The sequence below is a fragment of the Lynx rufus genome, unplaced genomic scaffold (genome assembly GCF_022079265.1).
Source record: "Lynx rufus isolate CCGP_SWC_20201006 ecotype Redwood Valley unplaced genomic scaffold, mLynRuf1.p SCAF_2, whole genome shotgun sequence".
Lineage (NCBI taxonomy): Eukaryota > Metazoa > Chordata > Mammalia > Carnivora > Felidae > Lynx > Lynx rufus.
In genome coordinates, this window is record NW_025814834.1 from 193,637,578 (window position 1) to 193,707,448 (window position 69,871).

Consider the following 69,871-nt stretch of genomic DNA (forward strand, 5'->3'; position numbering starts at 1 on the left):
CTCTCTCAATCTCTCTCTTCCACTGCCCCTCTCCCCAGCGTGCTCTCTTCCCTCTCTAAAAATATACATGTATATTTTTTATCTCCCTCTCTCTCTCTTTCTGTCTCTCTCAAGAGACCCGGCCCATCTCTAAAACCAGATATCACCAGCGGACTTCTCATTTGAAGTTGACATAATCCTAAAGTTTTCCTCTTGCAACTTCTTTATTCTCCACCTATTCTCCACCTTGGCTGCAAATCATCGCTGTCAAAATCAAGCCATCTGCAAAACAGCCCTTTGTTTCTGAGCCCCTCCCCTAAATCCTCTCTGATGATCTACAGTTCTGCTGTGGTGTAGGACAGGATCTGCAGATTTTCCCCATCAAGCCTCTCCCTAGGCCCCTAGTTCCCTATTAGTACATGGACAAAGGACCCCTCGCTCGTTGAGTGCACCTGGTGATGTAGCTTTCAAATACTTTGATTGTAACCTGGTGATAAGTAAAAGAGTAATCAATTCAGATAACTGGAGTTGTATTCTTGTATGGAGTATGCCGGTATACAATAGAGCTTGATTTTAAAAGGCTTACAACTGAAATACAGATTTCAGGTTGATAATTATTTGATACGGTGCACAGATGGTTATATTTTTTAACATCCTCCCCTTTGTGGAATTAGTTGTGGTGTGGATGTGGGGAATGCGATGAGATGATGGCATGTTAGTGAAAGCCTAAGCGGGGCACGCATACAGCACGCCAGCAGTGCGTGCTTGTGTGATGGCCTTCTGAGCCCACAACATTCCTGCGTTTGTGCGTTTGTACAGGTGAGAAGCCTGCTTGACTTAAATTAAAGCTTTGCAAGGTAAAGCTTCATCTGGTCTCGGGTAAAGTTTCCATTTGTCAAATGGGAAACAATTGGAAAAGACCGTTGATTTGCTCACATTTACTCCAAAGTTGAAGTGAGTTAATCCAACAAACAATTGCATAAGCATACTATGCTAACAGTTGGTTTACAATTGTAACGGCAATTGGAGATTGCAGTCATTTGGAGGTGGGCTGTACCTTGTGCGAGACTTGGCATTTGAGGTGTGCCTGAGAGCACAGGTTGATTTGGAACCCAGTAGTAGAGGTGGCATTGTTTCAGACCGAGCAGTCCAGGGGACAGCAGGACTGGAGCGGAGTATGTAGAAGGAGTCCTTTAAAATGAACCTGTTTACCTGAAGTCCCACAGCCAGGCAGGCAGGGGTAGAGCTAGGATAAGAAATCACCTCCGTCCTGGTTCAGTGGTCATTTTCTCTAGACTGTTCCTCCTGCCTCCCTAACAGTGCTTAGTAGATGGATTTGGAAAAGACAACTGGTTTATTAGGCTGCTTGATTCGTAGTGGGTTCAAAGATACCACAGTGGATGAGCCTTTCAGGGGTAGAGAGTGGCTCAGGAAAATCTTAACCTCACCACGTCAGAGCTGCTCGGAAATCCTCATGTTCATTCATAAAAATATACAGACATTCAATAATCAGGTGCCTAACAAGTGCCATGAGCTGATACTTCAATAAGGAGCACTTTCTATGTACAAGGCACAATTTTAACCATTTTCATAAGCATTAACACATACACTGACATCCTATAACCCTGTGATGCAGGCTTGTGTTATCCTATTTTGCAGATGCAAAAACTGAAGCACAAAGAGGTTAAGGTCGCACTGGGATTCAAACCCAATCTGGTTCCAGGTGCCACACTCTTAGCCACTGTGATACACTGCCTTTTGAATAGTTGTGAAATGTATAAAGTCTGGCCATTGCAGAGCAACATAACCAGCAGCTACAGGCTACTAGATAGGAGAAAATTGGGGATTGTGGAAGCATAGTGGAATGGGATTTAACAAAGTCCTGGGAGTCAGAGAGGTATGAGCAGTTAGCCAGAAGAGGTCAGTGGGGTTGAGGAGAGAAAGGAGTATTTCTAGGCAGACAGACTGGCACTTAGAACTGCCTGAGGTTATAAACTAATGAGGTTTTGGAAGCATTCAAAGTTCAATAGAGGAAACAGATTTCTGGTGTCTGTTCATGATGAACTAAGTTGTTTGTTTTTTAACTCTCCTGCTGCAAGAAGCCGAAACCTCTGGATAAAATATAAGCAAAAAAATTTCTGAAAGCATCCAGGAACGGACAAATTAGTAAAAATGTTTTCAGGCCGAAAGTGAAGAAAAACAAGAGTCCAGGGAAAAATGGAGCACAGGTGCCTGGAAACCACATTTGATCTAAAGGCAAAACACATTTGATTTCAGCAAATCAGACCTTACCCTAGGTTGAATGGGACAGAATCAAAATCCAGAGCCCACATACAATGGATAGACTGTTAGAAGATGTTTCCCCCAAAAAGCTGGCATGCCAAAGGGCTATCCTTGTCACAGTAAAAGAGGTGATCAGAAATCAAATCCTCCCAGGGACTTGCAGCCTGAGAGCTTAGAAAAATTCAAGCCTTGAACTTGGTTTAAGATGACCCTGTACTATTGATGCCTTCCGGTGTATGATAGAAGAAATGAAATTACTTTTTGGAGGAAGGGATTTTTTTCTTTATCTCCCCTCCCGTTCTTTCCACACTCTTTTCCTGCGGAGATAGAATTACTTTTTTAAAGCATAAAAGAAAAGGTACTGTAGGTGAGAACCAACAGGAATAACAAACTGGTTCTCAAAAGATTTTAGATACTTGATTTAAGATACTATAAAATGTTCATGGTTACTGTTTTCAAAGAAACAAATGGTAACTTGCAAATTCAGGGAATAAGAAATGGCAAAAAGTGAAGTGGAAAATTTTTGAAAGACCAACCAAAACTTTTAGAAATGAGAAATACAATCTGGAAACCCATCAGTGGATGGCTTTAACAGAAGCTTCAGGGAGAATTAGTGAACTGGAAGATAGAAATTATCCAGGCATATAAATTTAACAAATCACATGGGCCAATATCTCAAAAACTGTAAATTACCAAAATTCACCTGATATGAAATAGAGCATCTGAGGGGCACCTGGGTGGCTCAGTCGGTTAAGCCGCCGACTTCGGCTCAGGTCATGATCTCGCGGTCCGTGAGTTCAAGCCCCACGTCGGGCTCTGTGCTGACAGCTCAGAGCCTGGAGCCTGTTTCAGATTCTGTGTCTCCCTCTCTCTGACCCTCCCCCGTTCATGCTCTGTCTCTCTCTGTCTCAAAAATAAATAAACGTTAAAAAAAAATTTTTCAGAAATAGAACATCTGAATAGTCCTATAACTATTTAAGAAACTGAATTTATAATCTAAAAAGTTTCCAAAGAAAAATCCAGGCCTAGATGGTGATGGTTTCACTGAAGACATCTACCAAATTTTAAGAAGAATTAGCACCATTCTATACCATCTCTGCCAGAAATTAGAATATCAGGCAATACCTTCTTAACTCATTTAATGAGGACAGTATTACTTCGCTATTGAAGCCAGATAGGAGATACCAAAAAGGAAGAGAGAGAGGCAGAGAAAAAGAAAAAGAAAAAAAAAAAAACCCTACAGACTATTCTCCCATAAATTTAGCCATAAAAATCCTGGATGTTCTATTAGCAAATTGAATCCAGCATACATAAAAAGAACTATACAACATGGCCAAGTGAGGTTTATTCCACGTATGCAAGACGGGTTCAACATACAGAAATAAATCTATATAATCCACTATCCCAAGAGGCTAGAGGAAAAAAATCATGATCATGTCAATTGGACGTAGAAAAAAGCATTTGACAAAATTCAATACCTGTTCGTGATAAAACTATCAGTAAACCAGGAGTAGAGGGGGAACTGTCTCAATAAAGAGCTTCTACAAAAATCCTACAGCTAATGTACTTAATGGTGAAAGACTGAATACTTTCCTCCTAAAATAGGGAATGAGTCAAGGATGTCCACTATGACCACTCTGGAAGTCATACTTCCACAACTGGAAGTCCTACCTAGCACAGTAAGACAAGAAAAAGAAAGAAAAAAGCATACAAATTGGGAAGGGAAAAATAAAAGCCCTTATTTGCTGATGAAATGATTGTCTATGTAAAAAATCCTAAGGAATCTACAATAAAACCCTCCTAGAATTAATAGGAGAGTCTGACAAGATTTCAGGTTACAAGATCAACACACAAAAGAAATTATGCATAATGCAGCAGAGAAAAAAGATGGGGAAAAACACAGTGGGTTAACAAAAATAAAGCATTATTAGGTTTAATCCGAGTTCCAGAAGGAGAGGAAAATGAGGCAGAGGAATATCTGAAGAAAACGAGCTGAGAATTTCCCAGAACTAGTGGAAGATACCAATCCACACAGACTGTAGAAACCCAAAGACTCCCCCCCACCCCCCAAAAATCCCATTCATGATAGTGAAATTGCAGAACCTTGAAAAATGGGGAGAGTGGAGGCTGGTGAAGTAAGCAAGGGCCAAAGGAAAACAAAGTTAAGGATACTGGAATTAATGATAAAAACGAGTATTTGCATTATCGTTGTTACTTGCCAAGCCCCTACGTGAAGGGATTTACTTCTCCCGGCAAGGGTACTGGGTAGGTACTATTATTACCTCCATTTTACAGATGAGGGATTTTGACTAGCGAAATGTAGTTACTTGCCCCAAATGGCACAGCTTATCGATGGTAGAGGCAGGATTCTGAACGAGGTAGTTCTGGCTTTGGCTTGTGATCTTAACCACTACACAAACTGGTCTCTCTAAAGGGCAACGGGAAGCCATTGAAAGATTTTAACCAGGGGAGTGACACCACACCTGCTTTCCAAACGCTGATCCCCTCGGCACCACTGTGGATAAGGATCAAAGAGAGCTAAGGGTGGAAACAGGAGGCTGTGGGGATAATGGGGCCAAACACAGGGCCTGGACGAGGGCGAGGTGGCAGACAAAGCAAGTGAGCTGCTGGCTCTTCCGGCGGCGAGTCCTCAGGACTCGGGGTTTTGCATGGGAGAGGACAGCGACGATGGTATTCACGTTTCCCACTTGGGCAGTTCGGCGGACAGTGAAAGTCATTCACTGAGGTGACTCGCCAGGAGTCTGGTTTTGGACAAAGTGAATTTGTGGTGTCTGTGACGCCCCGCCGGCCACCGAGGGGGTCAAGAGCGGCTAGGACCCAGAGCAAGGCCCACCGCCGTCTCGCCCAGGCGGGGCGCGCGCGAACCCGAGGCCCCCGACGCGGCGCGCCGCGCGGCTCCGGAAACCGCGCGCGCAGGCGCAGTGCGGCGCGGGCGCCCCCTGGCGGGCGGCGGCGCGCAGGGACCGCCCCCCGCCTGGCGCCGCCGCCCGCCTCAGCCCAACATGGCGATGCACAACAAGGCGGCGCCGCCGCAGATCCCGGACACCCGGCGGGAGCTGGCGGAGCTCGTGAAGCGGAAGCAGGAGCTGGCGGTGAGAGAGCGACAGCGGGGGCGCCCGGTGGGGGCCCCGCGCCTGCCGCCGCCTCCAGGGCCCCGCCCGATCGCTCCAGGCCGTTACTCCCCGGGCGCAGCGCGGCGCCCGGGAGCCCGGCGGCCTGAGGCCGGCTGCGCGTCCTGCGGCCCGCCGGTGCCTCGGCTTCTCTGCTGCGCGGCTCGAGAGTCGGGAGCTGGGGCCGGGGGGCGGGGCAAGGAGCAGAGAGGGGGAGGGGGCCGGGACAGGCGGGGACGTGGAGGCGGGAAGGCACCTGAGCATGGGGGGCTTTAGTGTGGGAGCTTGAGAAAGGTGTCTGTGAGCTTTGGGGTTGGGAGCGGTTGTGTCCTTGGCCTTTGCGGGGTGGGTGAGGGCGGCAGGTCCGTGTTCTTTGAGGGGTGGGGTCGGGCGTGTCGGGGGGGCCGTAGGAGACCGGTTCGGGCTTGCCAGTGGCTTGGAGGGGGTGGCGTAGAGGCGAGTGTGGGAGGGGGACACGGTCATCCAGTCTGGCCTTTGGAGGATGGAGGGGCGCATGTCCTTTTGAGGATTAGGAGATCCGTTGGATGGGGTTTTTGATGGGCATGGCTGTGATGTTTTGGGGGAACATCCAGAAGCTGACAGGCGAGGGGAAGGGATTCAGCCCAGGGAATTGAGAACTGTGATATGCACCCTGGGTCCTATCCACCCTTGGTGGCCACCCCCTCCCCCGTGTTTTGGCTTGGGCACCGGGGAGGGCCATCTCACCTGAAGCTGCCCTTCCAGGTTTCCATGGCAACTGACAGCCCAGGGCCGGCCTTCTTTCTGAGCCCGCGGGGAGGGGAGCGAGTTGGCGCTGGAAGGCTGCTCACCCTTTCCTCTCTTCAGTAGCAATACCTTTGCGCGTGGGGGTGGAGACTGCCCGCGTTCTGCCTGAGCGGGGGTTCTTGACAACTCGGTTTCCATGAACCCTCTGAAGAATCTGCAAAATTTTGTGCATTTTCCTGGAGACAGGCTGTATCCCTTCCCTTCTGTTCTCCAAGGGTTCCAACAAGACAGGTCTAGATTGTCTTAATCTAAAACAGCTTTCCTCTCCCCATGTCATGTCTTTCCACCAGGGCTTAGCGTAATGGAGCTTGAGTGTCTAAGGCTAGTGTCAGAGAATTTGATTCTGTCAGAGTTAATGTTTGCATTTAAAAGGCATTATCCGTTTCCTTGTTTTTCCTCTCCCAGGAAACACTGGCAAACTTGGAAAGACAGATCTATGCTTTTGAAGGAAGCTACCTGGAAGACACTCAGATGTATGGCAATATTATTCGTGGCTGGGATCGGTACCTGACCAACCAAAAGTGAGTGTCAGAAGCCTGTGGTGTTTGTATGGTGCTCTAGTAATATTTGGGTTTGGGGCTATATGTGTTCTTGGTAGCAACTTTGCAGGGAGGCGGTAGCAAAGTGCTGGTGTGGAAGGCAGTCTGGGGTTGAACTTAGACTTTGGCTCGGTCACTTCCTCACTGAGTAATTGTAGACAAATCCTACGTCTGGGAAATAGGGAAAACCTGCTAAGCTTTTTGAAAATTTTCAGATTTGAAATATTTCATTTTTTTTAATGTTTTTTTTTTTTTTAACCTTTTTTTTAAATTTATTTTTGAGACAGAGAGAGACAGAGCATGAATGGGGGAGGGGCAGAGAGAGAGGGAGACACAGAATCCGAGGCAGGCTCCAGGCCCTGAGCTGTTAGCACAGAGCCCGACACGGGGCTTGAACTCACAAACCATGAGATCGTGACCTGAGCCGAAGTTGGATGCTTAACTGACTGAGCCACCCGGGCACCCCGATTTGAAATATTTCAAATTGAAATAGAACTGTGCACACTTGATATCCCTCACGTTCATTCATCACTTGTTAACATGTTGCCATCTTTGCCTCTCTCTTTTTTTTCTGATGCGTGTAAACATACACAAACCTATATCTTTATACTTAAAAGTTTTAAAAGTCTTGATATAATTACAGGCACATGGGAAGTTGCAGAAATATTAGAGAGGTCCGTGTACTCTTCACCCACTTTTCCCCAATGGTTGGGTTTTATGTAACTACAGCACAATAGCAAAACCAGGAAATGCACATTGGTACAACGTGTATGTGTAATTCCATCACTGTGTGTAGATTCCTGTAACCACCACTGCAGTCGAGATACAGAAGTATTTCATCGCTGGGAAGCTCTCCCTCCTGCTACCCCTTTATAGTTCCATCTTCCCTTTCCCCCATACTTTTTGTTGTTGTTAGCCATTCAAGCGGATATCATGACACTGTACCCCTAATTATGTCAGCAATTACCTCCTAAGAATATTTTTCTTACCTAACCACAGTTAACCACACATAGAAAATTAGCATTACATTAATAGTATCATCCCCTACAGCCTTTATTCACATTCTCCTAATTGTTCCCAGCATGCTTGGCTGCCCTTGTTTTGATCCAGGCAGTTTTCGAGTATTGTATTTGGCTGTTATGTCTCTTTAGTCTCTTGATAATAGGACAGTCTCCCACCCTTGTTAGTGGTGAAGTTGTTGTTGATGACACTGTCTTGCAGACTGTCCCAGTTCCAGATTTTTCTTTTCGTGACCTCATGAGGGAGCCGTTAGACGTTTCTGGCGAAAATGATTTGTGTGCCTCGTGTGTCATTTACCTCTGTTATATTGGGAGGCACATGATGTCAGATTGCCCCATTATTGGTACTGTTAAGTTTGAGCATCTGATTTCTCTGTTGTTAAAAATTTGTTTTTTCTTGGGGCGCCTGCGTGGCTCACTCGGTTGAGCGTCCGACTTCGGCTCAGGTCATGATCTCACAGCTTGTGGGTTCGAGCCCCGCGTCGGGCTCTGTGCTGACAGCTCGGAGCCTGGAGCCTGCTTCGGATTCTGTGTCTCCCTCTCTCTCTGCCCCTAACCCCTCACATTCTGTCTCTGTCTCTCAACAATAAATAAACATTAAAAAAATTTTTTTTAATTCATTTTTCTCTCTGTAATTCGTAAGTAGTTTGGAGATTGTACTTGTACACGGTGTGAATATATTGCGATCCTCCACATTTTTATTCAGCAATGTTAGTATCTTTTGTTGATTTTTACTTGAATCACTTAACAGACTGCTGATTCTAATTTTATTCTTTGTGTACATGGCTTACTGGCATTTGGAAAGATGAATCTTCCCTTCTTATCTTCTCTCCCTTTCATTCTGTATCTCCAGACCTCTCTCTTTAGTATCACTACAGACCCATGGATTAAAACAACAACAAAAAAATCAGCGTATTGGAAATAGTACTGTCACTTTTGCATTGTAGAGGCTTTTTTTTTAAATATAAACTTATTGAAATATATACAGAGGATTGCACACATCATACATACACAGCTTAGTGACTTTTCACAAAGCAAACACACCCACCATTATCCTCTTTGATGCTTAGTTTGTCCCAAATGTGGCCAGCGGGAACCTCCTCATGCTGATGCCTTTGTCCTTTCGACATGGCCCTATCAGTCCTTGAGCATTTTGGTTCTTTTCTGTCCCAATGTGGTGTCTCAGACTCACCTTTTCCTTATCCCAGAACTGGTACCAGCCCTTTCTTTAAGGAACCCTGGTCTGTTCTTCAGTTTTTAAAAATTAAGCTTATCTGACAGAAACATTTCATATCACTCGTCTGTGCAGGTTGTTTTGAGTAAGTATTAAAGTAAATACATATTAAAATGAAAATGGTCGTGAACCACTGGAGCCTGTCCCGCGTTGGAAGCCATTGCTGTCCCTTCGGGCATTCAGGATAACGGACGTTTTGGTCCATCCACCTGGTGTGGAGGCGTTCCGTCCAGAGGCTGTCTCTCTTCTGTCTAAGAGAGACAATGAGAGAGAGAGAGTTCTTACACCTTACATCCAGGGCCGTCCCCCGCTTGCTGCTTACGAAGCCTCTTGTGTGTGTTTTAGAAACTCCAATAGCAAAAACGATCGAAGGAACCGGAAGTTTAAGGAAGCTGAGCGGCTCTTCAGTAAATCCTCAGTGACTTCAGCAGCTGTAAGTGAGGTGGGGGGACTCTTTCTGTGGCCCATTGTTGAGGGAAACCTCGGTTAAATTCCTGTGAGTTTTCCCTTTCCCTGCTGTCCGAGTGCTCTCCTGAGGGCTCTGATAATTTTTCTAGTAACGGGTGGTTTCTTGTCTTTTAGGCAGTGAGTGCGTTGGCGGGAGTTCAGGATCAGCTCATTGAAAAGAGTAAGTTTATTTATTTATTTTTTTACTGTTTTACTACTTTATTTTTAAGCTACAGGAGCCCTTGTATTTAACTGGTATCCAACTGTAGGTCTCAAGACTACATCTCTCATACTTTTGCCTCTCCTTTCTAGAAGATAAGCACCCTCTTGAGTCTCGTTAATCGTGTCCTTTTGTTTATTTGTTGGCTTGTTTGTTTTTTGAGGAAGAAACTATCCTGTCCCTCCTGCCTCTTCTGTCATGCAGAGGGTGACTTCCCCTGCTCAAAGACACAAAGACAGGTCTTCCCCACTGCTAAGTGTTAGGGGAATTTTTTTTTTTTTTTTAACTTCGAAAGAAAACCTTTTCTCATGGAAAATTTTGGATATATCTGATAAATCTCCATGTTTGCAATTTAATAATTCTTAGGAAAATCTGGTCGTGGGAACAGAATGTACCTGAGTGTTCTTAAATATAAAACAGAGAGTAGATGATAGTATTTACTTTGTGAAGAAATTGTATCATTCTCCAAATGTAAGCCATACAAGTCTAATTCTCTCCTGATGTCAAGTGATAGGATATAGATCTATACATTCATCTTTCCGAGTCAGACTCGGTGTAGCTGTATTGAACACTCTTCCTGTGCACTGAATCACTCCAAAGCATAACCTGCTTTTTGTACTGTGGCTGTGTGCTTATTTCAGATGATGTATCTTGTAGGATCTGGTTCTTGTGTCTGTACTGGGCCAGTGATTTGGAGGAGAAGGGATTTTGGTAGTTTGGGAATTAGAACTACACTGTGACTTTGATTATTACCTCTGGGTCCAGATTTCTAAATATGTAGAAAATGCTAGAAAATGTCTGCGAGTCATTTCCACTCAGATTTTCAGGCTCAGACATTTTATCTAAGGTGGAACCGTTCTATTACCTTCAAAACTTGTCTGCCCAGTTTTTTTCCGTTATAGTACTTCCATTCCCCCTCATTCAAAACTCTGTAGGTATCTTTGACTCCTTTCTGCCAGCCTCAACAATTATAGCAAGTCCTTTTGATTTTTCTCTTGCTATGGCTCAAATACGTTAAATCCTATTTCTTTTCAGTTAATGCCACTTCTAGGACATAGAGCTAGTGTTATCTGCTCTCTGAAGTCACAAGACTGGTTAAGGAACAGCCTGGACCCCACCGCTGTGAGCGGAGATGGAATGATTACTGACTGCTCAGTTTTCACAAGAGCCTACAATCCTCCTCCTGGCTTAGTGCGTAGTTCAGCATCTGGCCCTGTACTTCACTAGCCACACAAGTACACACCTAGGTACTCGTGAAGGAATGACGCTCAATGCCACTGCTTGCGGAAGCTTGGCTGAGACCAGCACTTACGTATTAAAGATTTTCGGAAACAGGTGCAGGCCATCCATTCCCCTGAGATCTTCCCCCTGGAACTGGGCCACGCCCCTGGGATAGATCCTGTTGGTCTTCCTTGGTCTTCCCTCTATAGCTGCATTTGATGAATTACATTTTGGTCCCGTTAAATGTGCCACTGCATTTATTGTAATAGGATGTTGCAGATGTGTATTACCGTTACTAATTATTATGTCTTTTAGGACTAGTTGTTTTCCCCGAACAACTAGTTGGTTTTTACTGAAAATCTGATGATGGACTTGATTTGTGTAGGCACTAAAATGTTTTATTTTTTTATTTTTTTTTAACGTTTATTTATTTTTCAGAGAGGGAGACAGAGTGTAAGCAGGGGGAGGGGCAGAGAGAGAGAGAGAGAGAGAGAGGGAGACACAGAATCGGAAGCAGGCTCCAGGCTATGAGCTGTCAGCACAGAGCCCGATGCTGGGCTCGAACCCACAAACTGTGAGATCATAACTTGAGCCGAAGTCAGATGCTTAACCGACTGAGCCACCCAGGCACCCCAGGTGCTAAAATGTTTAAAGCCAAATGTGTGGTTCTCCTCTAGAAAGCATATCCAAACCTAGACCATGTATTCTGGGAATGAATCTTTACTACTGCATCCAGCTTACGGACGTCTTCTGTCCTTCTGTGTTTTACTTGTCTCATTTTAAATTTATTGTATGGATTTTATTATATGAATCTTGGTAAGCGGCTTTGGCTTCTTTTTGGAATAGGGAATTACATAAATACTGGAGTTCATCAATTCAAATGGTCAGAGCCCCTTTAAAGTAATTCTGCTGTGTTCCGTCTCACCACCTGTCATTACCGTTTCCTCCTGCTATTTATTTATTTATTTATTTTTTTTTTTTAATCTTTTTCACATTTATTTATTTTTGAGAGACAGAGTGAGACAAAGTGAGAGTGGGGGAGGGGCAGAGAGAGAGGGGGACACAGAATCTGAAGCAGGCTCCAGGCTCCGAGCTGTCGGCACAGGGCCTGACAGAATGCGGGCCCACAGAATGCGAGATCTCAAGAATGCTTCATCGTGACCTGAGCTGCAGTTGGACGCTCAACTGACTGGGCCACCCAGGCGCCCCCCTGCTATTTCTTTAAAAAAAAATTTTTTTTCATGTTTATTTTTTTTAAGAGAGAGAGAGAGAGAGACCGAGAGACAGAGCTCAAGTGGGGGAGGGGCGGGGAGAGAGGGAGACACAGAATCCAAAGCAGGCTCCAGGCTCCGAGCTGTCAGCACAGAGCCTGACGCGGGGCTCGAACTCATGAACCACGAGATCATGACCTGAGCCAAAGTTGGACACCTAACTGACTGAGCCACTGAGCACCCCTACTCCTGCTATTTCTTAAGAGTCTATTTCCATCTTGATTTTCTACAGTCAACTACAATGTGTCTAAGTATGAATTTTTTAATTATCTGGCTTGGGTTTCGTTGAACTTCTTGTAGCTGTAGCTTGGTATTTTTCATCAGTTCTGGAAAATTCCCAGTATTCTTCAGATGATGCATTTGCTGCATGCTGTCTCCCCTCTCCTCTCCCACTCTACTTAACTGTATGTTAAACTTTCTCATTTTATCCTACATGGTCTTTTATTAGCTCCTCCGTGTCTTCTGTCTTTGTCTCTGGGCCGCCTGCCAGTTTACTAATTCTCCTTTCACTTGAGTCTGACTTGCTGTTAAACCTTTCCTTGATTTTTTTTTTTTTTTAATGTTTATTTATTTTTGAAACAATGCAACAGAGTGCAAGCAGCAAGGGGCAGACAGAGGGAGACACAGAATCTGAAGTGGGCTCCAGGCTCCGAGCTGTCAGCCCAGAGCCCGACGCGGGGCTCGAACCCATGATCCGTGAGATCATGACCTGAGCCGAAGTCGGATGCTTAACTGACTGAGCCACTCAGGCGCCCCAACCTTTCCTTGATTTTTAAATTTTTTATTACATTTTTAATTTCCAAAATTCCACTTAATTATTTCTAAAATCTGCTATGTAATTTTTCAGTAGTTTTCCCTGCAATTATTTTTAAACTTGTCTTTTGTTTCTTTAAGCAGAGTAAGTAAGCCTACTTGTTGTACAAGATTCTGTTTTTAATTCTGTACATTCTGTGTTTAATGTGTAATTCTGTGGGGGCGCCTGGGTGGCTCAGTCCGTTGAACGTTTGTTTGACTCTTGATTTTGGCTCAGGTCATGATCCCAGGGTCGTGGGATCGAGCCCCACATTGGGCTTTGCACTGAGTGTAGAGCATGCATAAGATTCTCTGTCTCTCCCCCTTCCGCCCCTGCCCCACTTGAGCACATGCATATTCTCTCTCAAAAATAAAACAATAATAACAATTTCAATCTGTGAAGTCTTTTTTAAAATTTTATTTTAATGTTTATTTATTTTTGAGAGAGAGAGACAGAGACAGTGCAAGCAGGGGAGGGGCAGAGAGAGAGGGAGACACAGAATCTGAAGCAGGCTCCCGGCTCTCGGCTGTCAGCACAGAGCCCAATGCAGGGCTCGAACTCACGGTCCGTGAGATCATGACCTGAGCCAAAGTCGGACTTTTAACCAGCTGAGTCACGCAGCCTCCCCAACCTGTGAAGTCTTTAAAGACCTGTTTCTGTTGTAGTTTGCTTCCAAAGTCTAATTTCCCTGTGTGCTTATCTTTGACGGTGTACCGCTCACTGTAACTTAAACTATTTGTTGAGTAATTTGAGAGTGAGGGGGCGCCTGGGTGGCGCAGTCGGTTAAGCGTCAGACTTCAGCCAGGTCACGATCTCAAGGTCCGTGAGTTCGAGCCCCGCGTCAGGCTCTGGGCTGATGGCTCAGAGCCTGGAGCCTGTTTCCGATTCTGTGTCTCCCTCTCTCTCTGCCCCTCCCCCGTTCATGCTCTGTCTCTCTCTGTCCCAAAAATAAATAAACGTTGAAAAAAAAAATTTGAGAGTGAGGATGAAGTTGTTATCTTCCAAAGATTTTGTGTTTTCTTCTGATGGGTGGCTGGATCACTTTAAACCAAGTTGAAGGTCCCTGAAAGAGCCAGGTGATTCAAACCAAGCTTTCATTCCACGAGGGGAATGGTCTCCTTTGCCTTTTGCACTTCTTCCTTTGCATAGAAGCTCTCCAGTGTCTCCAGATTTCTGTATAACAGATCTTGTGGAATGACTCCTGTGTTCTTGTTTTTTGATGGTGATGAACTGAACATTTTTTCTGTCTTAGATTTTGAATTGCACATTCTTAGATCTCAAGGATTTTGGAGTTTTGTACTTTTGGCATTTTGTTTCCACACCATTCTGAAAATTTTCTTTTAAAATGCATTACTTTTGGGCTTCCTGGGTGACTCGGTTGGTTAAGCATCTGACTCATGATTTCTGCTTAGGTCACGATCTCACAGTTTGTGAGATCAATCCCCACACTGGGCTCTGTGCTGGCATCAAGGAGCCTGCTTGGGAATTTCTCTTTCTGCCCCTACCCCTCTTGTGTTTTCTCTCTCTCTCTCTCTCTCTCTCTCTCTCTCAAAATAAATAAACGTTTAAAAAAAAATGCATTCCTGTGGGGCACCTGGGTGGCTCAGTTGTTTAAGCATCCGACTTTGGTTCAGGTCATGATCTTGTGGTTTGTGAGTTCTAATCCCGTGTCAGGCTCTGTGCTGACAGCTCAGAGCCTGGAGCCTGCTTCAGGTTCTGTGTCTTCTGCTTTCTCTGCCCCTACCCCGCTTGCACTCTCTCTCAAAAAAAAATAAAAAAAGAAACATTAAAAAAAAATAATAAAAAAATGCATTACTTTCTACTTCCTTTGGCCTACCTACCCAAACTAGGATGATAGAGTGGATTAGCATGGTTCCCAAGGGGAATTTTAGGCAAATTAGCGAGGCGTTGTGTGTTTTTGTAAAAAGAATAAAGTAAAAGACAAGCAGGCAGATTTTATCCAGTTTCCTTTAAAGGATCAGCATAGTTGATACTGTTTTATCAGACTCTTCTGAAGCTTTCATCAAACCACATCTCCCCTGAGTGTTCTCATCATTCCAGTGGATAAGTAAAGGGCCGCATGAAGCATTATTTTGGGTATCTTTCTTGCCTCCTTTAAAGTTTTTGTGCTGAAAAGAAGTTTGTGCCTAGCACTATTCAGTAGGTGGTGTTGTTGTTGTTTTAATAAGTAAAGTGTCTCATTCGTAGGCTTATTACACTTAATCAAAATCTGGCATTTGTTTTTTTTTCTTTTCTTTTTTTTTTTTTTTTTTTTGAGAGAGAGTGAGCAGGGGCAGAGAGAGAGAGAGAGAGAGAGAGAGAGAGAGAGAGAATCTCAAGCAGGGCTCCACGCTTAGCACAGAGCCTCAGGTGGGCCTCGATCCCACAACCCTGGGCTCATGACCTGAGCTGAAATCAAGAGTCATCTAGATGCTCAATCGACTGAGCCACCCAGGCACCCCCAAATCTGGCATTCTTTACTCTAAAAACGAGTTGCCTTCTTCTGTGTCGGGGAGAAGCAAACAGGTGTCTTTTCTTGGTGACAGCACCACAGGGTTGCCTGACTGCTGCTGTACTTCGGGGTGCTCTAACCCAGCCCTTTTGGCCTCACTCCTCCCCTGCTTCCGGGAGCCCAAAAAAGACCATGATTCTTACTCTGTGGTTGCACTTTGTGTTTTAGCGGTGTTCAGTCTAGTCTCCCTGGCTACAGTCCCTATTATAAACCATTTGTAGCCTGATAATCCTAAAACATGGGTTTATACAGAGAACTCAGTAAACATTCACTGTTCAGTGTCACTTCTCTGTTTAGAAATGGCTCGATGACTTCTCCTTATGTCCTGGTAACAACTATTTTATGGCAAATTGTCTACTGTGTTAGAATTTGACTTGCCTATTTATGGATCTCAAGGATATTGAGATTGGAACACTTATTGTGTTCCAGACACTATGCAAACCCTTGCATTATCTCATTTATTCTTTAAAGCTACTTCTTGGGGATAAGTACAGATTATAGACTCCTTGAAAGTAGGGAACATTGCTGGAACTCCAGTGTCTAGTCCAATGCCTTGTCCATAAGAGATACTCAGTATAGAGAAGCGTCCTATGTTATAGATGGAGGAACAGGGTCTGAAAGATTCAGCAACAAGTCACTATCTTAACCATCACCTCATACTGTCTCCCTAGATCAGATCCCTAAATCTGACACTCATGGCTCTTTTTTTTTTCTTTTTTTAGGTTTATTTACTTATTTTGTGTGAGAGAGAGAGAGGCAGAGACAGAACCCCAAGCAGGCTCTGTGCTGTCAGTGCAGAGCCCAGTGTGGGGCTTGAACTCATGAACCATGAGATCATACGTAACCTGAGCCAGAACCGAGAGTTGGGTACTTAACCGACTGAGCCACCCAGGCGCCCCCCAGTCACGGCTCTTAACCTGTCTTTCCATTTCTCCTCTCATTTCTCAAGGGTCTGCTCAAGAGATACTTGATTCATTTGTCCAAAATGTACCTTATGTTTCCTCACCTCTGCACTTTTGCTTGTGCTATTTTTTGTACCTATTTTGGCTTCTCATTTTCCAAGGCCCAGTTTAAATTCCACCCCCTCAGTGAAGCTTTCCCTGAACAATCCGCTCTTTCTTCTCTGGCTCCCATGGTACTTAATATCCAGATCAGTCCTTCGGGACATCTGTTACTCCTTGGGATGTTACCTCTTCAGAGAGGTAACACAGGTGGATTCTCCATTCATGGGGCTTTGATTTGATTTTCACTCTTTTGTATGTGTTTCCACACAGGTACTTATAGAATATGACCAACTGATCCATTTACCCAGTACTCCCATAGCAACTGGTCCAAAATGAGTAAACAGTTGTTTTGCCCGTTAATCTCTCTTTTTTTAGACAGAGCTTCACTTCTTTTTTTTTTTTTTAAGTTTATTTTATTATTTATTTTGAGAGTGAAAGAGTGAGTTCAGGGGAGAGGCAGAGACAGAGAGGAGAGAGAGAGAGACTCCCAAGCAGACTCTGCACTCACAGTGCAAAGCCCAGTGTGGGGCTCGAACCTACGAACCATGAGATCATGACCTCAGCCATAAATAAGAGTCCGACGCTTAACTGACTGAGCCACCCAGGCGCCCCTATTAATGTCTTTTAATAGAATTGCAACATTGGCCAAATTTGCTCTAACTTGCCATTCTTTCTTGTCTCCCGCTTTTTGAGATAATCTTTCTCTCCCTGTGCCCAGCCCCTACTCAGTTAGTCCTGTGCTCCTTCTGTCATCCAGCCGTGAGCCAAAGCTTTTATGACCTCATGGCCCAGCAACCCATTCCTGCCCTGGCCAGCGCCTTTGCCATTTGCAATTTGAGAGATGGCATTTTTTTTTTTTTTTCAACGTTTATTTATTTTTGGGACAGAGAGAGACAGAGCATGAACGGGGGAGGGGCAGAGAGAGAGGGAGACACAGAATCGGAAACAGGCTCCAGGCTCTGAGCCATCAGCCCAGAGCCTGACGCGGGGCTCGAACTCACGGACCGCGAGATCGTGACCTGGCTGAAGTCGGACGCTTAACCGACTGCGCCACCCAGGCAGAGATGACATTTTTTACCTAAATAAAAATAGGACTGGCTCTGGGAGAAGAAGGCTGTCCTAATCATCTTTCTCCATTTTAAACTCATCTTTGTAGATTTCATTAGATTTTTTTTTTTTTAATTAGAAAAGTAATATATTCAGATTGTACTAAGTCAAACTGTTTAGAGGTGAATATGAAACAGGTTAATTACCTCATGCTCTACTTCACCCCCAACTTTCTGAGGTAATCAACGTTAACAGCTTAACACTATTCCTAACACATTTGGGACACACACACACACACACACACACACACACACAGATGCAGACTCACAGGGTTGGGGATTTTTTTTTTTAACTTGGAATTTTAACTATGTACATAAAGAGGATTTTTTTTTTTAAAAGAAAAAATTGGCTCTCCCAGTGCATATTACCTGCTTTTTCCCTTAGCACATGCACTTCTGCAGGTTGAGTGTGCATAGAGCGAAACGGTAGAGTCGTGATGAAGAGCGTGGGCTTTGGAGCCAAACTGTCTTTGAGTGTGAATTCCGAATCTTCACCTTACGAGCTGTGTGACCTTGGGCAGGTTTCTTAACCTCTAGCCTCAATTCCCGTCTCTGTCAAATGGTCATCTTGGTTGTAGAGGTTTCTGTGAAGGTTGTAGATGTGATATATTTGAAGTGTGGAGGGAGTGCCTGGGTGGCTTGGTTAAGCGTCCCAATTCTCGATGTCGGCTCAGGTCATGATCTCACAGTCTGTGAGATTGAGCCCCATGTCGGACTCTGTGCTGACTCTTGTGGAGCCTGCTTGGGATTCTCTCTCTCTTTTCTCTGCCCCTCCCCACCCCCTGCTTGCTGTCTCTCTCAAAAATAAATAAATAAAGATTTAAAAACAATTTTTTAAGTGTATAGAACAGTGCCTGGCTTCTAGTAGGGACTGTGTTAGCTATTGTTATAATCTCACCATTCTTTTTATTTATTATTATTATTATTATTATTATTACTTTAATGTTTATTTATTTTGAAGGAGAGAGAGAGCATGAGCAGGGGAGGGGCAGAGAGAGAGGGAGACAGAGAATCTGAAGACAGAGAATCTAGACTGTCAGCACAGAGCCCAACGCGGGGCTCGAACTCACGAACCATGAGATCATGACCTGAGCTGAAACCAAGAGTCCGATACTTAATTGACTGAGCCACCCAGGCAACCCTCACATTCTTTTTAAAAGCTGAAAAATACCAGGTACCTCCTCTGTGGGTGAGAATTCATATTGTCTCCATTTTCCCCCGCTAAACAAGGTTGCAGTAAACTTCCTTGTCTGCTTGCTTTTTTGTAATGGACTTTATTTCTACAGGCTAGTGCCCCAAAAGTGGCACTACTGTGTCAAAGGGTGATTTTCATGATATAGCACAGTTACTTTCTGTGGTGTGATGGGAAATATATATTTGGTGTTTGTCCCCTGTTCTGGCACACAGCTCCTAAAAGCCTTGGAATCTCCAGAGCGATAAGAATGACTAGCAGGTGGGGTGCCTGGGTGGCTCAATACGTTGAACATCCGACTTTTAATTTTGGCTCAGGTCGTGATCTCTCAGTTCATGGGATTGAGCCCCGAGTTGGGCTCTGTGCTGACAGCAGAGTCAGCTGGGGATTCTCTGTCTCCTTCCCCTTCTGTTCCTCTCCCACTTGCACATGTGTGCATGCATTCTCTCTCTCTCTCTCTCTCTCTCTCTCTCTCTGAAATAAATAAATTTTGAAAAAAATGACTAGCATGCAAAAGAAATGTTTTTTAATGTTTATTTATTTATTTTTGAGAGAGAGACAGAGAGACAGAGAGACAGAGACAGAGCAGGGGAGGGTAAGGGAGAGAAACAGAGGTTCTGAAGTGGGCTCTGCACTGTTAGTGGAGAGCCTGATGTGGGGCTTGAACTCACAAAACTGTGAGATCGTGACCTGAGTTGAAGTTGGACACTTAACCGACGGAGCCACCCAGGTGCCCCCAAGAGAAATTTCTGTATGGCAATGAAGATGACTGATGGCTGGGGGCCCCTAGAGAGCTCCAGGATGGGGGCTTAGAACTTTAAGTTCTACCCCCAAACCTCTGAGAGAGGGGAAAGGAGAGGGGCTAGAGACTGAGTGAATCACCAGTGGCCAATGACTTAATTAATCACGACTGCGTAATAAAATCTCCATTAAACCCCTAAACGGTGGAGCTTTTCTTGGTGAATGGCAGGGTGGTAGGCCCAGAGAAGGCGTGGGTACCTTGCCCCGTGCGTCTCTTCCATTTCGCTGCTCCGGAGCTGTACCCCGTATAATAGACAACGTTAACAGTAAGTAAATCACGTTCCTGAGTTTGTGTGGCTATTGTAGCAAATTATGGAAGCTGAGGGAAGGGGTTTAGGGTACCCCTGATTTATAGCCAGTTGGTCAGAAGTATGGGAGGCCTGGGAGTTGGGACTGGTGTTTGAAGTGGGGCACTCTTATGGGATTGAGCCCTTAAGCTGTGGGTCTGCCCTAACTCTGGTAGTTAGTGTCAGAATGGAATCCAGTTGTTGGTGTCTGGAGAATCGGGGAATGGGATTTTGGTTTTGGAAAACACCCTAGACTTTCCAAAAAGAGTGTCACCATTTGCATTCCTAAAGGCATAGCTTGGGAAGGCCTGTTGTAGATACTATTGGGTAAAACTACGTGGAAAATGAGTACTTTATTTTATTTTATTTTTTTTAATTTACATCCAAGTTAGTTAGCATATAGTGTAACAATGATTTCAGGAGTAGATTCCTTAATGCCTCTTACTCATTTAGCCCATCCCCCCTCCCACAACCCCTCCAGTAACCTCTGTTTGTTCTCCATATTTAAGAGTCTCTTCTGTTTTGCCCCCTCCCTGTTTTTATATTATTTTTGCTTCCCTTCCCTTCTGTTCATCTGTTCTGTGTCTTAAAGTCCTCATGAGTGAAGTCATGATATTTGTCTTTCTCTGACTAATCTCACTTAGCATAATACCCTCTAGTTCCATCCACATAGTTGCAAATGACAAGATTTCATTCTTTTTGATTGCCGAGTAATACTCCATCGTGTGTGTGTGTGTGTGTGTGTGTGTGTGTGTGTGTGTGTATGTATATATATATATATATATATATATACATATACCATATCTTCTTTATCCATTCATCCGTTGGTGGATATTTGGGCTCTTTCCATCCTTTGGCTATTGTTGATAGTGCTGCTGGAAACATGGGGGTACATGTGTCCCTTTGAAACAGCACACCTGTATCCCGTGGATAAATGCCTAGTAGTGCAATTGCTGCGTCATAGGATAGTTCTATTTTTAATTTTTTGAGAAACCTCCATACTGTTTCCAGAGTGGCTGCACCAGCTTGCATTCCCACCAACAATGCAAAAGAGGTCCTCTTTCTCCGCATCCTTGCCCACATCTGTTGTTGCCCGAGTTGTTAACGTTAGCCATTCTGACAGGTGTGAGGTGGTATCTCATTGTGGTTTTGGTTTGTATTTCCCTGATGATGAGTGATGTTGAGCATCTTTTCATGTGTCAGTTGGCCATCTGGATGTCTTAAAAGTGAGTACTTTTCAACTCTTTATCAAAGTGAATTTTTGAATCTAGACCGATAAAGACCGTAAAATGACAAACCCCTGTGTATCTAGCACATGGCCCCCAAATCATCAGAACACAGGCAGCGCCGTGTTCACACCCCCCGTACTCTCACTTCCACCCCCTGTGTTATATTGAAAATCCTAAACATCATACTATTTTTCTTGTATACATGTTTCATAGAGTTTTTTTTTAATTGTTGTAAGAACACTAAAAATGGGTTCCACAGATTTTTTTTTTTTTTTTTAAGTAGGCTCAACGCCTAACTTGGGACTTGAACTCCAGACCTGAGAGTAAGAGTCACGTGCTCTACCAGCTGAGCCACACAGATTTTTAAGTGCCCGATACAGTATTGTTAACTACTGGTACAGTGTTGTACGGCAGATCTCTTAGAGATTCTTCGTGTTGTCTGGCTGAAACTTTCCGCTTGCCATTTCTCCTTCCCCCTGGAGGCTGCCAGCATCCTGCTCTCTGCTTCTGTGAGTCTATTTTAGACCCCTCACCAGAATCGAATCATGCGGTGTTTGCCCTCCTGGGACTGGTTTACTTCAGTTAGCACGACGTCCTCCTAATTCATCAGCCTTGCAGCATATGTCAGGGTTTCCTTCTTTGTCTTAAGGCCAAATAATATATTCCGCTATAGGTATATACCACATTTTCTTTATCCGTTCATCTGTTGATGGACCTGAAGGTTGTTTCTACACCTTGGGTAATGTGAATGAATGCTGCAGTCGACTTGGGAGTGCAGGTGTCTCTTCAAAGTCCTGATTTCAGTTCTTTTGGTTAAGTGCCCAGAGGTAGGATTGCTGGATGATATGGTAGTTCTCTGTAAACGATAGGCTCTTAACACTATAACCACACCAAGGAAAACAAACAAGCAAACCCACAACAGAACGTGTATTAGTATTATGTTTCTTTTAATGCTGAATAATATTGCATTGTGTGGCTGTACCACATTTTATTTATGCGTTCATCAGTTAATGGTCACTTGGCTACTGTTGAGTAACACTGCCATGAATATCCATGACAAGTTTTGTGTGAGCCTGTTTTCGTTCACACGGGACTTGTGGGACTGCCAAACTTTCCAATGTGGCTGCACCATTTTCTCTTCCCATCAGCAGTGTATGAGGGTTCCAGTTTCTCCACATCCTCACCAACACTCGTTATTGTTTATCTTCCTAGTATCTCTGTGGTTTTCATTTACACTTTCCTAATGGCTCATGACGTTGAGCATCTTTCCACGTGTTATTGACCACTGTGTATCTTCTTCTGACAAATGTGTGCAGATCCTTTGCCGATTTTTTAATTTGGCTTTTTCTCTTTTCATTAGTGGGTTCTAAGAGTTCTTATATATATTCTGGATATGAGGCCTCATCAGATTTGGTATATGTGCTTGGCTGAAGAGCCAACGGGGCGAAGCTACCAACTGCGGGACAGTGACTGAATGCCTCCAAATCCAGTGCGGAGAGCCTCTTGTCCTGGGAAACAGGGTGCAGCCAGAAAGGGGCTGCTCCCTCGCCCGTCACATGATATATGTTCATGGAGAGCCTAGAGCTAAGCCATTTGTAGACAGCCCATTTGTGGGTTGGGGTTTCGTTCCCGGCAGAGCACCTCCCTTGCTGCAATCTACTGAAAGTCAGCCCTCGGCATAAGGGTTTGTAAACAGAAGTAGAAACAAACAAAAAAAAAGGTCTTATCACATATATGAATCGCAAATATTTCTCCCGTTCTGTGAATTGGTTTTGTTTTTTACTTTCTTCAAATATTGCTTGCAGCTCAAGAGTTGTATATAATAAAACAGTATAGTTCAATTTACATTTTTTTTCCTTGTTATGCTTCCTTTTGCGGTCCTATCTGAGAAACCATTTATTTGCCTAATCAAATGAGTTCTGAGAGTTTTAGTTTTTAGCCCTTACTTACATTTAGGCCTGTGATACATTTTGAGTTAATTTTCGTGTTTGGTGTGAGACAGGGCTCCAACTTCATTCTTTCCTTCATGGACATCCACTTGTCCCAGCATTATTTTATCAGAAAGACGACGCTTTCTTCATTGAATTGTCTTGTCGCCCATGAAAATCATTGGACTGTAAATGTAAAAATGTTTGTAACTGGACTTTGAATTCTTTTGATCTGTAGGTCTCTTCTTATGCCAGTGCCCCCACAGTCGTGGTTCCTGCAGTTTGAAGTTTGTTTGCTAATTTTTACATGAAATGGGTTTCCCTGAACCTTAGAAGCACAGTTCACCAGCACGCTTTCTCTGGCTTCCTGGTTGTAGGGCTCCCTCTTCTGTTGCTCTCATGAAGTGTTCAGAAGTAGGGTTTCATGATTTCTGAGATCTGGTTCCATTTCTCCCTTCCGCTCTTTTGGGACCATCCCTTTCTTTTCTTCTTATACCCATGGCCTACTCAATTTGAAATCCTTCCCAACAGTTTATAATACAAAGGTATAAAAAGAAGAAAACTGGGGTCTGGCTCTGCTATCCGCAAGACTCCTCTTGACAGTTTTTACAAATGGATAGTGTACAAAAAATTTTTAAAAATTTAGGGGCGCCTGAGTGGCTCGGTTGAGCGTCTGACTTCAGCTCAGGTCATGATCTCACGGTTTGTGGGTTCGAGCCCCACATCGGGCTCTGTGCTGACAGCTCAGAGCCTGGAGTCTGCTTTGGATTCTGTGTCTCCCTCTCTCTATGCCCCTTCCCACTTGCGCTCTGTCTGTGTGTCTCTCTCTCTCAAAAATAAATAAACATTAAAAAAAATAATAAAAAATTTAAAACAAGAAAACGTGTACATACTTAGGGTCCTTCAATAGTTGAGTAAAGTGAAAGTATTCTTCCGTCCTCATCTATTAAGGTCAAGAAATTCCTTTCAGGAAAAACCTAGGTATACATTTGCCAGAGTATATACAATTATTCTTAAAAGTATTTATTTATGGGGCACCTGGGTGGCTCAGTTGGGTAGATGTCTGACTCTTGATTTTGACTCAGGTCTTGATCTCACAGTTTGTCAGTTCGAGCCCTATATTGGGCTCTGTGCTGACAGCATGGAGCCTGCTTGGGATTTCTCTCTCCCTCTCTCTCTGTCGCATGTGTGTGTGCGCGGTCTCTCTAAATAAATAAATAAATAAATAAATAAATAAATAAATAAATGTTTTAAAGAGCATTTGTTTATGCAGAATGTTTTTTAATTTTTTATTTAATATATAAAGGATGTTTTAAAATTGGGAATATGTGTCAGCTGAAGAATATTACCACTTTATTTATTTATTTATAAAGTTATTTATTTTGAGAGAGAGACGTAGCTGGGGAGGGAGAGGGAGGGAGGGCGAAAGAATCCTCAGCAGGCTCCGCACTGTCAGCGCGGAGCCTGATACCAGAACCTGATGAGATCATGACCTGAGCTGAAACCAAGAGTCGGAGGCCTAACCGGCTGAGCCGCCCAGGCATCCCATGCCCCCTTTCTTGATAGACAGGATTTCTGTACAGTTTGGGGAAGGAACCCAGGCTTCTTGTATAATTATTAATCCCATTCGTGGATTCTGTGTTTAAATAACTCCTGGTTGTATGGTCCCATCTCCCAGCAGTGCTTAGAAAGGCTGCTTTTGGTTACGGTGTCTCAGAGGACTTCTAGTTCAGGAACACTGGTAACTCTGATGCCTTGAGGGTACATACCTTCTCTGTCTGCAAGTATTTTCCTGTCAGGTAAAATGCCTGGTCCTTGAGGATAGGAAATAGTCTCTTTTTCTGTGTATTAGTGCTTCGAGACGTGTCTCCTGGCTGCCGGACAGACTGCCTGAGGAATGCTGACCTTGCTTCTGGGACCTGTGTTTATTCCCTCCAGGGGAGCCGGGAAGCGGGACGGAAAGTGATACTTCTCCAGACTTCCACAATCAGGAAAATGAGCCCAGCCAGGAGGACCCTGAGGATCTGGATGGATCTGTGCAGGGAGTGAAGCCTCAGAAGGCTGCTTCTTCTACTTCCTCAGGGAGTCATCACAGCAGCCATAAAAAACGAAAGAATAAAAACCGGCACAGGTCAGTGGCAGGGGCCTCCCCTCCCCGCCCGCCCCTGCCCCCCTGCCCCCCCTCCCCACCCCCCCCAACCCCTCCGGCCTCCGTGACCATTGCTGTTAAGGGTCTGTACCAGAGTGAGAATTCTTTGGGATTGGTGCCCTCTTTGTGTTGCAGATGGGGAGAGATTGCTTTGATCCAAATGAAATAGAAGTTTTCTCCAGTGGAGGAATTGGTGGGCATTTAGAGTAACCATGAAGGAAGACATCCTTCCCACTGTTCTAGTGTAGAAGAATGGCATTCTATGAAAACTTTGTTTAATGCGGTGAATTTGGAATCCTTTTAGAAGGGCAAAAGGGGAAGTAGAAATGGAATGTGTGTAATAGTCTTTGGAAAATGCCACGAGTACATGTCGGGAAGCTGGAAAAGTGGAGAAAGTCTTCTGCTCTTAATCCTGGTCCCTGCCTACAGTTATTCGCTTGTGGATGGAGAGAGCTGATCTGACATGCCTTTTTTCTCTTTAAATACAAGTTTTTTGATTGCTTGTGATTTGTTACATATCTCTCTAATATGCTGATTTCAGATATCAGAGAGGAGTAGTATAAAGTCTGTAAGATATGAGAGTGCCTTTCTAGATAATGTATGTCCACTGTGTATGTGGGGTGGGGGTTGTCTTTTGGTTTAGGTATCCACAGGCTGGCTTTTGTCCTGCTCCTCTTGGGAGCCTGCATATATGTGTGTGTGTGGATGTATACATAGATAGATAGATAGATAGATAGATAGATAGATAGATAGATGTGTGTGTATGTGTATATATGTATATATATATATATATATATACATATATACACACATATATATATATGTATGTATATATACGTATGTATGTATATATGTATGTATATACATATATGTACGTATATATATATGTATATATATATATACACACACACACATACATATATATATGTGTGTGTGTGTGTGTGTGTGTATATATTTAATGTTTTTATTTATTTTTGAGAGACAGAGACAGAGTACGAGTAGGGGAAGAGCAGAGAGAGAGGAAGACACAGAATCTGAAGCAGCTCCAGGCTGTGAGCTGTCAGCACAGAGCCCGACTCAGGGCTGGAACTCATGGGATCATGACCTGAAGGGAAGTGGACCGCTTAACTGGCTGAGCCACCCAGGCGCCCCAGGAGGCTGCACATTGAGAGGAAAGGGGAAGGGCAAGGAGGGCGGAGCTCCCTGTGCTCCAGTGTGCTTCTGGGCTGGCTTGTTCCACAGACGTGTAGGATGTTCCTTCACACGCACCCAAGGCATTCACGTTGTTAGCTTCGTGGTTATGGCACATGGGGATAATGTAGAATGAACTTAAACTGGTTTAAGCCTCCTAGGCATCAATAGATTCTTTAATTCTTTTAAAAATTTTTCTTGTCAATGGTGGTGGTGGTTTTTAGACTGCAGAAATAGTATTTCCTCCAAATGGTGACTCAAGACTGCTGCTCAGCACTTTCCTGCAAACCAAAAATCACTATGTCAATCTCGTAACTGCAGTAACAAATAGCAAAAATTGCTTATCTTTTTTTGTGTGTAGGTTATAGGCTATATAATCACTGTGGTAGGACTAATGCTAACTGATCACAAACAGTAGCAGGGAACCATGATCTTTTTTTTCTTTTTTTTAAGAGAGCACGTGAGTGGGGGAGGGGTGGAACAAGGGGCAGGGGGAGAGAGAGTGAGAATCTTAAGCAGGCTCCACACTCAGTGCAGAGCCTGATGCGGGGTGTGATCCCATGTCCCTGGGATCATGACCTGAGCAGAAATCAAGAGTCAGGCGTTCAACCAACTGAGCCACCCGGGCCGCCCCTCACCCCCCGAACCATGCTCAAAATATTTTTTTAAATTGTCGAGATAATTGTCATGCTCTGTGTTGCTTTTATTAAATTTACTCCAGTGTCATTTTAAAGTAATTACTCTTTTCCTATTTCACAGTGTCCTGAGTAGGGGGAACATTCCTTGAAAGTTTCTGGATGTTTCTTCCATTTGTGGTACAGTAGATAGCTACTGTTTATTATAGGTAATCCTTCCCTTTGAAAAAAAATTTTTTTTAATGTTTTATTTATTTTTGAGACAGAGAGAGACAGAGCATGAGCAGGGGAGGGGCAGAGAGAGAGGGAGACACAGAATCCGAAGCAGGCTCCAGGCTCCGAGCCAACAGCCCAGAGCCTAACGCGGGACTTGAACTCACGAACCGTGAGATCATGACCTGAGCCGAAGTCGGATGCTTAACCGACTGGTGCCCCAATCCTTCCCTTTTTTTAATGCCATGATCAGCTGACCGATAAAAGGGAATTAAGCATGAACTTAACTTTCCTCCTGCAGGCTTCTAGTACTAGTAGATTTCCATAGAAACGGCATTTCTTCCTGCCATTTTTATAAATACTAGGATTTATAAAGATCTTCGATGTTAGTTATTGCTTTCACAAATGACATTTTCTGTCTGGAAAGCTGGAGCCTTTTGTCACCCGCCTGGTGTGGTATCTGGCCGGCCTCCTCCCTTTGGCTGTAGGCGCTTACCTGCCCCAAGGGAGCAGAGTGGAGCTGATTTGCCTTCTTTCTGTGTAAACAGGTTCAGTGCACTGCAGTGGCATCTCAGTGGCCAGTTAAAGTTCTCAGATTTCTGCCATCTTTGGTCAGGAAGTGTCCAGACCCCTTGCCCCCTTGCCCCCTGACTGATGTCTCTCCTAGTGGGCACGGGGCTGGGGCTGGAGTGCTTTTTGTTTGTACACATTTGAACGTTTGCACCCCGAACGGTACTTGTATCTCCCCCACAATGTGCCACCCCCCCCCACCTATTTAGATGAAGTCAGTTGTAAATTATTTCAGCAAATGCCTGAGTACCCACTGTGTGCCAGGCCCTATTTATTGCTGAGTAAAGCAAAGTGGAAATAAATATGGAACTTGAGCAAAAAGGAATAACTTTTGGATTTGTCCTCCTTAGGAATATGAACATTTATCAAATAATGTTTAGCATTCACAGATGATCACCCTGTTCTGAATTCTTATATTTTACAGGGTATCTGAACAATAAGTCCCAGCGGCTGTAAGGAAGAAAGTTGCAATAATAACTTACAGCTGTTCTTACAGGTCTTTACTAATATACAAAACCCTAGAATTCTTCCAGATAGCTTGCGAAGTTTTCATTAGGTGGGTACAGTCTACTTTAATTTGCGAACAAAATTAAGTTAGGCCGAGAGTTAGGTTGTTGATAGTTCCTGGTTGGTACACCGTGTACCCTTTCCCAGATGCCGTAAGTGACACGGTTGCATAAGGGATACTGAAGTTATGTTTTCTTCCAGCTTCACTCTTGCAAACATGGGCTAGGAGGAAAATACAGCATTTTGCATATTGTTCCAGCACCTACCTACGGTGTAAAAGGTGTTACAACAGCCAAGGAGCCGGTGTCACGCTCAGGGTTCATGTTTGCCTTGGAGGTCTGCCCGGACCGTGGTCTGTTAGCAGCGATGGCCTACACAGCCTCCTCCCCTTCACCGTTCCCTTGCAGATCCCCGAGGCTTGGGGGCTTGGGGAGATCGGCTCTCCTTTGTTTTAGTAGGGGGGGGCCGTCGGTTTGGGTGTTCGAAGTCCTGGCCCTGACAGGAACAGTTAGCTGTCATCGCCAGTTCAGGGGCAAAGTGACTTGCCTCTGCAGTTTCTGGAGCAGGCCTAGCACTGAGGTGATTCGTTTGACCCTGGGCCTCTAGGATGAATGCTGTAGAAAGAGGACCGTGTTCCCCAGACATGCCTCCAACATAGAACTTGAGTTCAAAGTTGCAAAATGCTTTCTTTTTAAAAATGTATGATGTTTTTATCTCTTATGTTGGTCAAAGTATATTGTGCTGAATTGTTAGTACTGTCTTCGAAGCACCTTTTTCATTGTATGACTAAACCCTTCTTTCTCTATTTCTTCTAATGCCCTATTTATATTCTTCATGACAATTAAATATTTTACAAGTTCTAACTCTGAGTCTGGCAGCTAATAGAGGGCCTGCAGTTACCTCGTTTCCTAATGAAATAACTTTTCCTTTCATAGTCTGCTCTGATACAAAATCCAGGAGGGAAGGGACTCTCCCAACCACAAAATCTTGGGTGCTTTGATGTTTGAAACTTTATCGCTTAAGATTCTGAAAGCTGATTTTGTTTCTACAAATCTTGCTAGGGTGGCTAATCGACTAATTTATTCAATTAGTATATTAATTTCTATTGCTTTCTTCCTTTCAAATGCTGCCCCTCAGCCCGTCTGGCATGTTTGATTATGACTTTGAGTAAGTTTGATTTGAATTAGTATTTGTGCTGTGTTGTTTAGTGTGTAGAGACCGATATGCCTTTTTGAGACCTTTCTAACCCATAGTTTATCTGTTCAATTGTAGGTATGTATATTAGGTTAGGCTGGGAAGTTTTTTTTAAAAACAGAAAAACGTGATGGAGGTAACATTTTATTTAATAACTTAAGCAAAATTAAGTAAACTTCACTCTTATGCATTTTAATTTCTTTAAAAGTAGATAACCTTTACTTTTAATTCACATTTAAATTGATTTTCTGGCTTTGCTTCGTAAGGAGATTAATAGTTTAAGATCTTGTTATTTTGCTTTGGAAAGACTTAAAAATTGAAATTTGTTTAATTTCTTTTGTGTTTCCTGTCCAGAAATACAAACTCCTAGTCTCTTTCCTGTTCTTAATCATTATGTGTCTCAGTGATTATCAGTGATAGAGTTACAGAGCTAACACATTAACGTAGAGCATGCCCTCTTAATCCAATCTCTTTAACGCCTAGTTCTGAATAGTTTTAAAATGATACGGCTTTCGTAACTGCTGTATATTTCTTTTTGTCATCTAAGTCTGCCTTGCGGCAAGAGTATCTGCTTATGTTTTTAAATACTTGCTCAATAATATCTGGGTAAACAACTAAATGTGACATAGTCTAATGAAGAATGTGGATTTTACTTAACCAAATAGTCTTTGTTATAGCTTGTGCCCTATGCAGTAGCTGATTCCTGGCCCCTTTTTCTGTAAATTAAAATGCAAATATCTTTTATCTTTTCTATCACAGGATTGATCTGAAGTTAAACAAAAAACCACGAGCTGTAAGTATCAGCCAGACCATTTCAGAGAGACTGGTGATTTTGTAGATGATTAGAACCATGTGTTTGTCCTCAGAGCCCGGGTGCTCCCGCATGAGCTCTCTCTCTCTCTCTCTCTCTCTCTCTCTCTGTCTCTTGTCTCTCTTGTCTCTCTCTCTTGTCTCTCTCGGGTTGCAGCTCTCATTTTGAAGGCCGGGGTGTCCATTTGGGTACACTTCAACTTGTAGGTGTTACTTTCTTTTGTATTTTGGGTAGAGAAAGGGGTCACACATTTTTCCTGAAGAAAAAGTCCCTTTGATTAAAGAATGAATTACTACTAGGATTTTTTTTTTTTTCTTTCTTTCTCTGATTGGTGAGCTCAGGGGGCCTGATAAGGGCAGCATTGATGTTTCGGTCCCTCTCTGGACTTGGAAGACAGGCCATTTTCAGATGTGAAGTGTTGTCTGTTACATTTGAAGTAGAATATTTGGCTACAGAGCAACCCCCTAGCAGCGTTCTTTATGGGTGAGGTTTTTTTTTTTTTTCCCCCTAGGTTCAAACTGATGTTCTACTGAGAGTAAGTTGGGACTTTGTTTTTCTCTCTTTAGGACTATTAGAAGACTCATTAGTGCAGAAGCTTCCAGGCTATAGAGCCCTGCTTCCCTCCTCCGACCTCACAAAGATAAATATCCCTCACCTGAGCGTGCGGCCACCCACCTCTGCTTTCCCAGACCCAGTGCCTGTGACTCTGAATAGTTTGTTCTGAACCGTGGTGACAAGTCATTTCTGTAAGACCACATTGGATCATTTACTTTGTGTCATTTTTGGTAACAGAACAGCAAGAAGACCAAGACGTGGTTACAATTCCAGCAAGTTGCTAACTGTGCGTTTTTCCCTTCTTGGAATGAGTGTCTCCCCCCCTCCACCACCCCCCCCAAACTGGCTGGCACCAGCTTCTTCGTCTGTGATACCCATTGAGACATGTTCTCCGGTTTTGTTTTATGCCGAAAGTAGAACATAGGTCACATTTCAGAGGGAGGCTGTAAATATCTGGCATTTTCCTATTTTGTTTGTGTTTTATTATTTTTCTATTGTTTTTACCATCTTCTTTTCTTTTGGGACTTTTTGTAATGCCGTTGTACAGCTCATACCTTCCTGCTGGCATATCTGATCGTCCGCTTCGCGCAGTTGCCACTATTTTTAACAGAGAATGACCTGGTTTACCGTAAATAAGATGGGAAACGCGGCTCTGTGTTTTTTTTTTTTTTTTTTTTTGCAGGGGAAAGGTAAAGAGTGTTTATTTAATAATTACCTATCTTAAATCTTTCTGCGTTGGAAGCAGTTTCATGTTCAAGGAACAGGAAAAGCTGAAAGACCTAAGTTTAAATCAATCCTTTTAAAATATTTTTATTCTTTTATATAAATAAAATTTCACAGGTGTTGACTTCTCATGCTTTACTTTTAAACCTGAGATTGTTTTTTCACTTATTTTATTTATTCATATCATGCCTGATGGAAATTTCTTTCATTCTCCATTTTTCTCTCTTTGCTGGTATCTGCCTGATTAAACGTTGCTCTAAAAATCATTAAGGCATATGGAAAGGCTCTCAGTTGCACCCAAAGCCAGTAACGTATGGAGTTCTTGAGCAGAGTGAAAGATAGGATCCGCGAGAGCCAGCGATGCCCGGCAGACCCCCTTCCTCACCGGGCCGGCCGGGCTGAGGATCTTGCTGATTTGTTGAACTGTCACCTGCCTCTTGAGTGGTGCTCTACCTCGGCTGCTCACTGGAATCACCTGGAGAGCTTAAAGACCTACCGATGCCTGGGCCCTCCCCCCACCAGAGACTCTAACTGGGGTGCAGTCTAGTTTTGGGGATTTCCTTCCAAAGAGTTCCTGGGATTCTGATAAGAAGCCAGGTTGCGAACCACTGCATTAGGAGTGTTTGATTGAAATCCTATGTTGCGAATCATTCTGTGGGATAAGATTTGGGGCCCCACCTTTCCTTTGATGCTGTTTAGTCATAGTCCTTGATTTATGCCCATATCTTTGTTAGAAAAAATATGTTCCATTGTGATAATATTGGTAGAGCTGAATACGGATGGCATCTGTTATCAGAATGAGTCTACCTTGTCGGATGTGCAAACGCTTTCAGTCTTGTTCTCAAATAAACTTTTTTTTTTTTTTTTTTTGACTCTGTGGCTAATTAGATGTCTTTGGCTATGTCTTTGGTAAGAGGACTCCGGTGTCTGCATTTTTAAGAAAATAGTTTCTTATATTTAGATTGTTCCTTAAAAAAAGAAAGAAACAACTGTAAAACTGAAAACGATGGGAACCGGAAGCTCTCTCTGTCCTTCTTTGTCAGTTTCTCCCTTTCCTGGAAGAGAGGAGTGGGGGTTCCTACAGTTTCCATGATCCCAAGGAAAAGCACAGAACAAACCTGAAAATATTTCTGACTCTCTGACATTTGCTGGAGATCTAGTCGGATTGCACTTAAAAAGATGTATTATTTAAAAGCATACTTGGGGCGCCTGGGTGGCCCAGTCGGTTAGGCCTCCGGCTTCGGCTCAGGTCATGATCTCACAGTTTGTGGGTTCGAGCCCCGCATCAGGCTCTGTGCTGACAGCTCGGAGCCTGGAGCCTGCTTCGGATTCTGTGCCTCCCTAACCCTCCACTCGCCCTCTCTCTCTTTCTCTCAAAAATAAATCAACAGTTAAAATTTAAAAAAAAAAATAAGTAAATAAATAAAAGCATACCCCTGTATGTGAATACACATGTGTGTGTATAATCATGGTTAGAAGTAGGCTGCTTGCTTTATACTTCTTTTCTCTATAAAGTTTTAATCATTGATTAGGGGACCTGCCAGTTGTCCTGAAAGCTGGCCACAGACCGAAGATATTTACGTCCCGAGAGACTGCTTGTGTCTTTAGATTGGGGAGGTTTAGGAAAGAAACCCAAGAGATCCCGCTTACCGTGCTTGTGATGTTTGTAACTTTGCTTATTAACTAAGTTTGTCCACAAACATCCACTGGGTTGATGACCTCGGAACCGGAACAGCTGCCAGGAGCCCTGAGAGGGGCTTCCTTCCGGATAGGTCTTCACCAGGTTACTTGGGTTTGGAATGGTATTTTGCTTTAGGCCTTTAGCCTTCTCGTGTCCACATCGGGAAGAGATTGTCCTTCGCTCCTTTTGGTAGTTATGAGACATTTTAAAACACCCAGGCACTGGGTAGTTGTATTTTGTGTCTTCTCCTGGAAGGGAGGTGTCTGTACAGAGCTCCCTAGGGAGTCTCAAGTATGCTCTTCCAGGGGCTGAGGAAATAGTTTGTTGAAACTCAAAATGTTCTCGGGGCGCCTGGGTGGCTCAGTCGGTTGAGCGTCGGACTTCAGCTCAGGTCATGATCTCACAGTTCGTGAGTTCGAGCCCCATGTCGGGCTCTGTGCTGACAGCTTGGAGCCTGGAGCCTGCTTCAGATTCTGTGCCTCCCTCTCTCTCTGCCCCAACCCACTCGCATTCTGTCTCTTTCTTTCTCAAAAACAAATAAACATTAAAAAAATTAAAAAAAAAAAAAGAAAGAAGAAACTCAAAATGTTCTCAATAGCATCTGACCCTACAAAGTTGAAGATGGAGAGCAGGGACAACCCACCAAGTGAAAGATCGGAAGCTCTTCTGGGGGAGGGGCCGAGGGAAGCGCCGTAAGTTTGGATCCGGCCCGTACAAGCTGAGCGTAGGTTTTTCAGAGCTGCTGTACGTGTCTTGGGTGCCTTTCCAGTGCTTGCACAAATTGAGCCTTGGGGTGCTCTAGAATACTCTGTTAAGTAGTCTATAGAGAGTATTGTCGATATCTCAACCTATGCGGTGAATAAGGGCATTGAAATAAATATTAAAATGGCCAAACTTTGAAAGGAGTAAATACGCTGTTTTGAAACGCGCTGTGACCTGGTTGTTCTGCTTTTATTCCTGACTGCTGTGCCCCTCAGCCTCACTCCAAATGACTGAGGCATTAATTACTACATGTAGAAGTTCATCTCTGAAGCCCGACTCCAGGGCCACTGCCCTGGCGCAGTGTGGAGAGAGAGAGAGAGAGCGGCCTTATGCTTCTTTGTACACAGTGACTTCTCCCAGATCGGTGTCCTCCTCAGTGCCCGGGGAAGGTGGTGTGCGTGGAAGACGCGGACAGAGTCGGAAGGAATTGGGAGTCTCATTCCTGTGTTAATGTAAATGTTCTCGTGTCTGAATTTTCTAAATGGGAAGCTTCATGATTTGAAACCGCTTTCACTTTGCTTCAAAAACTGCTTCTGCAGGGGCGCCTGGGTCGGCTCAGTCGGCTGGGCGGCTGACTTCAGCTCAGGTCGTGATCTCGGGGTTCGTTGGTTCGAGCCGCACATCGGGCTCTGTGCTGACAGCTGGGAGCGGGGAGCCTGCTTCGGATCCTGTGTCTCCCTCTCTCTCCCCCCTCCCCCACTTGCACTCTTTCTCCCTCTCTCAAAAAGAAATAAAACGTTGAAAAAAGTTAAGAAAAAAGAAATTGCTTCTGCAGAGTGAAGGTTCTCACTGCTAAGACAGCCGGTGGTATGGATTCTGATCCCCACTTCAGCTCAGGGTGGTGGTCCCCAGGAAGGAGGGTATGGAGGATGGCTCATGGCAGGTGGGAAGAACATATCGGGCCTTCGATTTGTATCCATTTTCTGGCTCAGCCTGTTTTGGTTCTCTGAATGTGTTGTGATACAGTCTCTGTAAATACTCATTAGTACATGTAGATAATTCACAAATGTTCAGTTGAACCGCAAGCAGTCGCTGGCATTCAACCGTTTTGATCTTCAGAATGGGCAGTTGTCATGTTTTAACAACACGCACACGTTGTGCTCTAAGTGTTGACTGTTCGTGTACTAGAATAAACTTTAGAGGAACCCCCCCCCCCGCCCCGCCCCGGCCAAAATAAGCCTCTTCAGATCCCCACCCCCACCCCCATAACTTACTTCTGTACCTTCCTCAGGCTTTAAAATATTTCATTTGAATAAGTAACACATGCAAACGACATACATTCAAATAGGGCTGGAGTAGGGTCAAGGAAAAAAGTCAGTCCACCTGTCCCTCAGCGACTAGTTGTCCTTCCCAGAGGCCGTTCATTGCGTGTCCTCCCAAAGGAGTTTATCCGCACGCACGCAAGTGGTTTTTACAAAAATGGTGGCGTACGTTTTTGATCTAGTAACCCAGCTTGGAAAGTGTTCTGTAAATGCAGCCGCCTCACTTCTGTCGGCTACTTCACATTCCTTTATATGCTTACACCAAAATTTATGTAACGGGTCTTCTGATGGCATGAATGCTGTTTTCCCTCTTTGGCCATTTCGGGCAGTATCATGGCGCCTTAGCTTTGCAAATAGGATTCTTAGCAGTGGGATTGCTGAGCTGTAGAGAATGTACCAAGGGGTTAGAACACGGATCTCACTGTGATTTTTATCGCCCCAATCACTTTTGAAATGTGAATGCTTTGTTTTTCTCCCTTTCCTTATTCCTCCAGTTCCTGAGGATTTTTCTTGGGTTATTTGTTACCCATAGCAGTTGGAATTTTCTGGAGCTTCCCGTTTTGTAGAAGGCGTGACCGTGACGTCTGGTGCCGCTTTGCCAGGTGGAGCTGCAGACACCATTAAGAATTCCCATTTTGGGGGCACCTGGCTGGCTTAGTTGGTAGAACTGACTTTCGATCTCAGGGTCATGAGTTCAAGCCCCGCATTGGGCGTAGAGCTTACATTAAAAAAAAAAAAAAAAAAAAGAGGGGCACCTGGGTGGCTCAGTCAGCTGAGCGTCTAACTTCAGGTCATGATCTCACGGTTCGTGAGTTCGAGCCTCACATCTGGCTCACTGCTGTCTGTCAGCGCAGAGCCCGCTTAGGATCCTCTGTCCCCCTCTCTCTGCCCCTCCCCCACTTGCGTTCTCCCAAAAATAAGTGTTACCAAAAAAAAAAAAGTATTAAAAAAAAAAAAAGAATTCCCATTTTTGCCTTAGCACTCTCCATATTATTCTCTTTAAATTCTTGTTTTCAGATCCTATTGGAGATGCTTGTCTCTTGGCATTTCGTTCAGGCCAGTGCTGGTGGCTGGGAGGGCTGAGCCGCCCCCTGCTGCACAGACAGTCATACCAGGAGGCGCCAGCAGGTGGCAGGCAGAGCACCATAAGCACCCCTGGCCTTCAGTGGGGCTCTTCTCTGGACGGCAGCCAGAATCTGAGCCGCTGGACCCTTCCCAGACCCAGCAACATGCCGGAGTCAGTGTGGGTTGCTATGGGTTGCCTGATCCTTTTCTTCCACCTTTGCAGCCATTTCTTACATGGGCAGACAACTTGAGATGGCCAGCAGCTGCCTTGAGATGGGCTCCAGGAAGCCACATCCTAGGACGACAGCCTGAGGCCTCCTCCCCATCCAGGAACTAGCTGGAAGGATTTACATATCCTGGCCTGGGATGGCTCGAATTTCCTTAATTGCAGGGCTTTCCTTCCTGTCTTTTTCAGCCAAATCTCCCACACCCTTCCCTTGAACAAGGAGGTCCCCTGAACAGGCACTTACTCACTGCTCTTAACTCCACCCACTCTGCTCTGGTCTAGGGGGAAGAAAATGAGCCAGAGATTTGAGAAGCCCCAGAGAGAGTGCTAGGATCCTGAGACCGCCTTGTTTGGGGGCAGGAGCCCCCAGGGGACCAGGAGCCCCCAAGGGACCAGCCGGGCCTGGGGCTTGGGCTGGTGGCTCCACCACCCTCCCCACACCCACCTCCTAGATTTGTGTTTCACTGGGTCCCAGTTTCTCTGATGGAGGCCTGCCCACCCCCTCCTTCTGGGCCGGGGGCCCTGCCCTTCTCTGTAGGGGAGGGGACATGAGGGAAGGAAGTGGCAACTGCATGGTCAGCGGTGGCCTCTTCTCAGCCACTGCCCCACGCCACCCTGAGGGAGACCAACAATGTTCCAGGTGCTAGCAGTCTCGGGGGTGGGCGGCCTGGGAGAACCAGCTACTCCCCTGGAGTCTCAGAGCTCTCCTGCTCCTGGTTGAAGTTCCCCAGCTCTTCGGGGACCACTGGGTGTTCCTCAGGCTAACAAAGTGGGATGGGGGCAGAGTGGGCAGGGACTCTCATCCGTTGGGGGCCAGATCATTCTCTGCCAGGGAGGCCAAGGTTTCTGGAGTCACCCTGTGCCCCCAGCAGGGTTAACCCGCATTGAGACAGCTGGCAAGGAGACTCAGGGCCTGGCCCCTGCTGGTAAGAGCCCCAGGGTGAGGTGGGGGATGTGTGGGAGGGGGTTCGGGAAGGGCTGGCAGGAGGCCATGCACCGGGAGCTCCCCAGGATCATTTCCCAACAGGGCAAGGATTTGCATACTCACTGGTTTCCCCACCAGCTTCTCAGCTTCTAGAACCAGGAAGGCAGAGGAGGAAAGGGCATGCGGGGCAGCCACCTGAGTCTGATCCTCTCCACGCCTCGGTGGCTTGAACTTCTGTCTCAGGATCAGTTCCTGCCCTGGCACCCTCTCCTTCCCACGAGCCTGTGGGAACCTTACAACTCTTTTGTGAGGCAAGCCAGGGAGCTGAGGGAAGTGAGCGGCCCAGGGCCACACGGCCAGGACTTTTCCCTCTCAGGCTGGCACCACACCAACTGAGGTATCCTCTTGTCAGTCTAGAGAGATGCAGGGATCCTTGTGTCCCTTTTACAGGTGGGAACACTGAGGCCTTGTGAGGAAAGGTGCCTCAGCGGGCAGGGCAGGAGGTGGCGTGGAGCTTTGCAGTGACAGCCCAAGTCATGGGAAAGAAACATCCTGGGCATCGGGCCTGGCCGCCAGATTGAGAAAGAGGCCCTGGAGAGGGCAGCTCCAAGCCCCGGATGGCTGGCACAGCCAAGCTGGGTGCAAGTGCAGGCCGTCAGGGCCCTGGACTGACTCAACCCTCGCCGGAGCCCAGACTCGGCTGGCACCTGCCTCATGGGCTCTGCTGTCCTTGTTGGTGCCGGTCAACGAGCCAGCAGGGCCAGGCACAGCCTCTAGACATTAGCCACCCCCGGTCTAGCCCCGTTGCCTGCTGCCACCGGCCTGTAGGACCCTTCCCCCATCCCTCAAAACACAAGCAGCAGCTTCCTGTTCCATACAAAGCAACAGAGGCCCACAAAAAAGCCTTTTATCTGGAATACAGTACTTGATGGGAAGAAAGTATTTTATAAATAAGGCAATGACATTTCTTTGTGCAGATAAAACCTTCGAAGGAGGCTGGAAGCAATGGGCACGGGGCGCCTTGAAGAGCAGGTGTGGAGGCTTCGAGATAATGTTTGCTGAGATCCTTCCCACCTTGCGCCTGGGTTCCTGCCCAGTGCAGGCTTCTAAAGAATGTTCAGGGTGAAGAACGAAGCGGGGGCCTAATGTGCAGGGAGATCGCCAGTGTGGCATTTTCCTCCACTTGCTGCACAGCTGTTCTGTGCTAGAACAGCTTCTAAAAAAAATACAGATACTATAAAAGCTTCATAAACAATAAGTACAAATTAGGTGAGATGTTCAAATATAGAATTATTAAAACTGTATTTTTCCATTTTGCCCTGTTGATGGTGTTTGGGGATGATTTGACAGCCCCACTTTTCACTTAAATATTTAACATTCCGGGTGCCTGGGTGGCTCAGTTGGTTAAGCGTCCAACTTCAGCTCAGGTCATGATGTCACGGCTCGTGGGTTCAAGCCCCGCATCGGGGCTCTCTGCTGACAGCTCAGAGCCCAGAGCCTGTTTCAGATTCTGTGTCGCTTTCTCTGCCCCTCCTCCACTGGCGCTCTCACTCTCTCAAAAATAAACTAAAAATTTTTTAAAAACATAAAATATTTAACATTTATATCTCATTTATCCATCTGGGGGAGAAAAAAAAGAAAAAATTCATATATTCCTGGCTGACGTCCTTCTCGGGGCAGATAAGGTTGAGATGGTGAGGTGAACACAGCCCACAGAGAACGCCACCAGAGGCTCTTTAATGAGCACTTACTATGTGCCAGGCATTGGGTCACGCACTCAACAAACATGCTGTGTACCCCCTACAATCCTGTCAGGTAGGTACATTATCGCCACTTCACAGATGAGGAAATGGGAGACCCAGAGTGGGGTGGTCACTGCCCCAGGTGACATAATTGGGGTGGCAAAGCCAGTTCTTGAGTTTAGGACCAGGACCCCTAACCTCCCGCTTGGAGGTTAGCCTGGCACCGCCTCTCCAGGCTGCCCCCCCAGGCGCCCCCTGCTCCGCTGTGCAGCTCGGCCTCTAGAACACCGCAGTGTCTGGGAAGATGGTGCCTGAGCCGAGCACCCAAGGGCTTCCCCATCCCCTTCTCTCCCAAACTCTCCTGGAAGCCCTATTCTCAGCCAGATAGTTTTCTGCCCTGAGCTCCGGTCCCAGCACAGAAAAGGGGAACAGCACAATCCTGTGTCCCCCCACCGCCTTCTCTTAGTAAAGGAAGCCTCCGCCCCCGGGGGGCTGAGCACTTTGGTGCCCACCTGCCGACCTCCGTTGCCTTTGACCTCCGTTGCCCAAAGGCCGGCTCAACCCCCGGGGTACAACAAAGACCAGCATCTCTTAAAGGGGCTCACATTGTACTTTATTGACGTGTTAAGGGAGCGCAAGGACTTCCACTTAAAGTAGTTAACATGACACCTGTACACACACAAATACGTGTCCCCACCCTCGGGGAAGGGCAAGAGGACTCAGTATAGAAGGAAGGGAAGAGGGGGTGGGGACAGAGGGCCCTTGGCCCGCTCCCCCCACCCCACCCCCCGCGGGGGCAAGGACGCTGCAAACAGAGTGGGTCAGAAGGTGGGTTATTAAGAAGCATCTTGCTTACTAACATGAGGCCCGGTGCCCTGCGAGAGCACTGATGAGGCCTCATTGGCGTACAGGAGGGGCCCTTGGAGGGCAGGCACACAGTGCCTAACTAGCCAGCCGAGGCCGGCATCCCAGGGGTGGGGCGGAGGTGGGGGGTCGTGCGCAGGGCCCCCAGCCCAGGCCTCTGCTCCCCACCACCTCCCTCCCCGCCCTCTGAGAGAAAGGAGGGTTTGGGCTTCAGCCACGGACTGACGCCTTTACGGCGGCGTCTCCTTAAACTACAGATACAATGTGCATCAACAGGGTGATCGTTCCTGCCCCACTCGGCAGCCGGCTCCAGGTGCCGGGTGGGCCAGGACCAATCCTACAGTATCTTTGGTTTGTGGGTTCCCTTCCCTACTTTACTCCTCCCTCTGTCCAGCCTTAGGGCCGGCAGCCGCACGGCTGGGTCACTCGCTGGGGTGCCCGGGCTGGTAAGAAAGGATCTCGGCAGCCAGCCGCTGGGGGTCCAGGAGCTGAGGGAAGCGCCCCATCACGGCCTCCACCAGGTGCGGGGGAAACACCCCGCACAGCTTGATGTACACACTGGCTCGCTCCTTGGCTAGGCTCCCCGCCCCGGCCCACGGGCCCCGGTCGGCCCCGGGGCCTGGCACCTGCCGCTCCGGCAGGACTGGGGTGGGTGGGGGCAGCTGGTACGGCTCAGACCAATACTCTCGGGGTGGAAAGGCAGCTGGCGGCGGGGCATAGTCAGCAGGGACACTGAAGTGGCCGGCACCCACGGCCCGTCCAAAAGTAGGGAAGGCTGGAGCGGCCGGGAGCTCGGCCCCGTAGGGGCCGTAGCCAGCATAAGGGCCCCGAGGCGGGCCGGGTTCTCCAGGGCCTCCTCCTCGGACCCCCCACAGTTCTGACATCTGGCTCTCCAGGGAGCCGATGCCCGAGTCCAGGCACTCTTGGGAGTTGTACGGGAGAGAATCCAGCGTCTGTGGGAACCAGTCTGTGGGCCCAAAGTTGCTGCCGCTGCGCCCGCTAGGTGGGAGGCTCCTGCCCGCTGGGGCGAAGGTCTGTGTCAGACCCTCTCGGTGCGGCCCTGGCGATGCCCGGGCTCCCAGCTTCTTCCCATCTAGGCTGCCCTGCTCATGCTCTGCCGGCAGAGAGCCGGGCTGGGATGAAGGTGAAGGCCGCCGGCCACTCTTCTCCTTGCTCGGGGCCCTAGGGAGTGAGAGGAGGGCACTGGCACGGAGCTCATCAGCCACAGAGCGCTGGGGGCGGCTGGGCCGCTCTGGGTGGAAGAACCGGCATTTGATCCCATAGGTGCATTTCCTCCCTGGAAGAGAATAAGGGGGTCTCTAAGCAAGGGGTTCCAGAACCAGGGCTGGGAGGGGGAAAGGTGGGGCACAGGAAACGTGGGGCTGGGTGGTCTCGGAGAGGAAGCACTCGGGGGCCCAGGCTGCCTTGGATGAGAGAGGAAGGGGAAGGAGTGAGGGGGCAGCTGGGTCTCTTACCATAGGGACACGGCTGCTTCCGGTGCTCAGCTGTGAGTGGCTTCTTCCGCAGGAAGTTGTCCAGGCTTGGCCCGTGACGGCCCAAGGGGTCATCGGGGGGCATGAACCTGCAGGGTAGGTGGGAGAGTAGCTCCGGAAACTGCTGTTCGTCCTGCAGGACGCCTCTGGGCCCAGGGCGGGAATGCCCCAAGGGAGGGGAGGAGGACCCCGCCAGGGCAGTTCTCTTGCTGGGCACTCCCTGAGGGCGTGGGGAGGCCAGCAACCTGAAAATCTGCAACTAAGGCTGCATCCATCCGCCGGCCTCTGGCTAGAGACCGAGTGCTGGGAATCACTGACCAGATCCTACCTATCACAGAAGCTTCGGCAACTCCACATTCAGATGCCCTGGCCTAGCCTGGCCCCTTTTACCTGGTGGTGAGTCCCCTGCACTCACTCCCAAAGCTGCCTGGATACAAGGCCGCGGCCCCAACAGAGCTCCCCGCAACAAAGCCCCGTGCCAGAGGACACGTCCGGCTTCTCCCCCGGGACCCCGGGGCCCGGGAGCCAGGAACGTACTTGTCGTTGACGAAGGAGTACATGAGCAACCGCTCCTCGATGAAGCGCTTCCACTCCTGCCGCTCGCCCTGGAGGTCCCGGTACGTGTCATTGGAGACCACGACGCCGTCGGACTCAAAAGCCAGCTTCACGATGAAGCGGTCGTCATAGCACACCACGCGCTTGCCGCCCACCCGGCGCGACGGGGTGAACACCAGGATCTTCTTCTTCTCCAGTTCCCTCAGGATGTGCTGGTCTGGGAGGCAGTGGCAGCACAGGTCAGAGCCCCATCTGGACCCAGAGCCTCTGGGTGGCCAGGCACAGGAGCTCCGAACTCCAGGTACACCAAGGCAGGCAGGGGCAGAGGACAGCAGAAGCCAGGAAAACAAATGCTGGTCCCTGGGGCGTCTGGGTGGCTCAGTCGGTTAAGCATCCGACTTTGGTTCGGTCACGATCTCACAGTTGGTGAGTTCGAGCCCTGCGTTGGGCTCTCTGCTGTCAGCGCAGAGCCCAGAACCCGCTTGGGATCCTCTGTCCCCGATCTCAGTGCCCCTCCCCGCCCCCCTCGCTCATGCTCGCTTCCTCTCTCAAAAATAAACAAACAGTAAAAAGCAAAAACAAAAACAAACCAAGCTGGTCCCTGCTTGAGGCCCAGAAGTGGTCAGTCATACCCAAACCGTCTCCCTGGGGAAAAAGCCCGGCTGGGGCAGTGCGCCCCCCCCCACCCAGAGGTGCCACTCACCTGTGATGGGCACGTCAGGTCGAGGCTGCTCCTTCCTCCAGGATGGTACAAATACCGTAATGTCTGTGTGGCCCCGCTCCAGAAACCAGTTCACCGCCAGGAGGATGCCCCGGCAGGAGAACACCTCCTTATTCCCGTGGCTGGGAAGAAGAAGGGGCACAGGGTCAGCCCTGGAGGGTGGCTGGCCTGCCATCCCGAGCCGCAGGCAGGAGGGCGTGGCTCTGCGGGCCCCTGCCCTGGGCTCAGCTCACTGCCCTCTGGCCCAAGGCCTGCATTCCCTGCTGGTTCCCACAGCGTCCGGGATGGCCAGACCGGGGACTTTCCCTGAAGTTCCATCTCCCGACAGTGAGGAGACGCCCAGGAATCTGGCGGCACCCGCTTCCCATGTGGGGGAGGGTCAGGCCGCTTGCAACACACCTGGGGGTGGGGGAAAGGCTCTGGCAGCCTTCTGGTTCCCGCCCCACCCGGGGGTGCTGGGACCACGGGGACGTAGATGCACACAGGCACACTGAGTCACCACCCCTCCCTCGGCCGCTGGGCGGTGCTGCGGGTGGGGGTGGGAAGGGACGAGCCCCAGCTAACTGAAGAGAAACCAGATTGTTCTGGATTAAACATGGATTAAAGTTCAGTCCTACACAAGCCCCAGGGGCTGGGACTCAGGAGGGCGAAGGGGAAGGAGCCAGGATCCATTGTCCAACACCGGCCAGCAGTGACAGAGTGGGAGAGGCCACTGAGGAGCCTTTCAGTCTGAAAGTGAAAGGGCATTGCTTTTCCTCCCAAGACTACCAATTCCCCCAAACGCCCAGACCCGGACTGCCCTGTCCTTTCCTCACCCTTCTGGGGAGGGCACGACCTGAGGCAGAAAGACAGTCAGGAAGACACCAGGGGACTCTCTCTGTTAGCAGGGGAGCTGATGGGACACTCCCTGCTGTGGTCTGATGACTGGATTTCACCCCGTCCAAATGTGGCTGGATCCAGAAGCCAGCCCGGAGGGGCTGCTAGCTTGCTCTGGCTCAGTTTCCGTATCTGTAAAATGGGCCTGGTAGCCTGCAGCCTCTGAAAGAAGGGCCCATGTCAGCAGCATAACTTTCCTGTTTGCTTGAGGCCAGAGACAGTCCAGCAAAGTGGAGGCTTCCTGGGAGGATAAGAGGAGGCCAGGGGACCCCCAGGGAACCCTGGGTGTTGTCGAAGGGCTCTAGGGCCAGGCTGGGGGCGCTGAACGGGACCAGCTGCAGCTCCCTCCTCAACAGCCCCTGCCCCTCATTCACCCCTCCGTGAACAGCTCTCAGACTCTTACGCTTGGTGAAATTAAACAGAATAAACGTTACACAAAGGAGGCAAGGCCACAGCCAACCACATCCTGTGGGTAGCTTTGGGGTGGGTGATAGCCCCACGAGAAGATAGAGAGGCAGGTGGGGCAGCTGCAGGGCACGGAGGCTGTCTGGGGGATAGGCTGGGGCTCCCGGGTCTGAAGGTCTCCATAAATCGTAGGGGGGCAAAGTCCAGCTGAAGGCAGCGCTCATCCCTGCCAGGTGGCGGGGCCTCCCCACTGCCCACCAGGCTCCTTTATAATAAAAAGTTCACATTTACTGAGGGCTGTGAGCCAGGCTCTAACCAAGTGCTTAACACTGAATTGTCAGCAAGCCTCTGAGGAGGGTGCTATCATCAAAGGCCCCTTTCCCCTTCATTCAGATGAGAAAACTGGTCTACAGAGCACAGAAGTTGTGGCAATGGTGAAACAGAGACGCGAGCCCCAGGCTTGTGCTCATAACCACCACGGATGCTGATGCTCAGACAGGTACAAAGTACCAGCCCTGGCCTTGGGGCAGATGGCGGTCAGCGGGCACCAAGCTCCTACTGGGGGCCAGATGAGGCCCGCACCTTCTGTCTTCATCCTTAACAAAGCTACAATGAAGGAAACCCAGGCTCTGCGACTCACCCAAGGTTCCCTAGCTGGTGGTCGGAGACAGAACTTGAACCCACATCTGGGGCTACTGGCTTGCTGTTCTAGTCCCTTAACAGCAAGACCTGAAGTTTATCTAGCAGAAGGAAAAGCCCTCAAATTTAAGTCTGAACAAGGCGCTAAGAGGTAGGGGCAGGCTGGGAACAAGAGACAAGAGTGCAGCGGGCAAACTCCTGCTCTTTGGGACCCGTGTGAAACGGCACTGCCTCGGAGAAGCCTCCCTGACCTTCCAGTATGGCTTAGGTCCCTGGTTTGTCTTCATGATGCCCCTCCCTGGGCCTTCTGCTGTCTCCGCATTGGGAACGTGATCATCCCCTGGCTCGACTCCCTGGCTCAGGTAAGCAGTCAGCACATGCACCCACTGACCTGCTTCTGTACACACGTACGTACGTGCACATGGCCCATCCGAGGCCAGCATCTGCCAGCCCTAGGACTTCATGGGATGCCACAGCTTTCAAGGACAGAGTACTGCCTCTGGGCATCAAAAGCCTGAGCTGGGGACAAGTCTGCCCACAGCTGTCCTAGCCCTGAAAGCACTCCTGAGGCAGGTAGGGAGAGCCTTGCTCTTGGCAGGAGTAGAGCCCATGATGTAGTCCCTCAAGTCAAGCCAGGCCAGGAGTGCCTCCCTAGAGCTAACTTTAGTCCCTCTTGTTGCAATGGAGGAAGCTGTGCTGGCACAGGAAAACCAGACATCCTCCCTCCCCCACCGCAGTCCCGTTCGCCCAGAAGGTGAGGGGACTGGCTAAGATGTGTGAGGATGTAGGGACTCGGGCTCAGCTGCTCCCACCCTAGGATAGAGGGCAGGGCTAGGCCAGGCTACCCAGGTAAAGAGATCTGCCTGGGCTGGGCCCAGCTACAAGAGAAAAATTCCCTTAGAAGGAAACAGAGGTGAATTTCCCCACGATTTGCATACGGTGGGGGCTGGTCTGTCTGCCCTTGGGGGGGAGGGGGCGGCAGGGCAGGAACCCAGCAGCAGCTGAGACAGGAAGTTTGAGGCAGGAATTCCCCTCCTGCTACAGCCCCAGCTCAGAAACCCCCAAGGCGGTGCCTCTCCGGCCCAGCTCCTCTCGGGGCCACCCCCTCCTCCCGCCCAGGCCCCTCCTCCTCCTGCCTGGATACAAACACACAGAGCACATGGCTGCCCCTGGGGAGGGAGGGGGTGGGAAGACAGTCCTTGGCAGGCAGCCTTAGCTTGGTGCAGCCCACCCAAGCCTCCAGGGGAAGAAGTCACAGATCTATGCAGCTCCTCGCCCAGCCACAGGCTGCTGGAGCCTGAGAAGGGACCCCCTAATGCTCAAAGCACAGACTGTAACCAGCTGCCGCTAGCCGTGTGGCAGCCAGCTCTACCCAACCTCCCACCTAGGCTCAGCCCATTTCCGAGACGGGAAGACTGATCCAAAGGTGGCTAGAACAGGCCACCTGCATCCGTACTGAGCTGGGCCAGGACCAGCCCTACAGCTGACTTGGCCCAGCTGGGCTGGGAGTGGGAGGGGCTCTGGGTACTGAAGCCTTAGGCAGCCCACCTGGGAGACCCCTCTGGCACCAAAGAACCCTCTCCAGGCCCCACCCTGAGTCTGGGGTCTCCCTCTCCACGCCCATTGGAACTTTTCCTGGTGAACGATCCACCCAGCCCTGACTCAGCAACCACTTTGGAAGGACCGGGAGAAAGCAGGGCCAGAGGGAGCAGCCTGGATTGAAAGCAGGCTTGTGCTCCGTGGGGTCAGTGACAGCCGTGGCCCCTGCCTTCACCTGCCCCCATTCCCTGTGACAGTCTTTGTGGAGAGCGGACTGTTACTGGGATGGAGTCCTGGCTTTGGCCCTGGGGCCCAGGTGCCTCATTTGTAGCAGAGGCAACCCAAGTCACAGCTGACCTGCCCACACCCCCCATGTAAGCCAGATCCTTGAGGTCACTCTTGGTCACAGCGACAAAGGCCTCAGTACCTGGGCCTGCTTCCTTGGGGGTCCAGGTCTGGGACAACAAGGCCTCAGAGGCCCCAGACCCTAAGTAACAGCAGTAAGAACAACTACAGCTTACTGAGCTTCCATCTCTCTCCAGGCTCTGTGCCGCCCCTCCTCACAAATGTCACCTGAGCAGGAGTTGGCTGGGTCTTACTGATGAGCAGAGAAAGCTCACGGACATCAAGTGACTGGCTCCTACACAGAGGAGCTGGCCCCACGGTCTACTCCCCTTACACCAAGCTGCCTGATGTCACAGGAGAGGAACTGAGATTGAGTGCTGGCCTTCAGGGAGAGACGTAGTGCATGAGGTGAACTCCAGAGACACAAGGGCTTAAGTTCGAATCCGTGCTCTACCACTTACCAATACTGAGCCCATGAGCACGTCTTTGAGCCTCTGTTCTCATCCCGAAAACATTCCTAACAGACCCACTTCCAAGACGCCGTAAGGATTAAGGGAGTCTCTTGGCACATCGTAGAGCCTCAATAAGAGGCCTTCCCTTCCTCTAGACGGGTCTGTGAAAACAGGTCACACTCCTTCCTGAAGGCCTCTTTACCACAGGTGTAGAGACACATGGCCACCATTCCCAGCCACAGGCCCTGGTCTTAGCCCCAGAAATGACACGTACCTCATGGCCACATTGCTCCCATCGATGACCACAGGCCTCAGGTCACTGCCCTCCTTGTTCTCCTCTGGGGGCGAGGGCTCCAGGGTGGGAGCCTTGGGGGTGCCCCCACCCCGGGGGACCAGGGGGAGCTGAGCAGAGGGGTCCGGGGAAGCCTGGCGCTCCCGCTCGGCTGCTGACCCATGTTTGACCAGCTCGCCCAGCACCGTGTTGGTGTCGGCCTGCACCCCCAGTTTCTGCAGGACACTGTGGATCTCAGCAGATGAGTAGCCTAGCTTCCGAAAGAAATCAACTTTCATCTGTAGCTCCACAGCCGATGCCTCCTCAGTGCTGGGCTCCTGATCCGGCCTGGGAGTACCTTGGCAGCTACGACTGTCAAGTTCCCACAGACTCATGGTGGGGCTGGCTTCCTGAGTGGACCTCTCTCCACCTGCCACTCACAGCTCACACCGATGGAAAGCACCTGTCACGGCTCCTGTAGGACAACCACAAGAATTAAAGATGGGAGTGGCTCTCTCTCCTACCCCTCTCCAGCCCCTACCCCACCCAACAGGTTGAGACCACACTGACTGGTGGCAACGGGCAAAGCCGGCCGCACGTGTCACCTCTCCTACCCTCTCGAAAGCTGTCCCAGCTAGGAGACATCATTCCCAGTATATACAGGATGAAGCTGAGCCACAGACTTCAAGAACTTGCTTAAGGTCATCCAGCTGTTAGCTGGTGGCGCAAGGACTTGAACTTACGCTGACTCCACTTCCTACCCCGCCCCTAGTCCCGTGGCAACCCAGAGGAGCCAGAAGTCCTGGGAGGCCTCGGAGGACGTCGCCGCGCCCCCACAGCTGCGGGGCGGGGCTCTCTGATGGAAACCCGAGGTTGGACGGGCGCTGGCGGGGGGGAGGGGGTACCGGGGGCTTCCCCGCTGAGGTCAGCGCCTCCGCCCGCCCCGCGCTCGGAGCCCAGGCCGAGGAGGCGCAGGGCCCGCGGCCGGACTCCCCGGCCGGGGGTGGGGGTGGGGGGGGGGGGAAGTTTCCGAGGCGACCCACTGGCGAGAAAAGTTGCTGGGAAACTCTGGTTGGCCGCCGGGCGCGGGTGACGAGGAGGCTGTCGCGGCCCCGAGCTCCGCGGCCCCTCGGCCCCCCTCCGGACCTCAGCCCCCCTCCCCGAGGCTCCCCCCAACTTGGGCTAAGTTAGAGGGGTTCCCGGGGACCGGCAAAATCGGAGAGACCCGCCCCACGTCCCTCCCCTCCGGACCGGCCGGAGCCCTCCCCGCGCCGCCCACCCGCCCCCGGGGTCCGCGCCCCCCGCCCCGCCGCGCGCCTCACCCCGCCGAGCGCCAGCCGCGGCCCGCGGCGTCTCCATGGGGCCGAGTCCTGGGGGCGAGGCCGGTGGCGCCTTTATACGGAGAAGGCAGGTGGCGTTCGGCACCGTGACGCGGAAGCCGGGCAGGGGAGGCGGCTGCCGGCCCGGGCGGCAGGGGGCGGAGCGGCCACCGCCCCTTCCTGCTCCGCCCCCGCGGCGCCCCGCCCCGGCCTCCGGCCCCGCCCCCGCAGCCGGTGCGCGCCAGCCGGCCGGGCCCGAAGGGAGGCGGGGACGCGGGACGCCGCACGCAGGACGCGGCACGGGGCCCCCGCGGCGCCGACGTCTGCGGGACCGGAGCGCACAGCCCGCCGGCGTCCGGGAGGCGTGGGCCGAGCCAGGTGCGCGCGGACTCACCGGAGTGCGCACAGCGATGCGAGGGCCGGTACAGGTACAGCCACGCACGTTCAGACCTAGGAGCGCCCGACAAGTCCGCCCCGACCGACCGCGGGACAGTCACGGTCGCGCTGAGTGAATCAGGTACACAGAGGTTGGTGTACACAGCGTTGGAGGTAGGTCCATAATTGCAAAGACAGGCACCTTTCAGACTGAGACAGGGACAGTCAACAGGCACACCGTGACTGGAGCAGGTACACAGCGGTGGGGTCGTGGGGAGGACACTTAGCAGGATAGAAAAGTACAACCAGGAAGTACACAGTGACCGAGGCGGAAAACCAGGCAAAGAGGTACGTTTACACCAATCACCGTGTGAGCGGTCACAGAATAGTCTCTCACGGCTCACGGATGCCACCCACCCCCACCGTGAGAACGCTTTTAGGTTCCCAGGTCAACCAGTCATGGTCTCTTACTGGAGCACAGCACTTTCCACTATTAACCCATGGGCTTAGAGGAGGAAAACAGATTGCTATGCCTATTTTATCCTCGAGAAGTTCAGAAAAGGCCTAATTGCCCCATTTGGAAAGGATTGGAACTAGGGCTAGGAGCTCCCATTCCAGGGCTCCGGGTGTCATCTTTGCCACTTTCGAAATTACCAGTGACGTAGGGCAGTGGGGAGACTGGAGAGAGGATGGGGCCTGACATCTGCCCTCCAGTGTGTGTGTGTGTGTGTGTGTGTGTGTGTGTGTGTGTGTGTGTGTGTGAACAAAGGGAACACAGAACCCACAAGCTGGAGGACAAAGCCTCAGCAGTGCCACCAGCTTACTTTGCAGATGGGGAAACTGAGGCTTAGAGAGCCAAAGCACTCAAAACTGAGAGCTTACTGTGCCAATACTTTACTCACATTTTCTCTGCCCTATCAGAGAGGCCTGCATCCTAGAAGGTAGGTATTAGTGTTATGTACAGAAAATTTTATTGTAAAAGACACCATGTGCAGTTTAACGGCTAATAATAATTACAATCAAGCATCCATGTGTTCGCTAGCTAATTTAAAAACTAGACCCCCCCCCAAATAAAAAAATAAAATAAAAACTAGACCCACACCAGTACCTTTGAGACCTTCCACATGCATCCGGTGCAGCCTCCCTCCCATCCTAAAGGACCACTTTCCCGAATTTTTTTTTTTTAACGTTTATTTATTTTTGAGACAGAGGGAGACAGAGCGTGAGTGGGGAAGGGGCAGAGAGAGAGGGAGACACAGAATCTGAAGAAGTCTCCAGGCTCTGAGCTGTCAGCACAGAGCCCGATGTGGGGCTCGAACCCACGAACCGTGAGATTATGACCTGAGCCGAAGTCGGATGCTTAACCGACTGAGCCACCCAGGCGCCCCTCCCGAATTTTGCTTTAATTGTGCTAATTGTTTCCTTGGTTTTCTCTTAGTTCTGCCACCTTTGTATAAATCCCTAAATAATATATCGAGTTTTCCTTTTTTGTGTACAAATGGAATCATTCTGTGATTATGTGATTCCCCTCTTTCACACAACATTGAAGTTGGTTTTTACGTAAGATTTTATTTTTTAAGTAATCTCTATACCCAACATGGGGCTCGAGCCCACACCCTTGAGATCGAGAGTGTCATGCTCTACCCACTGAACCAGCCAGACACTCACAACATAGCATTTTTTTTTAACTTTTTGGAGAGAGAGTGCAAGTGGGGGAGAGGGGCAGAAGGGGAGAGAGAGAGAGAGAGAGGGAGAGAGAGAGAGAGAGGAGAGAGAGAGAATCTCAAGCAGGCTCAGTGTGGAGCCCAAGGCAGGACTTCATCCATCCCACCACTCTGGGATCATGACTTGAGCTGAAATCAAGAGTCGGACACACAACCAACTGAGACACCCAGGCGCCCCTAGCATTGTTTTTTGAATTTTTTTTTAACGTTTATTTATTTTTGAGACACAGAGAGACAGAGCATGAATGGGGGAGGGACAGAGAGAGAGGGAGACACAGAATCGGAGGCAGGCTCCAGGCTCTGAGCCATCAGCCCAGAGCCGGACGCGGGGCTCGAACTCACGGACCACAAGATTGTGACCTGAGCTGAAGGCGGACGCTTAACCGACTGAGCCACCCAAGCACCCCTAGCATTGTTTTTTAAAATACATTTCTGTTGGGGCTCCTGGGTGGCTCAGTCGGTTAAGTGTCCGGTTAAGCGTCCGACTTGGGTTCAGGTCATGATCTCACTGCTTGTGAGTTCAAGCCCCGCGTCGGGCTCTGTGCTGTCAGGACTCTGTGCTGTCAGGACTCTGTGCTGACGGCTTGGAGCCTGGAGCCTGCTTCAGATTCGGTGTCTCTGTCTTTCTCTGCCCCCCCCCCAAATAAATAAACATTAAAAAAAATACATTTCTATTGCCTATATACCTATGACTGATTTATTTTACGATTGAATAATATTCCATTGTAGGAATATACCACTAGTCGTTAATCCATTCTGTTATCGGATGTTATTTCTAGGATTCGTTATTTATTTGTTTATATAGCTGTTGCAGGGAGTGGGCTTTGGACATTGTTGTGCATGGCTTTAATGCACTTGCAGAGCTGAGGAAACAAAAAACTCAGAGATTCAGAAAAGACACGTCACTTGCCCAGGGTCACACAGCTCTCTTTGAGGCAGCGAGCCTCCAGTGCCTGCTGGTTTTAGGAGGCCACAGAAGACTCAGGGCCCAGGCGGAGGGAGTGTGCATTTGTACCCGGTCCCTGAAGCTGTTCCCCTGGGCTTGCCTGACCTTGCCTACCCAAGTCTCTGTTTTGTTGCCCATCAACTTTAAAGATCCCAAAGTGTTCCCTCCTATGCCCCCCATGCACAACCCCAGGGGCTGGCCACCAGCCAGGGAGAGAGGGAAAACGAGGCCACTGGGGCCCACAGCTGGTCTCAGCTGTTCCACTGAGCGTTGTGTATGCTGTGGCCCTAATCTTAATTGTTTTAATTAAAAACATTTTTTTAATGTGTTACTATGTTTTCTTTTTTATATACATTTTTTAATGTTTATTTATTTTTGAGAGAGAGAGAGAGAGAGAGAGGGAGACACAGAATCTGAAGCAGGCTCCAGGCTCTGAGCTGTCAGCACAGAGCCCGATATGGAGCTCGAACTCGTGAACCATGAAATCATGCCCTGAGCCGTAGTCGGATCCTCAATCGACTGAGCCACCCAGGTGCCCCTGTACCCCTAATCTTCACAGCAGCCCTTTTATAGGTAAGAAAAACTCAGTGACATTCGGCGTTTATTCATTGTAGTAAGTACCTGTAAGATAGTAAAAATATTAAGAAACAAGTCCAGGTTAACAACCGTCACGATGGTAAGTCAACCACAACAATAATGCCTCACATTTATGGACTACTCTCTAGGCCACGGGCCCTGTGCCAGCCCTTTACATCTGCCTCTTCCTTGGCTGGGAGTGCCCTCCCCTCCTTCCCCCCCCCCCCCCCCCCCCCCCCCCCGGACTGCTGCCTGGCCAATTCCATTCATCTTTTTGATGATGTCACCTCCTCTGTGAGGCCTGCCTGAGACTCTTCAAATGCTACTTTCCTTCCTCCCCAGGGCTCCCCCAGCACTGGGCCTGTGTCCCTACGTGCAGCATTGATTGCCTGCCTGGGACCTCCTCTGGGAGGTCCAGCGCTGGGCCAGTTGTAGCCGGCACGACTGGGTGATGAGTCACGCAGCAGCTAGTCCCCTCCCAAAGTGAGCCGTGAGCTGAAGTCTCGCCCTCTTCCGGCTCATGAAAGCTGCTCTTTCCCGAGAAGCTGACTCTTCTGCAGAACCCAGGGCTGCTCTGGGGAACCCCTGCTCCACTTACGGCTGGATTTTGCAAACCTTGGCCCTAATGCCCAGGAACACTCTGGATGTAATGGTGCCCTGCCCACATTTGTCTGTCTTGGTGGCTGGGCTTGCCAGCTTCCTTCCTGGAGCCTGTCTGCACCTGGCCAGCCTGGGTGAGGTCTGCAGAGGTCCAGGACTGCTTATCCCCTTGGCGGGGGATGGGGGACCTGGAGAGAGAAAGGATCCAGGAATTACCTTGGCCTTTGATAGCTCCTCTGGGCAGCTCAGACTGGGGAGGACCCAGGAGCCAGGTCACCTCTGTAGGAAGGGTGACCCAAGCTTTAGCAGAACACAGAGGTTAAATTCATCAAGGACTCCTGGAAGTGGAGAGAAGATGACAGGTCCCTCCCCTGTTTCTATGCTCCTAGTATACTTTTTTAAGTTATTTATGTACATATGTATGTATGTATGTATGTATGTATGTATGAGAAAGAGCAGAGGAGGGGCAGAGAGCGGGAGAGAGAGAATCCCAAGAGAGCTCTATGCTGTCAGTGCAGAGCCGGACTCTGAGGCAGGCTTGATCCCATGAACCGTGAGATCATGACCTGAGCTGAAATCAAGAGTTGGATGCTGAACCGACTGAGCCACCCAGGTGGCCCAAGTTATTCACATATTTATTTTAAGTAGTCTCTACATGGGGCTTGAACTCACGACCCCGAGATCAAGAGTCACATACTCCTCTGACTGAGCCAGCCAGGCACCCCATCTCCCAGTATATTGTAAAAAGACATCACAGTAGGGCTGCAAAAAAATTAAGGTGTGTTTTAAGCAGTAATTGAACAAGATAACTTTTTTTCATCATGTATTCAAATGCAGTGCGATGTATTTGGACCGCTGACAAGATAGTAATTGCAGAATTAGTTAAAAAAAATTTTTTTAATGTTTTTATTTTGCTTTTGAGAGAGAGACAGAGTGAGAGCAGGGGAGGGGCAGAGAGAGAAGGAGACACAGAATCTGAAGCAGGCTCCAGGCTCTGAACTATCAGTGCAGAGCCCGACGTGGGGCTTGAACTCACAGGCTGCGAGATCGTCACCTGAGCCGAAGTTGGATGCCCAACCGACTGAGCCACCCAGGCGCCCCCCAATTTTTTTTTAATGTTTATTTATTTTTGAGAGGGACAGCACAAGCAAGGGACGAGCAGAGAGAGAGAATCTCAAGCGGGCTCCACACTGTCAGCATAGAGCACGACGCGGGGCTCGAACTCACAACTGTGAGATCATGACCTGAGATGAGGTCGGACGCTTCGCTGACTGAACCACCCAGGCACCGCATGGAGGATTCGTTTTAAAAATACACTATTTCTTTGGAGCAATGGCTGATTGTTGGGCTGGGAGAGGGAAAAGGTGAGCCTGGAACATCTGGAGGCACCAGAATTGGAAAGTACTCAAAACACAAAAGAATGGGCTGTGTCAGAGGGACCCAGGAGCCCAATCACTCCAGTGGCCCAAATTGCAAATATTAGAGCAATAAATAACAGAGAGAGTATTGGATTATTACCCAAAAGTATAGAATACACATCCATGAGTCCACACTGGTAGAAATAAATTATTGAATAGATAGCTAACTGGGAAAGAAGAAATAAATTTTCCTTCCCAAAGAATTCCAACTAATCTATGTAGATTCTCCCCTCCAAGAGATGGAACCTAATTACCCCTCCCCTTCCCTTGACCGTGCACTGGACATTCGACTAGCTTCTCAACTACAGAGCGGAAAATGGGAAAATAGTAACTTTGCAATGGAGAATGCTGGCCGACACCACCTTGGCCAAGTGATCAAGGTTAACGTCACCAGCAGTGAGTGGACTGGATGTCGTGTACTCCTGATATCATGCGATGAGAAGGGCATGTCACTTCTGTGGTTTTCTTCCCCCAAACCCATGACTCTGGAGAACACCTCTGACGGACGCCAGTTGAAGGACATTTTATAAAACACTTGACCAGGACTCCTCAAAACAGGGTTATAAAAAGCATGGAAAGACAGAAACAGTCACAGACCAGAGAACGCTAGGAAATGTGCTGACTGGATACAATATAGTTGCCTGGGTGGGTTCCTGGATCAGACAGAGTGCTAATGGAAAAGCTGGTTAAGTCCAAATAAGGCCTGGACTTTAGCAACAGAGATGTACCAGAATTGTTTTGTTTTAAGGTTTTTTTTTTTTTTTAAGTTTATTTATTTTTTGAGAGAGAGAGAGCACGTGAGCAGGGGAGAGCCAGAGAGAAGGAATCCCAAGCAGGCTCAGCACCATCAGCAGGGAGCCCAAAGTGGGGCTCAAACTCACAAACTCCGTGAGATCATGACCTGAGCCAAACTCAAGAGGTGGATGCTCAACCGACTGAGCTACCCAGGTGCCCCTTTAATATTTTTTTAAAAATATTTTTAATCTCTACACCCAACGTGGGGCTCGAACTCACAACCCCGAGATCAAGTGTTCCATGCTCTACAGACTGAACCAGCCAGGCACCCCAGTGTTGTTTTGTTTTAGCTTTCACAAACATGCCACTGAGGTGTGAGACGATAATATTAGGAAAACTGACACTGGGTAAGGGGTATATGGGAACTCTATACTCTTTGCAGCTCTTCTGTAAATCTCACATTAATTACAAAAACAAAAAGTTTATTTTAAAAAATCCCTGTATATATAACTTCATGGGCCTTATAGGTGGTGTATTTTGGCAAGGAGGCTGATGTCTTTGTTCATTTCTTTTTGTTTATTTTTGAGAGAGAGAGCGCGCACGCGCGCGCACAAGTTGGGGAGGGGCAGAGAGAGAGGGGGACAGAGGATCCAAAGCAGGAAGTAGGCTCCATGCTGACAGCAGCAGGCAGCCCCATGAAGGGCTTGAATTCACAAACCGAGTCAAGAGATCATGGCCTGGGCTGAAGTCCCACGCTCAACTGACTGAGCCACCCTGGCGCCCCTGTGTTTGTTCGTTTCTATGGGTTTGTATGTATACTGTGCCTGAGTGTAATTCCGTTTGGAGATAGCATCCAAAGTCCACACTTGGGGCCTTTGGTCTATGGGGCCCTGGCCAGATGGCCCTCCTGCCTCTCCTCCTCCCTAGACCGCCCCCCTCTCAGTTACCCCTGTTCCCTCTTTTCTGAACCGTGAATGCTCACATTCTGCATGGTTAGAGCTGGAAAGCCCCAGAGAGACTTACTAGCCTGGAGCCCTTGTTTTATGGATGAGGAGATTGACAGGGAAAGGGACTTGCCCCCAGCCGCACAGCAAGTTAATTTGGGCAAAACTGAGAAGGGGACTGGCCAGGCTTTCTCCATCCCAGGCACCCCTGGCCTCATTCGCCACAGACCCACATGAGTGCTCGGAAGTACCAGTGACTCACTTAGGGACTAGGTCCGGGGAGTGCCTAACACCAAGGAATGGTTGAATCTCAAGTGTCTGTTAAAGGGGGTGGGTGCGGCGGAAGTTTTCCCCACCGTGCACCCCCTTAACCAGCGAACCCCACCTGGTTTTGAAGATCCAAGAAGACATGGGGTCTGAAGGTGGGCAGAAGGCTGAGTCGACCTGCCCCTGCCCCAGAGCTGCACTGAAGGCGCCAGAAAGAATTCTGTAAAGCCCTACGGGGTTAGGTCCCCAGTTCCGGGTTGAACACTCCTATTCTGTACTGGGGGAGAGGCGTCTGGATGGATCAGTCAGTTAAGCCCCTGACTTCGGCTCGAGTCTGTGGGTTCGAGCCCTATGTCGAGGTCTGTGCTGACAGCTCGGAGCCTGGAGCCTGCTTCGGATTCTGTGTCTGGCTCTCTGCCCCTCCCCCACTCACACTCTGTTTCTCTCTCTCTCTCAAAGAAAGAAAGAAACATTAAAAAAATTTTTCTATAGTGGCAGACACAACTTTGCTGATCTCGGAGCTGCCAGAGAGGCCCCTGGGCTTCCTTAGGATCTGGAGGGCAGGGGCTGGGCCAAGGCGACCTTGCTGCTGAGAGTGTGCTGGGGTGGATGCTCACGTCTCTGTCCTGGGAAGGGAAGGGGTCTGTCCCTGTCCCTGGGCCCCCACTGCCCCCCACACTGTGTTCCCACACTTAATTCTAATGGTCTGGGGCATCACCGTCTCCCCACCTGACTGTGGCTCCCTGGGACACGATTTGGCCCAGATGTTGGTAAATGCATGGTGAGTCAATGGACGAGTGAGCCCCAGTGGTTCCAGGGATGTTTGGCCGTGGGCATCTCTGTCGTACCCTGTTTGCCCAGTGCAGCTGATCGGTGTTACCTTGTGTCTGAACAGGGCAGTCGTAGGCCTGGGAACGGGAGAGCTGGAGGTTCACCTGGGGTCCCCAACTGAGCCATTCGTGAAGGCTCAGATGGGGACGGAGAACTGGAAGCTGGACACGGGTGAACTTGCATCTAGGCCAGGTCGAACCACAGAGTAGGGAGCTTGCTGCTAGCTGGGCTGACGTCAGCTCACATGGTTAGGTGGCCGCCCACAGACGGGGTTGCCATCTTGACCCAACTCACAAGATCCCAGAGGTCACTAGTGAGTAGCTCACATGCCACTCGGAAGTGGCGATGGGCCGTTTGAGGTCTCACTGACTGCTAAACATGCAGCAGGAAGCTTGCTCGTAGGTTCCACAGCACCCTTGCCTGATTCCCCTGCTAACAGTACTGGGAATTTCCCAGCCATGTGATATGGCCGGAAATGACCCCATTCCAAGGGCGGGGCCTAACTGGCTTAAGCAAGTCAGAATAATCTCATCCTCCAGGCTATAGCAATTGGTCAGGAAAAGGCACATGACCCAAATCAGGCCAATCAGGGTAAACTGAGTCTCAATTCTGGGTCTTGTCTTTGAGTTAACTGGGAAGCAAGCTGTCTGATTTTTGCCAATCACAAATGAGTAAAGCAGGTAGTGCCGGGAGCTTCTGGAAGCCACCCTGTGACACATCATAGGAGGCAGAGCCAAGAGACTGGAAGAACGTAGGTCCTTGGTAACAGCTGCTGGATCAAGCCTTGCCTGAAGCCATTACCAGTTCTAGGCCTTTCAGCTGTGTAAGCACATAATTCTTCCAACTGAAAATATCCTTTATTATGGTGGCAGCAATCATTTAATAATTATTAAGCTTGTCATAACTACCTAAATATAGCTTAGGGGATAAAATCTTATACAATATGAGGTCTGTGGGGGATGTCTGGAAATAATAAAACAGACTCTTAGTGGTGAAAAGGCCAGCAAGCTGCTGATCTAGTTCAGAGTCTGCTGTTTGGCACCTGGTAAGACCCAGAGAAGTCATAAGATTTGCTTGAGGTTTTATAGCTGCTCAGTAGGGCCTCCTGGCTCTCAGTCCACTAATTCTTGTTGTGTAATGACGATAATTGGGGTGCTTGAATTTCTCTGCATTTTCTGTGAAATCATCACTACCTGTTTTTCTCTCTTGTCGGTTTTTCCACGAGGCAGAGAAAGAATGGCAATAGGTCCTCTTCATTTTGCAAATAGGGAGGCAGAGGCCCAGAGACGCTTAAAGATTTGCTAAGATCACACAGAAAAGTCTGGAGGCAAAATGACCTGAATGTCACTTAAAGTTCAGCTCCCTCCACCTCTGCCTCCATTAGGGTAGCAGTAAAGATTAGGGGCATGGCGGGGGTGGGGGGGCCTTCTTCTGGCCTTTCTTCTTAGTTGCCAAGTGATTACAGAGGACTTTGAGTTGTACAGGCCAAGGAAGTGATTGCAGGCCCTGGCAGATGGTCCTTCCCCACAGTCTTAGGAAGACCAAAGGTATGAGGCTTAGAGAAAACTTAGGCCAGCGCCTCCAAAAGGGAGGAGGTCAACCTAGAGAGAGAGGAAGCTGTATGTATGAGAGTCTGGCCTCACAATCCATGTGGCCCCAGCTCTCACACCTAGCTTCCCCTACCCAAAAGGCTTTCATGGCTCCGCAACGTTTTCAGTAGTCATGGGATTGATATGCACAGCTGCACAGGTGGTGCACTGCACAATTTGGCTTATAATCCGAATGGCGCCCCCTGGAGTTGTGCATTTCACAGCGTGTGCAACCATACACGGTGAGCCTAGGTTTCAATTCTCAACATGTTTGAACCCTTAAACTGGTTTAATAGCAATAAATGACCTTGAAAACACTTTTTTGAATAAAAAATTCATTTCATCTTTTTCACAAGATAGAGAAGATATTTGGAGAAAATTCATTTTATTTTACATTAGTCTGATCCCAAAGACTGTATTGAAAAGGTCATATAGGGGCACCTGGGTGGCTTAGTTGGTTAAGCATCCGGTTGTGGTCATGATCTTGAAGTTCACGGGTTCGAGCCCTGTATCAGGCTCTGTGCTGACAGCTTGGAGCCTGGAGCCTGCTTCAGATTTTGTGTCTCCCTCTCTCTCTGCCCCTCCCCAGCTCAGGCTCTGTCTCTCTCTCAAAAATAAATATTTTTTTAAAGTTCATATCAATTAAGATTTCTTTTTTTTTTTTTAATTTTTTTAATGTGTATTTATTTTTAAAGGAGAGAGAGCATGAGCGGGGGGGAGAGACAGAGAGAAGGAGACAAAGAATCCAAAGAACACTCCAGGCTCTGAGCTATCAGAGGGCCCAGGCGCCCCCAATTATGATTTCTTATTGTGTTAAAGTGACTTTTGACCCTTTTCTATTTAGTAAATAATGCCCACTGTTAAAAGAATTTAAATTAATTTTATGAAGAAAAGTAAGACTTCTAGACAAATGAATTAAACATATTTTGTCACACTTGGTTTGAGGACTGAATATATGCTGAAATTATCCTCATAGACAGAAATTTACATGCTGAATTAAAAAAATAGATATACTCTGCTTTCACTACATGTGCGTTTAGAATTCTTGCATTCTGTGCCTCATTTCTGTGATTTATTTAGTTATTTTAAAAACAAATTTTGTGCTTTGATTCTAAAAGAAGAGATAAGAGAAGAGATATGATCTCCTCAAATAACCCATTTCAGGGACGAATAGCTGTTATTTCCAAAAGATGAAAAGCTAAAATGGCTATATTTTCTCTTCTTAGTCTGTTTTTTTTGAAGTACTAAAGCCATTTTGACATTACACATAAGATTTTTTTTTTTCCCCGAACAGGTAATACATAATGTAAAAGGTTCAAAAGGTACAGGTGTGTTTATAGTAGAGCCAAAGCCTCCTTTTCTTGGTCCTTAAAGTGATTTGGTTCTCTAAGAACAACAGAAGTTCGCAGCTTCTTATATGTCTTCATAGACAGCATCAATGCATCTACAAGCAAATATTTGTGCATATACTGTATATCCTGCTAGCTTTCTCGGTATTTTTACAGAAATGAGGCCCTCTCTACAACCAACAGCACCTTGCTTTTGCTCACTTCATAATAAACCTTTGAGATAATTCCAACAGGTTATGCCGCCTCATTACTGAAAAACATTCGGCTGAAAAATACTACGTTTGTAGGGGTGTCTCATAATTTGTTAGGCAGTTTTTGGCAGACATCTAGGCGTTCCTAATCGTTAGCGATTACAAATACTGCAGTGTGGACCCCCGTCTGCTCAGCACTTTGCTTCTGTGCAAGTATATAGCGGGATAAATTCATCTCGTGGCAGGGCGCCTGGGTGGCTCAGTTGGTCAAGCGTCTGACTTCAGCTCAGGTCATGATCTCACGGTTCGTGGGCTTGAGCCCCGCATCAGGTTCTGTGCCGACGCTCTGTCTCTGTCTTTCAAAAATAAATAAACATTAAGAAAATTTTTTTAAATTATCTTGTTGCGTCAAAGGGTGTCTTAGTTTGCAAAGTCCTACACGCTGGACGGCTACACAATAGAAATGTCTTACTTCACACCTCAGGAGGTTGGAAAGTCTGAGATCAAGGTGTGGGGCCGGGGGCTGTGAGGGTAAATCTGGCTTACTGGCAGTCTGCTGGCAATTTTTAGTGTTTCTTAGCTTATAGAAGCATCACCTCATCTCCTCGTCGATGTTTGCACGGCATTCTCTCTGTGCGTGTCTGTGTCCAAATCCCCTCTTTTTTTCTTTTTAATGTTTTTTTTAAATTTATTTTCGAGGGAGAGACAGATTGAGCAGGGGAGGGGCAGAGACAGAGAGGGAGACACAGCATCTGAAGCAGGCTCCGGGCTCTGAGCCGTCAGCACAGAGCCCAAAGCGGGGCTCGAACTCGTGAACCGCGGGATCATGACCATGAGTCATAACCGACTGAGCCACCCAGGCGCCCCTGAATTTCCTCTTTTAGTAAGGATACCAGTCATACTGGATCAGGGCCCCACCCCACTCCAGTATGACCCCATTGTAACCTATTACATCTGGAATGACCCTATTTCCAAATAAAGTTACATTCTGGGGTACTGAGGGCTAGGACTTCGACATTGGAGTTTGGGTGGGGAAGGCAAACACGCTTCAACCCATAACAAAGGGGATGTGAGCATTTACCTTTCAATGTGTTGCTCAATTGCACTTCATAGGAATTGTACATTACCTTCCTTCCCCCCAGCAATGATGAAAATGGTCTGTGTCACATTTCTTCGCCAGCAGAGTGAGGCATCAGACATTTTAGTCTCTGCCAGTCCAGTAGATGAAAAGTGGCATCTCATTTTAGCCCCACTTGCATTTTGCTTAGTGTAAGTGAGGATAAGGGTTCTTTCTTCTTACACTTAAGACAGATTTGCATTATTTTGGTGCCCAGTTGTCTACATCCTTTGCGTGTTTTCCTACTAGATTATTTTGGTCTTTTATCCTTATTGATTTGTAGGAGCTCTTTACAGACAAGGGAAATTAACTCTTTGTGATGTATTTCACATATCTTCTTTTCCTCTTAAGTTGTTATTCGACTTTGTACATAAGGGTTGTTTTCTTTTCTTTTCTTTTTTCTTTACCAGGAAAAAAATTTTCAATTTAATGCAAACAGATCATTTTCTTTTATGGTTTTGGGGATTTCTGTGATACTTAGGAAGGCCTTCTCTAAGATAATGACACAAATGCTCCCATATTTTCCCCTAACACACGGTTTAATTTTTTTATGTATAGTTTTTTTTTAATCCCTTGGAACATAATTTCGGCATAGGTGTAAGGTCAGGACCCGATCTAGTCATCCTGGTGGGTCCTTGGTGGTCCCAACAGCATTTATCAATAACGTGTGAAAACGGTAAGCAGATATAAGCGGTGTGTAGGTAGGCAGAATTTACAGAAATATTTTCATTAAAAAGTTGTCCTATCTGGGGCACCTGGCTGGCTCATTTGGTGGAGCATGTGACTCTTGATCTCAGGATTGTGGGTTCGAGCCCCATCTTGGGTGTATAGACTTCTCAAAGATAAAATCTTAAAAAAATAAAGTCCCAATTGTATTTCGGCATTATTTTTTTTATCAAAAAGAAGTTTTGTCTTTAACCAATGGTCCATTGTGGGTGTAGACTAAGACTTTGTTATTATAATAAAAGTAATTCAAAACAGTTTTATAGGCAAAGCTACCCCAGAGGCCAGCAGTATTCAGCCATGATAAAAAGACTGAAGAACTGTGAATGCTCACTTGGTAAGCAGTCAAATAGGGGCCCCTGGGTGACTCAGTTGGTTAAGCAGCTGACTTCGGCTCAAATCATGATCTCACGGTTCATGAGTTTGAACCCAGCATCAGGCTCTGTGCTAACAGTGAGGAGCCTGCTTTGGACCCTCTGCCTCCCCCTCTCTCTGCCCCTCCCCAGCTCTCTCTCTCTCTCAAAAATAAATATTTTAAAAATTAATAAATAAGTATTAATTGATTGCAGTGTAGAAATAGAGGCAAATGCTAGCACTGCCTTTACTTATTTATTATTTAAAAATTAAAAAAAATTTTTTTAATGTTTATTTACTTTTGAGAGAGACAGAGACAGAATGTGAGGGGGTTAGGGGCAGAGAGAGAGGGAGACACAGATCTGAAGCAGGATCCAGGCTCCGAGCTGTCAGCACAGAGCCCGACGTGGGGCTCGAACTCACAAGCTGTGAGATCATGACCTGAGCCGAAGTCGGCTGCTCAACCGACCGAGCCACCCAGCCCCCCTTAAAGTTTTTAATCTGCCTTGCTCCGAAGAAAAATCAGGCATGAGGGGAGGGAAGGGGTCCATTTTTCTGGGGTCATTATTTGTCTCCTATCATCTGTTTGCACACACATGCACACGCATGTCATGGTTGAGGCACCTGGCGTTCTTTCTGAAGCCCCTGTAAACCTTCCTCTCTCCACGGCTTCTGACCTGTGCATGGGACTTGGGGGTCTTTGAGGGGTACCCAAGGAATGCTGCTTAGCAGCTTGTAAGAAGACTGCTCTTAGAGGGCCCGATTCTAGGCCATACTGAAGATACTGCTTGCTCTCTGAGGGGGACAGTGAACCATTGTGGCTAAAAGCACAGATTCGGTGCCAGGCAGAACTGGGTTCGAACCCTGAAAGTCCCTGTTTTCCTCATATACAGAATGAGGAGGATGATAATTCCTCTCTCAGAGAATTGATGTAAGGAATTAAATGTCATGATGTTAGCACAGTGTCTGCACGAGCTCTATTCATAGAGCTAATCACTTATCACTTTTGTTCATTACCAGATAGGGAAACTGAGGTCTCACAGAGACTGTGGCCGGCTGGGTCAAGATCACCACACAACATATTTACCTGGAGTGAAGGAACAGAAGGCTTGCTTATTCATTTTGCAGAAGGACCTAAACCTAGATGCAGTGGCTGGTATTTTAAGTGACCAAAGCAGGGTTCAAAAGCACCTGAAGCAGATGAAATGATAGACTAACTCCCCCTAAAGTAAAATGGAACAGGCATGGATGGAAAGCGAAAAGATTTTTCATGCAAAAGATTTTGGCTGAAGGTTCAGTATAATCCCACGATAAACGGCTGCCCCAAACTAATGGGATCTCAGGCTGCATCTATAGAGGTATAGGCTTGTGGATAAGGGAGGTGATAGCTAGAGGGTTGTGTTCAATTCTGGTCGCCATACTTCTGAGGGGAGAAGGAGAGACTATAGAGTCCAGTCTGTGGAGGGCAAAGGATAGAGAACTGGGGGCACTGATCTTGGAGACAAGATCTAGGAGCAGAAGCAAAAGTATAGCCCTGCCTGTCTCCAGGGCAGAATGAGAATCAACTCTGTGATGGGGTCAAGAGCGGGTGTGCAAGTCAAGTGAGGGAAGGGTTCCTGCTTTGAGCTCTCAGATAGTTTCAAGCAAAAACACTGGGCCTTCCTCCTTGGCTCTATATACACATCGTAGGATCAAGAAATGTGTAATCCATTTTTCCCCTATTTTAAGGTGTCTTTCAAAAAATTAAAAAAAATTTTTCTTTAATGTTTATTTATTTTTGAGACAGAGAGAGACAGAGCATGAGCAGGGGAGGGGCCGAGCGAGAGAGGGAGACACAGAATCCCAAGCAGGCTCCAGGCTCTGAGCTGTCAGCACAGAGCCGGACTCGGGGCTGGAACTCACAAACTGTGAGATCATGACCTGAGCCGAAGTGGGATGCCTAACCGGCTGAGCCACCCAGGCGCCCCTTAAGGTATCTTTAAAAACAAATCTTAATGGGGCGCCTGGGTGGCGCAGTCGGTTAAGCGTCAGACTTCAGCCAGGTCACTATCTCGCGGTCCTTGAGTTCGAGCCCCGCGTTGGGCTCTGGGCTGATGGCTCAGAGCCTGGAGCCTGTTTCCGATTCTGTGTCTCCCTCTCTCTCTGCCCCTCCCCCGTTCATGCTCTGTCTCTCTCTGTCCCAAAAATAAATTAAAAAAAACGTTGAAAAAAAAATTAAAAAAAAAAATCTTACTGAAGTTGGGACTGTCTTACAATCCATATGTATATTTAATGCATCCTTCTTTCCTGAGAAGTTGTTATTCGAGCATTTTTGAATCGGCACAGTGTACCATTGGGAAAGTTTCTCGACAATGTGTATTTCATCAGAAATCTACCTAAATAAATATTTGAAAGAAACAAAACAACCCCAACATTCTCTTCTTTGTGATTCTATTGAATCCATCAGCAGGTGACATTGCACCTTGTCTCTGGCGTCCTGGCAGCTGAAGTGGAATAGAGACAGGCTATTAAATCGGTTTTAAAACATTCAGAACATCGGGTTCTTGGCTGGGAGGGGGAAAAATACCCCACTTATCACGAGATGTTACTCCTTCAAAGGAGAGCCCTGCTCCATAAAGAGAATTTGGAGGGAGGCTTTTGTTCTGCGGGGACAACATCTGGATTTGAATGCCCATCCTCAAAAGGAGATTTCCCGTAATGGACGGAACTCAAAACCACTCAGAGCCCAAGGACCCGCGAGTTTGCAAAAGCAGACACTTCCCGCGCCGCCGAGGGCCCTCGTTTCCTCGCAGGCGTGCTGGCAGGTCGCTGCTGGGCTCGCAGGAGGGCAGCTACCCTTCCTGCTGAAAGCCTCCCCACCCCACTCCGGGGACCGGGGGCCTGAATTCATCTAGAAACGTGTGTGGTTTCAGGAGGCTCTTATGATAAAGCTGCCAAGGAGATCCTGCCATGAAAGAGCGTTTAGAGACGGGAAGAAGGAAGCTAGGCCAAGGCCGTGGGCTCCGGCCGCGGGGTTTGTAACGGGTGCTGCGTGGAGCCCGGCCACCTGCGGACCGTGCCGGGTTCCAACCCCCTGGCGTGCCGGTCCCTTCCCGCGTGACCTTGGGCGAGTTGTGTAACCTCTGGGCCCCGCGACTCTCCTTCCTGGAGGCCAGGGCTTGCTGGGACGAAGCCCCTTGAAGGGCTGACATCAGGGACCACGCGTCTTGGCCGGCGATGCTCCCTTTTCCGAGTCCTGGCGGGCGCGGGGCTGTGTCGCCCACCCCCACCCCCCCCCCCCCCGACCCGACCCAGTGGCCTAGCTCCTCGAGCATCTGTCCCGCTGCCCCGGTCCCCGCGCTCCCAGGGCCCGCCAGACCCTCGCTGGCTCCCAGCTCTGCGGCCCCGGTCCTCCGGTGGCACGGGCCGTGGACTGGCCTGTGGCGCCCCCTCCTGGTGACCGCAGGGAGGCCGGGCGCCCGGGACGCCAGGCCTCTCGTCTCTGAACCAGAGAAGTCCTTTCTGGTGTCTAACCTGGATCTCCCCCGGGGCCCTTAGAAGACCGATGGGGCAGCTGAGGGTAGCTTGCTCTCCCCTCTGCCTTAGAAAATCAGGTCAGGACGGGCAGGGTAAGGAACCAGGCCCAGAGTCATTGCCGCCCTCATCCTGCGGGCTCATCTTCCTCCGTCCCTCAGCTGGCCTCTTCTCTGGACGGCTCCTGATTCCCCATGAGAGGTCACACTGTCCCCTCCATGCTCCCACCACTCACATTCTGGAATGGTGGCTCCATGTCTGTCCTCGGCGCAGGGCTGCGAGCCCCCAGCCTGGCTTTCTCCCCAGCACCAGGCACGCTGCCTGGCACGTCAGTGGTGTTCAGGGCGTGGTTGGTGACTCCAGTTGACTTGGGAAGGTGTCCCAGGTCTTCCTTGGTTTTAGGAAGGGTCTGGGCAGGCCGAGAAGGAGGCCAAGCCCTGAGGCTTGACCGATGAGGGACCTGGGCCGTCCCTCTCTAGCGTCCCGGGCCCCTCAGGCTCTGACCTCCCAGGCAGGGTTACCCCTCCCTCCATTCAGACAGCCGCTCACTCAAGGCTGGCCCATGTATGGACCCCTCCTCATCCAACTCGGCCTCTGATTACCCACCCTGGGCCCATCCATCCAGCGTGGCTGCCCTGCTTAACCCTCCTGGGCTCTGACACCCACTCCAGGCTTCCCTGCGCGTGGGCGCCCCCTCAGCCCATTTGCACGCCGACACCTCCCTTTGGTACAGGCTGCCGGTTTGTAACAGATGCTCCCTCACCCTGCAGGGGCTCTGATGCCTGTGCCAAGCTGCCTCCCACGTGGATCCCTCCTCACCTTACTCTGAAACCCTGCTTGTCCTTTCTGCACCCGGCCTCCCTGCAAGTAGGTGTCTCCCTTGTTCTGCTGTACTTAAGGGCTTTAGGATGGGTGGGGGAGGGAGGAAGGAGGAAGGAAGGAAGGAAAGCAGGAAGGGAGGGAAGGTGGAAGGGAAGGAAGGAGGGAAGGGAGGGAGGGAATGTAGGAAGGGAGGGGGAGAGGGAGAGAAGGTAGGAGGGAAGGAAGGGAGGAGAGAAGGAAGGAAGGGAGGGAGGGAGGGAGGGAGGGAAAGAGGGAGGGAGGGAGGAAGGGGAGGAACAGAGCAGTGTTTTTGAAAACAACATTTTAACCGTGGAAACTTTTGTGCAAGCAATTATCTTGGATTATGTAAAATAGAAGATGCTCTGGTTGAAGAGAGAGGGAGGGAGGGAGGGAGGGATAGAGAAAGATGGGGGAAGAGAGAGGGAGAAAAGAACAGAGAAGGGGAGAGCAGGAGGAAGGGGGAGAGAGAGAGAGAGCTTGCGAGTATACCTGGAACCCCGCCCACTTGGCCCCACTGTCTCAGAACCGTCATTAAGTGCTAGGGGTTCCTTGGTGTACAGTTTGGGAACCACTGGAAAAAAAATCTGCCAAGAAGAAATGATACCGCTCTGCGGGCACTAAGGTGTCCTTTCGGAGCTTTTCCGAGAAGCAGCCCTTGAGGTAGCTGGCTCATCTTCTGCCCTGAGGTTGATGGAGCTGGGGACCCGCGGTGGCTCTCGGCCAAGGAGGTGTCACTGGGGGGCCCTGGGCAGGTGTGGGGGCCTGCAGGACATCGGCTGTGAGCTACGGGGCTTGCGTGTGCTGAGGTGGGGGGCAGACCCCTTCTCCATCACGCCCCTCTGTAACTCTCTGTGTCCCCATCTCTGCTCACGTCCGGGAACAGAACCTGGGAATTCTGTTTTGCTGGCTGGAGATGTCACTCATCTGGCATCTGTTTGCTGGTTTGGTTTGATCTTTGCAACCACTGGTGAGATAATCCGCTGCCCCCACCCGCCAAGGGAAGAAGAGGAAGTTAGGGTCAGAGGTGGCGTAAACTGCCCTCTGGTGTGCAGAGAAGAGGCCAGGAGTCCCAACAGACTCCAATCCCAGCACCTTCCCTGAGCCCTGGGTCTTTCCCCAGGCCTCTCCCAGCCCCATGTGAGCCGAGTGTGAGGTTAGGGCTTCGGGTTAGGATTCAGTAGTCAGGCAGAAGACGGGGCAGGGGTCAGGGCCGTTCCCCAGCACCCTGGGGCCAGCTCTGAGGCCCCTCACTGGGGTGGGGGATTTGAAATGGGATGACCATCCAGTGAGTCATCCACACTAGGGACACCTTTGAGAATGAAAGGGAGTGCCATTAATAATTATGCCGTGGCAACAGCCAAGAAATGGGTGGTAAGGTCACTCTGTTATGGAACCACCTGCCCTGCCCCTTCTCCACCTCCGCAACCACAGACCCCTGGACCCGATACGGAACAGCAGCGATTCACTGGGCAGCTGGCTGTGCTGGGCACTCTGTGAAGCTTGTTTCATTGGCTCTCCATGACAACACGTGGCGGATCCAGTTATCGTTCCCATTTTATTGACGGAGAGACTGAGACCCAGAAGACTCTTGCCCAAGAACACACAGCTGGTAGCAGTTGGTGGAGCTGGGGATTGAACCCAGGGAGACGGGCTCTCCTTGGAAGGATTATAATAAAATGTTAATGGGTTAGTTTGGACCACAAGAATCGTGCCATGGAATGGGGTTCCCCAAGCCTCGGTTCAGACCTGCCCCTAGTCTCTCTTAGCTGGCTTTAGCTTAGGGACATCATTAAAAGGACGACTTTGAGTGGTAAGGGGATGTGTGGAGAGGGAGGCAGACAGGTGCACTCAGCAGAGGGGAATGTGTTAGGAGCGTGGAGTGGAAGAGTAGCAGCAGAATGAAGATAATAAAAGCTAGCATTTATGAAGCACTGCATACCGGGTTCTGTTTTAAGGGTTTCTCAACGTATCAACCTACTTCGTCCTCACCACAACTTTCTAAACTAACATGACTATTCCCACTTTACAGATGAGAACGTTGAGGTCACTTGCCCTTTCTTACAGGGCTAGTAAGTGGTAGAGTCAAGGCCACGCAGTTGGCTTACCCACCAGGCTTGTCCTGACGGAAGAGGATGCTGCTGGCCCCGGGGTGGGGGTGGGGGTGGGGGTGGGGGGCCGAATCCCTCCGGCTTGATTCCTCTATCACCCAGCGGGCCGATTTTCAGGGAGGCCGGAGTCCACGGTTCAGCCTTCTGGGGGCACCAGGCGAGAGCGTCCACTGACTGCCCCTTCGGCTCCCCTGTGGTCTCCCTGCAGGGGCGCGGGCCCCACGGAGGTGGGGCAGGTTCCTGCCGCCCTCCGCGGCAGCTCATTTTCATTCATTTTGTTTAAATGCTTCTCGCTCTCTGTTTTTAAATCTAATTTTTCAGCTTCTTTTTTATCTTCACTCAAGTTGCTTTAATGAAACGAAAATGTGTCTGTTTCCCTCTGCTGGAGCTGCCCGGGGAATTTCAATATAAAACAAACAAGTTGGCTTTTAAAATTAAAATTTTATGGGTGGCATTTCCTCATTTAATGGGAGGCACAAAAGGCTGGAGTAAAACCAATTAACACGGGGTTGGGACTCGGTGTTCAGCAAAATTAAACATCAGCAGCGCGGTGTGCAGGGAGCCCTTCGCGGTGGCTGGGGGAGGTGCTCAGACCGGCCGCGGTGGGCGTGGGGGAGGAGGCGGGGTACACAGCAGGTGCAGGCCTCAGGCCCCCGCCCTGCGCCCAGCACCCCAGGCCCGGGTGACCTTGGCACAGTCACCCGGCAGGCGGTTGTGGGGGTGGGCAAACAGGGGATGGCTGCTTCAGATTCCCGGCGCTCTGAACCCCGAGTTTGGGGAGACAGCCGTGCATATGGCTAAGGCCTCGGCAAGGGCCAGAATTCACTCGATAGTGCTCTTCAGGGACAGTATGAGTCCCATCCCTGAAGGCGATGGCCTGGTCTTGATCGTGGCCGTGCCCCAGGTCCCAGACGGCGCCAGGAGTGTGGTAGGTGCCCCTCCCCCCCAAATCCTCGGTGACTGAACAATGACTTTATTTGAGCAAACAATGGACCA

The 69,871-nt window shown here is 48.7% G+C and overlaps 2 protein-coding genes across 3 annotated transcripts; one reads left to right on the top strand and one right to left on the bottom strand.

Moving 5' to 3' along the window:
• Window positions 1-5,268: 5,268 nt before the first annotated feature.
• Window positions 5,269-32,399, top strand: MEAF6 (MYST/Esa1 associated factor 6). 2 transcript variants are annotated; one of them, XR_006962796.1, is made up of 8 exons: window positions 5,269-5,375; window positions 6,585-6,700; window positions 9,317-9,404; window positions 9,554-9,599; window positions 24,921-25,113; window positions 29,520-29,577; window positions 30,201-30,234; window positions 30,819-32,399. XR_006962796.1 is itself a non-coding variant. In XM_047084156.1 (7 exons), the coding sequence occupies exons 1-7, from the start codon at window positions 5,286-5,288 to the stop codon at window positions 30,825-30,827; spliced, it is 576 nt and encodes a 191-aa protein (XP_046940112.1). In that variant the 5' UTR covers window positions 5,269-5,285; the 3' UTR covers window positions 30,828-32,399. The 2 variants fall into 2 exon arrangements, 1 of the variants encoding a protein (XP_046940112.1); XM_047084156.1 differs by lacking the exon at window positions 29,520-29,577.
• A 7,385-nt stretch (window positions 32,400-39,784) lies between these two features.
• On the bottom strand, window positions 39,785-48,782 carry ZC3H12A (zinc finger CCCH-type containing 12A). Its single transcript, XM_047084324.1, has 6 exons — window positions 48,676-48,782; window positions 47,357-47,828; window positions 42,809-42,948; window positions 42,088-42,322; window positions 41,533-41,639; window positions 39,785-41,354 (listed from the first exon to the last, which is right to left on the bottom strand). The coding sequence occupies exons 2-6, from the start codon at window positions 47,746-47,748 to the stop codon at window positions 40,480-40,482; spliced, it is 1,749 nt and encodes a 582-aa protein (XP_046940280.1). The 5' UTR covers window positions 47,749-47,828; window positions 48,676-48,782; the 3' UTR covers window positions 39,785-40,479.
• Between the last annotated feature and the right edge of the window lie 21,089 nt (window positions 48,783-69,871).

What these genes read in the sequence shown, in the direction of transcription:
- ZC3H12A (XM_047084324.1), bottom strand. Translation starts at nt 47,748, where the DNA reads ATGAGTCTGTGGGAACTTGACAGTCGTAGCTGCCAAGGTACTCCCAGG. An exon ending in GGGAGCAATGTGGCCATGAG is followed by an intron (nt 42,949 to 47,356) that starts GTACGTGTCATT and finishes TCTTCTTCCCAG; the next exon opens with CCACGGGAATAAGGAGGTGT. An exon ending in ACCTGACGTGCCCATCACAG is followed by an intron (nt 42,323 to 42,808) that starts GTGAGTGGCACC and finishes ACTGCCTCCCAG; the next exon opens with ACCAGCACATCCTGAGGGAA.
- MEAF6 (XM_047084156.1), top strand. Translation starts at nt 5,286, where the DNA reads ATGGCGATGCACAACAAGGCGGCGCCGCCGCAGATCCCGGACACCCGG. An exon ending in AGCGGAAGCAGGAGCTGGCG is followed by an intron (nt 5,376 to 6,584) that starts GTGAGAGAGCGA and finishes TTCCTCTCCCAG; the next exon opens with GAAACACTGGCAAACTTGGA. An exon ending in GGATCAGCTCATTGAAAAGA is followed by an intron (nt 9,600 to 24,920) that starts GTAAGTTTATTT and finishes TATTCCCTCCAG; the next exon opens with GGGAGCCGGGAAGCGGGACG.